Below are 70,977 nucleotides of genomic sequence, written 5' to 3' on the forward strand. Positions count from 1 at the left end.
ACGATAACAGATCAACTGAGCTGTGTGCATAATATTGAGAGAGTGGAAGTCAATCGCGATGTTTATTATCTTTCATCATGTCGTTCCACAACCAAAATTGACTCCAATCATTGAAGTTCAATCATGGAGCATCTTTGTTCAGCGTGCCTTCTTCTTTACTCCAATTAGCCAGACTTAGACCTAACTGCCGGAGACACAACACAACACCTAAAGAGCACACAGGGACCATTTCCTTCTTCCAGACACAAGCTACTTCATCTCTGCACATGGCTGCGAGAACAGAAAAGCACCTAATTCTTCCTCATGCACCATCTGCCTACTTTTTGTTCCTCCCTCTTCCCTGGATCATTGCCGCAATATATACTTTGCCATTCTATCAGTTTACAAGGATGAAAGAATCATTGCAGCTGACTTGCTCATTTTCCAAAGACTACTATGAATTTTTCCAACTTCCTCCATATATTTATAATTGTGGACAGCTGATTCTTTTTATCACCAAATTAAACGGCGAGAGCAAAGGCCCAAGTAGCAAAGGATATAGCCATGTGGAATAAGGTTGCTAATTATTAGTGATTACAGCTTGATGCATGGATGAAAGATATTGGGGTTGTCAAATTTTGATGACTTTGAATTTTCCTTTTTCATTATTTATTGAGAAAATTAATATTTTTAATCTCTAGCACTTTGAAAAAACAGGGCCTCAACAAAGTTTGTTTTCTCTCAAAAAGGGTATCTATATATCCACAAGGAAGCTAAGATAGATGTGAACATGGCTCTGGACTTGATTAAACTTATACGTAGCATGATTGAGCCCTCGAATAAAATGGTCCATGACCAGGAAAGCATTGCTACCTCCAAAATCCAGCATCTACATCAGCCGTTTATTTATCGTCTGCAGCTTCCAACCCAGCGTCCCCACTTGAGTCTTCCATCAGAATCGATTTCCAAAATTTATTTACTAAGGGTCCCACCGAACGCGTTCCCTGTCCGCTGTCCGCATCAAGCACTGTTGTCGTATCTAGCCGAACCGTTCGCTGCTCGACCGGCCTCGTACGAGTTTAATAAGGGAGGAAGGAATGAGAATGACGCCGGCCGACCGGATGATGATTTGGATTATTAATCTTCTTCAAAGGAATTAGTTAATCGCTTGCTTTGATTCACTCTCCTCCCCTTCGCCATGGTGGTGCGCCTCCGTCGCCAAATTCGCACCGAGTTACCTGCCATTTCCGCGTCTTCTTTGCCCAATTGATCTCCTCTCTTCGCCTTCGCAGCTCCGGCGCCTCGCCATGGAGCTGCTCCCGCTGCTTCTGCTAGTCATCCTCGCCGGATCTGGCGACCCTTCGTCGCCGGTCCGTGCGGCGGTGTCCGATCTGGCGGGGGACCGCTCGGCGCTGCTGGACTTCATGGCTCCGCTCCGCCACGAGCCGCGCCTCCAGTGGAGGGCCAACGCGTCGGCCTGCGACTGGGCGGGGGTCACCTGCGACTCCGGCCGCACTGCTGTGCTCGGCCTCCATCTTCCCGGCGTGGGACTCGTGGGCTCCATCGCCGACGGCACTCTCGGCCGTCTCTCCATGCTGCGCGTTCTTTCACTCAGGGCCAACCGGCTCTCGGGTCCCATCCCCGTCGACCTCGCGAGTCTTACCCAGCTCCGTGGCCTTTTCCTCCAAGGGAATATCTTCTCCGGCAGCATCCCGCCGGGCTTGTCCAGGCTGACGCTTCTCTTCCGGCTCGACCTCTCCAGCAACAATCTCACCGGTACGGTCCCGTTCGCAGTCAATAACCTCACCAGGCTCACGGGGCTCTTCCTCGAAAATAACCGCCTCTCTGGCAATCTTCCCAGTATCAGCATCGCCTCCCTCGACAACTTCAATGTCTCTCATAACGAGTTCAATGGCTCCATTCCCCCAAGCCTTCAGCGATTCCCGGCGGCTTCCTTCGAGGGCAATCTGGGCCTCTGTGGCGCCCCTTTGCTCCCGTGCATTCCCTTTTTTCCGTCTCCGGCACCTTCCCCCGATGCCAACGAGGCTCCGACTCAGGGTTCGTCAAAGAGGCTCTCCACGGAAGCCATAGTCGCGATCGTCGTGTCTTCCATTACAGGATTGTTGTTGCTAATGTTGTTGCTGCTCGTTCTCTGCGTCGTTCTCCGGAGACGGAGGAAAAGGGCCGGCCGCACGAAGGAAAAATCAGCGAAGCGGTTAGAATCAGCGACTGTGGCCGCGCCGGCGGGGAGATCTGGCGAGACAGGCATAACCTCGTCATCCAAAGATGAGATGAGCGGCAGCGGCGGTACGCTGGTGGAAGCGGCGGAGCGGAACAAGCTGGTGTTTGTGAGGAGCGGCGCCGGGTACAGCTTCGACCTAGAGGACCTACTGCGGGCGTCCGCAGAGGTGCTCGGAAAGGGAAGCACGGGGACGTCCTACAAGGCGGTGCTGGAGGAGGGCGCCACCGTGGTGGTGAAGCGCCTCAAAGACGTGTCCGCTGCCAAGCCGGAATTCGAGTCGCATTTGCACACCCTCGGCCAGGTGGAGCACCCCAACCTCCTCGCCCCGCGCGCCTACTACTACTCCAAGGACGAGAAGCTCCTCGTCCTCGACTACCTCCCGGCCGGCAGCCTCTCCTCCCTCCTCCACGGTCAGTACACCCACATGCGCCAGCTGTTGGTTTTTTTTTCCCATTACACTTCACTTCCCTCTCAATCATTTTTTCCCTGCCAAATTAGCACAGCCATTATTACGTTCAAAGTTTAGAATCAATTTCCCTTCTGCCTTCCCCTTCCAACTGAATCGACGGTAATAATAAGTAAACGAGGCAGTGAATAATATCGAAGAATAGCAAGTGGTAGTGCCGTAATGAACAACTGCTGTCTGGGCTCGTAGAGACAACTGCGACGAGTCAGCACTCCTCCCTCAATCAAGGTAGTGTTAGGACGAACTGTTGCCCGAGATTCCTCGCTCCTTGTCGGTCCGTGCTTAAACCCCAGTCCGTAAGTTGTCATAAAAGCGAGAGCATTCCATAAAATTAGGTTTTGATTTCCCCTTCAACAGTGCTAATTATGATTTAAAGAAGATTAGCAGTCTAAATCATTGATGGGTCTGTCGGTGTCTGAAAACTGTTCTAGTGCCTGCAAAAAGGGTTTTAAAAAGGGGGGTTTCAACTTTCAAAGTGATGGGATCCAGCTGTTTTGTACTGTTATCAGTAGTTACCTGTCCTTCTTAGCAGACAATTTTCAATAGGCTTTACTGCGGTGGAGAACACTCGCATGTCGAGCAAATGGAAAAGGGATGAAAGTTGTCTCATGAAAAAAAATTCAGAAGCGACAAGATTCATTCTCGTAGCATTTGAACTCTAGATCATGAAATGAATTGAGATAATTATGAACAGGGAATCGTGGAGCGGGTCGGACGCCGCTGAGCTGGGAGAGACGGATTCGGGTGGCGCTGGCCGCCGGCCGCGGCCTCTGCCACCTCCACACCTCGGCTCACCTCGTCCACGGCAACGTCAAAGCCTCTAACGTGCTCCTCCGGGCAGACGACGTCGACTCCGCCGTCCTCTCCGACTTCGCCCTCCACCCGATCTTCAACTCCGGCCCGCGCCACCGGCTGGCCGGCTATCGGGCGCCGGAGGTGCAGGAGACGCGGCGGCACACCTTTAAGTCCGACGTGTACAGCTTCGGCGTGCTCCTTTTGGAGCTCCTGACAGGGAAGGCGCCGAACCAGGCGTCGCTGGGCGAGGAGGGGATCGACCTGCCGCGGTGGGTGCAGTCGGTGGTGAGGGAGGAGTGGACGGCGGAGGTGTTCGACGTGGAGCTCATGCGCTACCCGGACACAGAGGAGGAGATGGTGCAACTCCTCCAAATCGCGATGGCCTGCGTCGCCAGCGTGCCGGATGCGCGGCCAGATTTACCTGAGGCTGTCCGCTTGATCGAGCAGATCGTCAGCCGCACGGAGGGCGAGGAAGGCCTGACGACTTCCCCGGTTGAGGCAGCCAAGGGCGGCGGTGATGCTGGTGGAGGGATTGCGCCACCTGCCGCCGGCGCTACGCTCTGAAATTGTGCAATTTGTGATGAAGAAAGATGCGATTGTTAGATTTCCATTGTTTCATTTTGTCTGCCGCCTTCAACGATTGATCACATCAAAAACATGTTCTTTGTCCTAATCAATGCAATTCCATGGTTTGTGGAAAGGCAATCGTTGTTAATCTAGTAGCAATAAATTTAATTTTTTAATGATTCATATAATCAAATGAATCATCCAGATTAATAAATCTTAAGGAAATAAAAAATGGGTGGTTATAAAGAATATTGTTCAGTCTTTCTTAATTCTTGTTCAATTTCTTACAAAACCACAAGAAAATACTAGATCTCCTGTGATGGGATCCTGTCCCACTTTCGTGTTCCTGTATCTCATTCACTGATCATGTCAGATCTGATGCATGATTTAATATGTCCAATAATAAATAAGATAGGGGGCATAAAAAATATGGAACAGAGGGTCTACTTATATATATAATCAGATCCTCTATTCTTAAAATAGTCTATCTTCATGTTCTATTCATCGCCCCTATCCATCGCTGGTAGCTGGAGGTCATCGTCCCGATCAGCACTATAACCCTGAAAAGGTAAATCCAGGAGGTCATCATTGGCACGATCGTCACTGGAATCCGGCCGAATCTGAGCAGACTTTCCTCGACAGTCAATCTGAGCCCCTATTTAGATCTGGCCGGATTTCGATGCCGATGACAACTCTCCTAAGTTCATTTTCTCTAAGAGTTACAGTATTGGTCAGGACCACAGTCGAAAGCCGCCGACAATGACAATGAATTGAAACGACGAGTAGAATACAGAGATAGGAAAAAACAATGGTAATTTACCAAAAGGCGTAGGTAGAGATCTAAATTTACCAAAAGGCGTACGCTACTTTGGTATTTACCAAAGAACTCACTTTTTAAGTGCATTTCCTATTTTACCCTCCTGATAATTTGACTTTTTCTATCATTTTTTTTCTTCACTATATGTCTCTCTCTTCTCTTTTTTTATCAGCAGAACATATGAATAATATTAGTCAATTTTTTTATAATATTTTAATACATTTGAAGAAGCAAAAATAAACAACGAATAGCATATTTGAACTCCTTGTAATTTCAGAAATCCACTGGAACTAAAATGAATGCAATCGAATCTCTCTAGGTCAAAACCCACTGATGGACCTAGAGAGCTCCGATTGCACCCATTTCAGTTTCTATGGATTTCTAAAATTGCAAGGAGTTCAAATATGATGTCCATTATTTATTTCGACTTCTTATAGATGTTAACATGCAAAATCAAAGAATCGGCAAAAATGCTCACGTTGGGCCTGATATGGTATCATATCAAGCCCAACGTGGGCCTGATATCATTCCATATCAGGTCAAACGTGGGCATGATATCATTCCATATCAGACCTACGTTGGGCCTGATATGAGTCCATATTAGGCCCAACGTGGGATTTTTTTTGTTGATTCTTTGATTTTGCATGTTAACAACTATGAAAATCCGAAATAAATAATGGATACCATATTTGAACTCCTTAAGACATCAGAAATCCATAGAAACTGAAATGGATTCAATCGGAGCTCTCTAGGTCCATCAGTAGGTTTTGGTCAAAACCAACTGATGAACCTAGAGAGCTCTGATTAAACTCATTTCAGTTCCTATCGATTTCTGATGTTGCAAGAAGTTCAAATTTGGTGTCTCTTATTTATTTCAGCTTTTCATATCTGTTAACATGCAAAATCAAAAAATGGACAAAAAACTACACATTGGGCCTGATATGGACTCATATTGGGCCCAACGTGGGCCTGATATGGAATCATATCAGGCCCAATGTGGACCTGATATGATTTCATATCAGGCCCAACTTCCATGTTGCAAAAATCCAATAGTCTTTTCTAATAGTCGTGGTTTATATGTGACCCGTTAATACTCAATGTACCTTTTACAGATTGAGTTTAGAGATTATACATGCTTTGTGTATATGAAAAACAATAAAAAGATTGATTATGAAAAAAGGATGTCATTGTGGTAATATCTCTGACTGTGACAGCTGCAAAACGTATATGATCCGGCGGCAAGAACGGGGGACCCCCTTTCTGGGGAGTCAACGCCACGTGGAGGTCAATGTGCCCGACGTCCGACTGGAGAAGGGGAGACCGGTCGGCCGAACGGGGTCCCAGCTGAACCAAAGACGACCCGACGGAACTAGGGATTCCGACGCTCGGGTTGAACAGAGTCATATGGCCGAGCGGATAGCCCATTCGGCCGAAGGCATAAAGTAGCATACTGCGAACAGTCTCCACAGAGCACATTACCGGGAATCTCCTAAGTGGACCAGTACATATGACCGGCCGGACGTGAGGTGAGTGCCGACCGGCCGGAAGCTCGGCATGGAGTAAGAAGAGAAAAGGACAAGGAACATCTTCTGATAGCGGGCATGCTCTATGACCAGGTCGTACTCCAAACCTTACGACAGAGGGATCTGCTGTCCCATCAGAGACGTGCTCAGACTGTAGCAGTATGGTGTCAGGTAAGCTTGTCTGACAAGCACATACCGAGGTATGGGCTGAGGACACGTATTCACCTCGGTATGTGTGCGTGAGCTCCTTCACCGCTTTATATAAGGAGCCTTATACTTCGCCGGAGGTATGCATTCTACTATATTCATAGTCACTTCTTTGTTGTCCACTTACCTGACTTGAGCGTCGGAGGGTCGTCGCCGGGAACCCCTTCCCCGCCTGACTTCCTTGCAGGTTCGCCGGAGGCCCGTACGTCCAGTCGGGGATCTACGTCAGCAACGTGGAGAGCGCCACGTGTCCAGCGTCCATTGATTCAGCGTTCGAACAGGATCAGTATAGCTAACTTTGGTTATGACTAGATGATTAATTGTTCAGGTGTAATTTAATTATTCGAGATTTTAGCTGTGCTTAATCCAACAAAATAAGAGGATTGTAAATTAGTTTAAATTTGCATGTTAGTCAGATCCTTACATCATTCAAGCAACCGTCTTTCACAAATTTTCAAAGCTCTGCTTTATTTTCCCTCTCTTTTTTTGTTACCAAAATTGAAGGTATTTAGAATGGCCAACAAAGTGCATTTTTAAAGTTTAGGATGTAACCAATTTAGTTAATTGATCCTGTCCGAACCAGGGGTCAACGAACGCTGGGGATGTGGCGCTCCCTGCTGGATCCTCGAGTGCTCCGGCGAACCTGCAACAAAACCGAGCCGGGGGGGTGTCCCGGCGACGGCCCTCCGACGCTCAAGTCAAGCGAGGAATAACAAAGAGGTGGCTTAGAAACAGAAGACTTGTGTACCTCCGGTGAAGAAATGGAGACCTTATATAGACCTCTCGAAGGAGCCTGGGCGCGCCAATCAAAGCAATCACCTGCTTTCGACCATGCCCAGGTATGAGTCTGTCAGAAGGGCATATGGGTCTGTCAGAAGGGCATCCATAAGGCCATACCGCTACTGTATCAACCTCTCCATGATGTGACGGCAAGATCCTTTATCGTGAAATCTTGTGTACGGCATAATCATCAGACTTGCCTTGCTGACATCCCATATCCCGAGCCGAACGAATAGGCCGCTCGGCTAACCTTTGTGTCCTCGCCCTTATCCTGGCCGAACGGACCACGCGCTCGGCCCTTCGGTTCCAGCCGGACAGACACCCGCTCGGCCATCCAATCCTCCCGCCTTGGCGTCGGAAACCCAAGCCTATGGCTGGGTTATCTCTGGCTCCGCTCGGACCTGCTCAACTGCCTGACGCGGCCATTACCCACTTAGTCAGCCCTCCATCCGTCCTCAGGCTGGGACCCTTCAGGAAGTGGGTCCCCCATTCTTACCGCCGGATCATTAATCTTTAACAAGAACTTACTAATTCATTCAGAATGAAACATGTGATTCTTACATAACAATATTTTCCTGTGTGGCAGGAAACATACTAGAAACTGAAATCTACAACAATAAAAAGATTAAATTTTTGCAACATGGAAGTTGGGCCTGATATGGAATCATATCAGGTCAACGTTGGGCCTGATATGATTCCATATCAGGCCCACGTTGGGCCTGTCCCAACGTATAGTTTTTTGTCGATTCTTTGATTTTGCATATTAATAACTATGAAAAGCCAAAATAAATCAGAGACACCAAATTTGAACTCCTTGAAACATCAGAAATCCATAGGAACTGAAATGAGTTCAATCGGAGCTCTCTAGGTCTATCAGTGGGTTTTGGTCAAAACTCATTGATCGACCTAGATAGCTCCGATTGAACTCATTTCAGTTCCTATAGATTTCTGATGTCTCAAGGAGTTCAAATATGGTGTCCATTATTTATTTCAGATTTTCATAGCTGTTAACATGTAAAATCAAAGAATCGGCGAAAAAACCCCAGATTGGGCCTGATATGGACTCATATCAGGCCCAACGTGAGCATTTTTGTCGTTCTTTGATTTTGCATGTTAACATCTATAAGAAGCCGAAATAAATAATGGATACCATATTTGAACTCCTTGAGACATCAGAAATCCATAGAAACTAAAATGAGTGCAATCGAAGCTCTTTAGGTCCATCAATGGGTTTTGACCGAAACTCATTGATCGACCTAGAGATCTCCGATTGCATTCATTTTAGTTCCAGTGGATTTCTGAAATTGCAAGGAGTTCAAATATACTATAAGTTGTTTATTTTTGCTCATTCAAATGTATTAAAATGTTATGAAAAAATTGACTAATGTTATCTGATCCTGTCCGAGCGCTGAATCGACGGACGCTGGGGACGTGGCATGCTCCGATGTCTCCGACTGATGGTGTAGCTCTCCGACGAACCTACAAAGAAGCCGAGCCGGGAGGGGTTTCCCGGCGACGACTGTCCGACGCTCAAGTCAGGCAACGAGAGAAGCAGCGTAATGTGGCTACAGTAAAGAGTTGCGCATACCTTCATCGACGTCTGGGGGTCCTTATATAGGACCCCGGGGAAACGCGGGCACGCTTTCCGATGCGTGCACGCTTCCCCCAAACATACCTTAACAAGCTTGTGTCAAAAAAGTAGCTCTGGCGCCATTCCGTAATCGTCCGAGCATATCCCGGATGTGACGGTGGAAGCTTCCACCGTATGATCCTGTGTACGACTCGGCCGCCAACTCTACTGCTTGTCGGCGTCAGGTGTCTCGAGGATGATGTTATCCCCTGTCTCCTTTGTCCTCTTGCGTTCCCTGTCTGTTCCAGGGCCGAGCAAGTCGGCCGCTCGGCAGGCATATCAATCCTACATCGGTCATATGCTCGGATGAGACTGCTTCTGCCTGTGTTGCCTTGTGCACCGGCCGAACGGACAACCCGCTCGGCCCTTGAAACCTTTTTACCTTGAGCATCAGAAACCCGACCCCTAGTCGGGTTGTCTTTCATTCGGCTCAGGGGGATTCGCCCGGCCGGTCGGCCTGCTTCGCCCGGTCGGTCGGCCTGCTTCGCCCGGTCGACCGGGTCTCAGGGTTGAATCTCTTGACTTTTGACCTCCACGTATCATTGACCTTCTGCCAACGAGGGTCCTCCGCCCTTACCACCGGATCACATGTCTCCCCCTCAAGTCTAGTCGAAGGAGGCGCTAAGTCCGACTGACTGGACCGCCGGTCGGCCTGAGTAATACCACCCTGTCATTCGAGAATATTCCCCCTAACGGCCGCTCGGCCTATTACTGCTACTGGCTTTTCAAACGTGTCGACGGTCAACGCTGACACCCTTCGGATCTCCCCGGAATTCGTGCAAATCCTCTCCATTAAGACCGAGCACGTGCGCTGCGCGCCGTAATGGCGCTCATTAAATGCACCCTGTGGCATGGTGCCACGTGGCGCCTCTGCTGGCATCATCGTATGGGTCGGCGACGTGTACGAGGGGACACCGGCGGTTTGAAATGAACGGCCCGATGGGAGCCTTGGTTCTTGTGACCTGCATCCGACGGTCGGGGCCGCTCGGGCCCGACCTTATAAAGGCTTCACCCTCTTCCTCCGCCACACCCTTGCCTTCGCGTGTCCCGTATCCTCCCTCGATGCTTCGGCGTTCCGGCGACTCCGATTTTCCCTTCTCCGGCAATTCTCCGCCTTCCTCCTTCGATCCTCAACTCCTTTGTAAGGTTCTTTCTCCTTTCTCCCATTCATTCCTGTGTTTTCTTCGCGCTCTCGACCTCGTTTTGTCCTTCGGTTGCTGTTTTGCTCTTTTTTTTTTCACTTGCGCATTTGCTTTCCTTTTCGATTTCTGCCTCCTCCATTGCTCCGGCGATGGCAAGCTCCTCTCAGCCTGCGGACCCGGCTCTCGGCCCATGGTATACCACCATGGAGTCGCGGTTCGATCGGCGCGATGCCGAGAGCCTGTTCAATGCTTTTGATATCCCATCCGACTTTGAGCTAATTTTACCTTCACCTTCCACTCGGCCGCACAGGCCGCCGTGCGACGCCTTTTGTCTTTTTCGCGACCAATTCGTAGCCGGTCTGCGGTTTCCCCTTCACACCTTCATTGTTGAAGTTTGTAACTTTTTTGGCATTCCGCTCACCCAACTGGTTCCCAACACCTTTCGCCTCCTGTGCGGGGTTGTGGTCTTATTTAAGATACACAACATTCCCCTCCGTCCGGAGATCTTCTATTATTTTTATTACCCCAAACAGTCCGAGCCGAGCACTTATCTGTTTCAAGCCCAGCTCGGCTTAGTCTTTTTTGATAAGTTGCCTTCTTCCAACAAACACTGGAAGGAGAATTTTTTTCTACCTTCGTGTTCCCGGGCAGCTCTCCTTCCATACAAAATGGCAGGTCGGACCGCCCATCTCTCCCGAGCTGAAGAAATATAAGACCCGACCGGACTATCTTCAAGCAGCGAATTTGCTAGCCGGTCTGAAGCTCGACATCAACAAGCTCCTACCTGAAAGAGTGATGTACATATTTAGTTTGAGTTCGAGCCGAACCCCCTTCCCGAACAGCTTCGGTAAGAACTTCACTTGTACATTTGCCTTGAGTTCTAACTGATTTCCTTCTCTTTTCTTTGCAGCGAATATCGTAATGGAGTCGGTGCTGTTCGGCATTTTGAAGAAGAAAGCGGTCGCGCTCGAAGCGGCAGCGGCCAAGGAAATGGAGCAATTGGGCATAGCTCCGGTCGACTCTCATGAGGATGAGAGTGAGGCACAGGCAGGCGAGTCGGCCGCTCAGGCTTCGCCTATGGGTGTTGCCGGTGGTGTAACTTCTAACAAAGAACCGGTCGTTCGGGAGGAAAACTCCGATCCGGAGGATGAGCTCCTGCTCAACAGGAAAAGACGGAGAGTCGAGAAGCCCATCCGTTCGGCAACCTTCGCCGTGCAAGCGTCCGAGCGGACGGGCACCGCCTCCCCACGCGGCCAAGCACCATCGGTCGAGGCTCTATCTTCCGACCGGACTCCTTCTCAACTGGAGGCGCCTACGACTCCCATCGAAGCGGTTCCGGTTGCCTCCCTTCCTCCAGCACTACGTCGAGTCCTCCGCTCGGGCATTTTGTCCACCATGTCCAGCTCAGCCTCTGATCCTCTGGCGTCTGCTCAGACGACTCTGGGCCGACACCACACTGTTAGGGCCACTTTGCATCTCCCCACTGAAGCGTTCATGGCCGAGTCCGATCGGCCGACGGCCCCCGAGCATATGATCACTATGAAGGGGCCCCTAGCTGAGATGTGGGCAGACGCTCGGGCCCGTGTGGCCATGATACCGCTCGACAAGCTGGCTGACAGCCACATGCAGCAGTCCACCGAGGTAAGGTTTACTTCTTCTTTATGTAGTTTTCCCGATCGGCCTCTTTAACCTTTTTTATTGTACATCAGCGATGGGTGGAAGAGATTGCTGTCTCCAACCGCTTGGCGATGATGGAGGACGAGCTGAAGAGACTGAAGAGTCAGGGCCACCCGTCATCTTCCCAAGACCCTTCTTATGCCGAACTGAAGAAGGAGCTTGACAAAACCAAGGCTCTATTAGAGGCCGAGAGGAAGAAGACGACCGATCAGGCCTACATGTTGGACCAGCTAGACAAGAAGGTCAAATCCTATGACCGCAAGATTGAGCTGGCCACCACTCGGAAGAACACCGCCATCGTCGATCTAGATAAGAAGAACGTGGAAGCCCGTGCTCTGGAGCAGCGCGTGAATGAGCTAGCCGGGCGGTTAGAAGGCGAGCAGAAAGGCCGCTCGGAGGAGGTTGTTGGTGCAATATCCCTCAGGTCAAGGTTGACCTGGGTAACCAAGCTGAGTCTTGGTTTAGGTTTAGATGTTTGACAATAAGATATTGATTGAAGAAGAGTCAAGTAGGTCAAGGTTGACTGGATACTTGACTGAGAAGTCCTAACTGGGATGTTAGGCAAAATGAAAGTCCTGGTGAGTGAAGCCAGGCAGAAGAAAAGTCCTGGTGAGTGAAGCCAGGCAGAAGGAAGTCCTAGTGAGTGAAGCTAGGCAGATGGAAATCCTGGTGAGTGAAGCCGTGAAGTGAGTGAAGCCGGTGAAAGTCTAGTGAGTGAAGCTGGGTGAAAGCCCTAGTGAGTGAAGCCAAGGAAAATCCAGATGGATTAAGGATGATCGGACATCGGTGCTGGGAAGTCCAAGTAGGTCAAAGGATTGTTGGATACTTGGCATGAAAGAAAAGTCCAAGTAGGTCAAAGGATTGGCCGGATACTTGCAGAGAAAAGTCCAAGTGGGTCAAGGGATTGACCGGACACTTGGTAAGGGAGTCCTAGCGGTCAAGGGAGTGACTAGATGCTAGGCATGACATACCAACAGGTCAAGGTTGACCGAATGTTGGTTAGGGATGTTTGGGACTTGGTTTTGGACAAAACCAAGTCTTTGGATCGATCCGTGGATCGATCCGAGCGTTCCCAGATCACCGAGCCGCTCTGTCAATCAGAAGCTCGGATCGATCCGTGGATCGATCCGGATGTCAATCGATCGGTGGATCGATTGGGGGTTTGCGACAGCCAAGTGCCGGATCGATCCGTGGATCGATCCAGCGCTTATCGCGATAGGCGCTGGATCGATCCGTGGATCGATCAAAGCCTCCCGATCGATTGGGAACATTGAATCGATCGGGATCGTTGCGTCGGGTTTAAAGCCGCAAGCGTGGTCTTGGCATCTCTTTACGAGCTCTTCTCAGATTCATTCAGCTCCTCCACGGCTCTCTACAAGCACGTGATCGCCAATTCTTGAAGGTTCTTGGAGGCTTTCCAAGTCAAGAGGCGGATCTATTGCAAGAGGAAGAAGTTAGGGTTAGGGTTTTACGGCACATCTTGTAAGCTTTTGCTTAACTTGTATTTCCCTTTCTTCTTCTTGTATTGAGAGTGTTGTAGGGCTTCTCCGCCTTTGGTAGTTACCATAAAGGAGTGTTATTCATAGTGGAGGGTGTGTGCGTTGGTGTGGATCCTTGGATTAGTCACCTCTTGTGAGGTGGATACCAAGTAAAATCCTAGTGTTAGCGTGTTTGTGTTTGTTTCTGTATTTTCCGCTGCACATCCAAGAAGAAACAAGCAACGAAGAGCACCGAGCGAACGCGACGAGCTATTCACCCCCCCCCCCCTCTAGCTACTTTTGGTCCTAACAGAGGTGACTAAGCTCAAGGGCGATTTGAAGGATCTGCAGGAAGCTCTTGACGCTTCCCGTGCTGCCTTCAAAGAGTACCAGGACGCGAAGCCGGGCCGCGTCGCCGCCTTGAGGCAAAACTACATCCACTCGGCGGAGTTTGTAGAGAAGGTGTGCGACCGGCTGGTCATCGCCTTCGAGTTGGCCATCACAGCCACGGCAGGGTCAGCTCCCCGAGTCAGTGGTCATCCCTGCGACGGAGCATGCTGCGCTTCTCACTACCATCCCAAAGCATATCTTTGACTTCCTTGAATGATGTATTTTCAGTAATGCTTTCGATCGGCGAGTCTTTAATTTTTAATCTGGTGTCTATAACCTTCAAATGCTTATTTTAAATGAATGCCCACTCTTGTTGCATCAGCCTTTACTTTCGAGTGTTCCTTTTGACTATGCCGACCGGTCGCTAGACATTTTTTCCGCAGAGGTTTTCTTAATTTCGCCGACCGGTTAAACGACCTCCCACTATGCCTGAGACTTCTATGAATTTGTAGCTGGGGTGTTTTTATTTACTGCACCGATCGATTAGACGACCTTCCACTAGGGATTTCTATAAGCTTTTCGCTTAGTGTTTCCCTTTACTGCGCCGATCAGTCAAATGACTCTCCCTTTTTCATATATTCTTTGCTAATGTCTTGCTGAAGTGCTTCGACGCGACGCTGACTCATCTGGGGGGTTTATAGTCGCCAGTCCGACTCTAGGGTTTAACGTCGGATCTCGACGGTCTTCCGACCGGTGGATTTATAGTCGTCGGTTCGACTCTAGGGTTTAACGTCAGAGCTCGACTGTCTTCCGACCGGGGGGTTTATAGTCATCGGTTCGACTCTAGGGTTTAACGTCGGAGCTCGACGGTATTCCGACCAGGGGGTTTACAGTCGCCGGTTCGACTCTAAGATTTAACGTCGGAGCTCGACGGTATTCCGACCGAGGGGTTTACAGTCGCTGGTTCGACTCTAAGATTTAACGTCGCTGCTCGACGGTCTTCAAGCCGGGGGGTTTATAGTCGTCGGTCCGACTCTAGAGTTTAACGTCGCCGCTCGATGGTCTTCAAGCCGGGGGGTTTATAGTCGTCGGTCCGACTCTAGAGATTAACGTCGTCGCTCGATAGTCTTCAAGCCGGGGGGTTTATAGTCGCCGGTCCGACTCTAGAGTTTAACGTCGCCGCTCGACGGTCTTCAAGCCGGGGGGTTTATAGTCGCCGGTCCGACTCTAGAGTTTAACGTCGCCGCTCGACGGTCTTCAAGCCGGGGGGTTTATAGTCGTCGGTCCGACTCTAGAGTTTAACGTCGCTTCAAGCCGGGGGGTTTATAGTCGCCGATCCGACTCTAGAGTTTAACATCACCGCTCGACGGTCTTCAAGCCGGGGGGTTTATAGTCGTCGGTCCGACTCTAGAGTTTAACGTCGCCGCTCGACGGTCTTCAACAATGTGCTTATAGCTCGAATAATATACGCCCGGCCGAACGGCACGGGGTCTTCGCCATCGAGCCTTTGGCTCGGATAATATACGTCCGGCCGAACGACACGGGGTCTTCTCCATCGAGCATTTGGCTCAAATAATATACGCCCGGCCGAACGGCACGGGGTCCTCTCTATCGAGCATTTGGCTCGGATAATATACTCCCGGCCGAACGACACAGGGTCTTTACCATCAGGCATTTGGCTTGGATAATATACTCCCGGTCGAACGACACGTGGTCTTCTCCATCGAGCATTTGGCTCGGATAATATACGTTCGGCCGAACGGCACGGGGTCTTCTTCATCGAGCATTTGGCTCAGATAATATACGTCCGGTCGAACGGCACGGGGTCTTTATCGTGCCTTTATTCAGCTATCCAATGGGTGCACAATGCTCATGCCTTTGCTTTGTTCTTGTAACTTTCATTCCTGCAGCCAAAAGATACATCCGAACAGAATATTCATGAAAATATGTTACATTGGCGCACCTTTCATCCGGCCCGATAGGGCTGGAGGTGGTTTGCGCTCCATGGTCTATCCAGCCGCCGTCCATCCTCATCCTCCAAGTAGTAGGCTCCAGATCGGAGCTTCTCGACGACCTTGAAGGGTCCCGCCCAGGGAGCCTCCAGCTTGTCTACGTCTCTGACCGGCTTCACTTTCTTCCAGACCAAGTCGACCAACTGGAATGCTCGAGGAATCACGCGGCGGTTATAGTTCTGCTTCATTCTTTGCCTGTAGGCCATCAGTCGAACGGACGCATTGGCTCGCTCCTCGTCGATCAAGTCCAATTCTAGCTGCCTCCGCTCGGAATTATCTTCGTCGTAGTTCTTGATCTGGACGGACTCCACGTCGACTTCGACTGGGACGACCGCCTCGCCCCCATACACTAGGTGGAACGGTGTCACTCCCGTTCCCTCCTTAGGGGTCGTGCGGATTGCCCATAAGACTCTTGACAACTCGTCCACCCAGCTTCTTCCCATGTGGTCGAGCCGAGCCTGAAGAATTCGGAGTATCTTCCGGTTGGCTACTTCGGCTTGACCATTGCTTTGGTGATACGCCACAGACTTGAAGTGCTGCTCAATGTCATATCTCTTGCACCATTTCTCGAGCTGATTTCCGACTAACTGTCGCCCGTTGTCCGACACGAGCCGACGCGGAATGCCGAACCGACAGATGATGTTTTGCCAGATGAATTTCTTGACCATGTGCTCGGTTATCTTGGCCAATGGCTCAGCCTCCACGCACTTAGAGAAGTAATCTACTGCCACCAATAGAAACTTCCGTTGTCCGGTCGCCATAGGGAAGGGTCCTACGATGTCCATGCCCCACTGATCGAACAGGCAGGACACTGTGGACGCTTTCATTTTCTCCGTCGGCTTATGCGAGAAATTGTGGTACTTCTGACAGGAAAGACACGTTGCGACGGTCCGAGCGACGTCCTCATTCAGAGTTGGCCAGAAGTATCCATCCAGCAGGATCTTCCTAGCCAAAGATCGGCCACCCATATGACCTCCGCAAGATCCTTGGTGCACTTCCAGGAGAATGTACTCGCCGTCTTCCGAACTGACATACTTCAGCAGAGGTCGGGAGAACGCCTTTTTGTAAAGTTGGTCTCCGATGAGCGTGAACCGGCCAGCTCTCCTCCTCAGTAGATGGGTTTCCTCCCGATCGGGCGGCGTGGCGCCCGAGCGCAGAAACTCCGTGATCGTTGTTCTCCAATCGCTCGGGAATATGAGGTCATCCATCCGGTCCACGTGCGCTACCAAAGATACTTGCTCGATTGGTTGCTGGATGACGACCGACGATATTGAGCTTGCGAGTTTGGCTAACTCATCTGCCGCCTGGTTCTCCGCTCGGGGTATCTTTAGGACAACTACCTCGGTGAAGCCGGTCTTGAGTTTTTCAAAGGCTTCCGCGTATAATCTGAGTCTTGCATTGTTTATCTCAAAAGCGCTCATGAGTTGCTGAGCGGCAAGCTGGGAATCTGAGTGGATCACCACTCGACTGGCTCCAACATGTCGTGCGGCCTGCAATCCGGCTACGAGGGCTTCGTATTCTGCCTCATTATTTGTTGCCCGATAGTCCAGCCGGATGGATAAATGCATCCGCTCTCCCTGAGGCGAAAGTAGCATGATCCCCATTCCGCTTCCGAGCCGAGTGGACGATCCGTCCACATAGATTTTCCATGTAGCTTCGGGCTCGGGCTTTTGTACCTCGGTCACGAAATCTGCCAAGGACTGTGCTTTGATCGCCGAGCGGGGTTGGTATTGGATGTCAAATTCGCTTAGCTCCATCGTCCACTTGATGAGTCGTCCGGATGCTTCAGGGTTCAGGAGTACCCTTGCTAGCGGGTTATTCGTCATCACAATAATGGTGTGCGCTAAAAAGTAAGGGCGCAACCTCCGAGCGGCAAGGACCAAGGCGAAAGCCAACTTCTCGAGACCGGTGTAGCGAGACTCAACATCCTTTAAGATATGGCTTGAAAAGTACATTGGATGTTCCTCGCCGTTCGGCCTTACTAATGCTGAGCCCACAGCATGCTCAGTTGAAGATAAATAAATGCGGAGCAGCTCACCTACGGCTGGTTTCGCCAACACAGGTAAGGAATTCAGATAAGTCTTCAATTCCTCGAATGCCCGATCGCACTCCTCGTCCCATTGAAACTTGGTGGCTTTATGGAGAATCTTGAAAAATGGCAAGCTCCGGTCGGCGGTCTTAGAGATAAACCTTGACAGCGCCGTTATCCGACAGGTGAGACGTTGTACCTCTCAGAGATTTCTGGGAGGCGACATGTCCTGCAATGCCTTTATCTTGATGGGGTTCGCCTCTATGCCCCGCTCGGTCACAATGTAACCCAGGAAGCGCTCGCCTTTTGCTTCGATTAGGCACTTCTGAGGGTTAAGTTTGACGCCATATCTTCTCAATGTTTGGAAGGTCTCCTCCATGTCCGTGTAGAGATCGGCCGCTCGGAAGGACTTAATAAGTATGTCGTCCACGTACACTTCCAAGTTGCGTCCGATCTGCTCTCTGGAGACTTTGTTCATCAGACGCTGGTAGGTGACTCCTACGTTCTTCAGCCCGAACGACATTATATTGTAGCAGTAGGTGCCGTCCGCCGTAACGAAGCTGACCTTCTCCTAGTCCTCTCGGGCGAGCGTCACTTGATGGTAGCCTTGGTATGCATCCAGCATGCATATCAGCTCGCACCCAGCTGTGGAGTCCACCAGTTAATCGATCCGGGGCAGGGGTAGAAGTCCTTCGGGCATGCCTTGTTCAAGTCCCGAAAGTCGATGCAGACCCTCCACTTGTTGTCATGCTTGGAGACCATAACCACATTTGCAAGCCAACTCGGGAATTGTATTTCCCTTATGTGGTCGGCCTCTAGAAGCTTCTCTACCTCTGCCCGAATGATTACATTCTGCTCCGCGCTGAAGTCCCTCTTCCTTTGCTTCACCGGTCGAGCATCCGGCCGGACGTGAAGTTCATGTTGCACTACGCTTGGCGAGACCCCTGGCAGCTCATAGGTCGACCAAGCGAAGACGTCGCAGTTTCGCCGTAGGCATTTGATCAACTTCTCCTTCTGCTTCTCCTCCAGATCGGATGCTATGAAGGTGGTGGCCTCCGGTCGGGAAGAGTCAATCTGCACCTCCTCTTTTTCTTCATAAACCAAAGAAGGTGGTTTCTCGGTTATAGTATTTACCTCGACTCACGGCACTTTCTGAGTGGACTTGGATTCGGCTCGGACCATCTCCACATAGCATCTTCGAGCTGCCAGTTGGTCTCCCTGCACCTCTCCTACTTGATCTTCCACCGGGAACTTGATCTTCTAGCAGAAGGTAGAGACGACCGCCCGAAACTCGTTGAGCGCCGGTTGTCCCAAGATAACGTTGTACACCGAAGGAGCATCAACCACAATGAAGCTTGTGGTCCTCGTCCTTCTGAGCGACTCTTCTCCCAGCGATATAGCCAGCCGGACTTGGCCGACCGGCAAGACTTCGTTTCTCGTGAATCCGTAGAGGGGGGTCGTCATTGGCAGCAGTTCAGCTCGGTCGATTTGCAGTTGGTCGAAGGTCTTCTTGAATATTATGTTGACCGAGCTGCATGTGTCAATGAAAATGCGGTGAATAGTATAATTGGCTATTATCGCTCGAATGATCAGGGCGTCATCGTGAGGGACTTCAACTTCTTCGAGGTCCCTGGGCCCGAAGCTGATCTCGGGTTCCCTTGCCCTTTCCTGGCTACAGCCTACCGCGTGGATCCTCAGCTGTCTTGCGTGTGCCTTTCTGACTCTATTGGAATCTCCGCCGGTCGGGCCTCCGACGATGATGTTGATCTCTCCCCGAGATGCGTTGCCCTTATTTTCCTCCTTCCGAGCGGAAGGTCGAGGTCGTTCGTGTGATGCCCGATTGTGAGCTCCGGGCTACTGACGATGCTGCCGCTCGGGGGATCTTCTATCTATCCTTTGAACGCCGTTGTCGATGTTGCCGATCTGGTGAAGGCGATCGATGGCGGTAACTCCTCGGTGCGGGATGAGCGATGGGGGGGGAGGCTCCGACAATCGCGGGTATTGTGAGTAGCCGACTGATGGAGTGAACAAAACATCGGGGTCCATACCTTCCCCCTAGGCTTGGGCCGATCAACCACAACTTGCTAGACGGCGTGCGACCGAGTGTGCTGATGAGGACGGGTGGCTTCGGCTCGCGGTCCTCTGGGTGGCTGGTGACTGTTGGGCTGCTTCCGCTAGACGGAAGCTGGTTGGTCACTCAGGGCTTCTTTTCTTCTCGCCGCCTGGGCTTCCTCCACATTGATGTATTCGTTGGCAATGTGCAGCATGTGGTCGTAGTCCCGGGGCGGCTTCCGGATGAGCGAGCAGAAGAAGTCACCATCCACGAGCCCTTGCGTGAACGCGTTCATCATTGTTTCTGAGGTGACCGTTGGAATGTCCATGACCACCTAGTTGAAGCGCTGAATGTATGCTCGGAGCGGCTTTCTCACGCCTTGCTTGATGGCAAACAGGTTGACGCTTGTCTTCTGGTGACGCCTGCTGCTTGCAAAATGATGGAGGAACGTCGTTCGGAATTCCTTGAAACTTGTGATGGATCCATCCGGCAGTCTTCGAAACCACCGATGCGCCGATCCCGACAGCGTGGTGAGGAACACCCGGCACTTCACACCATCTGTGTATTGATGCAGAGTGGCAGTGCTGTCGAACTTACCCAGGTGGTCGTCTGGGTCGGTTGTCCCGTTGTACTCCCCGATCACAGGGGACACATAATGCTTTGGCAGCGGATCGCGAAGAATGGTGTCTGAAAACTATCGGTTGATCCGCTCGGGTGTCGCGTCCGTTCGGGGCGCCTTTCCTTTTCTGACATCCCGGACGGGTGCTTCGTCCGATGAAGATCCCTTGTCTTGATTAGCTTGCGCCACCTCCGAGGGCGTCTGGAACAGAGCTCGATGAAAAGGTATCGGGGCGGGCGGCGCCCTCATCTGAGTGCCAGCCGGCCCCTTGTTTTGCCCCCATATTGAGAGCTGCTCCTGCCTGTCTTTGGGTGGCGCTCGACCCCCCGAGGCTGATCTCGCCTGCTGCGCTGCCCGCTCGGTCTGAGCTTTCTGCTGCTGTTCCACGATTTTTGCTGCTCGCACTTGGACGAGTACTTCGAGCTCTTCGGGAGAGAGCGTTACCAGAAGTTGACGTCCAGCTTCTTCCATCTTCTCGACTCGGATTCAGGTGCGTTCCCACAGACGGCGCCAATTTGATCCTGTCCGAGCCCTGAGTTGACGGACGCTGGGGACGTTGCACGCTCCGCTGTCTCCGACTAGTGGTGTAGCTCTCCGTCGAACCTGCAAAGAAGCCGAGCCGGGAGGGGTTTCCCAGCGACGACCCTCCGACGCTCAAGTCAGGCAACGAGAGAGGCAGCGTAATGTGGCTACAGTAAAGAGTTGCGCATACCTTCGTCGACGTCTGAGGCTCCTTATATAGGACCCCAGGGAAACGCGGGCACACTTCCCAATGCGTGCACGCTTCCCCAAACATACCTTAACGAGTCTGTGTCAGAAAAGTACCTTTGGCGCCATTCCGCAATCGTCCGAGCATATCCCAGATGTGACGGTGGAAGCTTCCACCGTATGATCCTGTGTACGACTCGGGCGCCAACTCTGTTGCTTGTCGGCGGCAGGTGTCTCGAGGATGATGTTATCCCCTTTCTCCTTTTTTTCTCTTGCGTTCCCTGTCTGTTCCAGGGCCGAGCGGGTCGGTCGCTCGGTAGGCATATCACTCCTGCATCGGTCATATGCTCGGATGAGACTGCTTCTGCCTGTGTTGCCTTGTGCACCGGCCGAACGGACAACCCGCTCGGCCCATGAAACCTTTTTACCTTGAGCATCGGAAACCCGACCCCTAGTCGAGTTGTCTTTCATTCGGCTCGGGGGGATTCGCCCGGTCGGTCGGCCTGCTTCGCCCGGTCGGCCGGGTCTCAGGGTTGAATCTCTTGACTTTTGACCTCCACGTGCCGTTGACCTTCTGCCAACGAGGGTCCCTCCCCCTTACCACCGGATCATTATCCATATGTTCTGCTGATAAAAAAAAGAGAAGAGAGAGAAATATAGTGAAGAAAAGAAAACGGTAGAAAAAGTCAAATTATCAGGAGGATAAAATAAGAAATGCACTAAAAAAAATGTATTCTTTGATAAATAACGTACATCTTTTGATAAATTTAGATATCTACCTACGCCTTTTGATAAATTATCAAAAAAAAACAAATAAAAATAAGAGAGAGGATCTGAACTCATATATCGGGCTACTGCGGCCCATTATAACGACAAACATTAGAAATCCGACTCTCAGTGTTTTTACCCTTCAAAGCAGCTATATCACGATGCCTTCTGCGATCTCTTCATATTGGGCCGTTTCTTGCTCGCGCAGTTGGCACCTGGCGTACGGAGATGACGAACGGCGAAGGCGGACGGCGATAGCACTCTTCACTCAAGAAGTCGTCTTGATAACAATCCGATAAAAAGAAGCCCTTCTTCTCCATCTTCGTACCCCATTCGTTCTCCGACGACATTTTGAAGCATCGAGAAACCCTAGACTGAGAAGCTGACGACAAAAAATTTCCACCGCTTTTCATACTCCGCACGAGCCGCGCCGAGCCGACCCTTCCCCTCCCTCGCTCTTCTCTCTCGGGTCGGCTGCGTGGCTCCGCCTGCTTCCGCAACGCACCGCACCGTCCCACTCCTAGAGCCAGTGCCGCCGCCGCACGCAGGCATTGTCGTCGCCTTCTGTCCCTCCATCTCCGGCAACCCCCTTCCGCGCCTCTTTCCGGCAGCGACCGAGCAAGAGCCAGTTCGGACCCCTTTTCACAGCAGCGAACCCCTTTAGCAGTTGTGAGAAGCCATTGCTTCTAGCTTCTGTACCTATTCCTGCGTCCAGAACCTTGTTGCAGTCAGCATAAGGTGTACGCCCCATGATCGTTTAGTCTTTCTAACTATTTTTTTTTCCTTCTAATTATGGGTTTATGTTTACTAGATTGAATCTCGGAGCAATGAAGCTGGCCAATTGAGATAGATTCTTACTCCCTTTTTTGGGGCGGGCAATCTCTCTGAGAGTTGCGCATTGTAGTCAATTGGAGTTTTTAACAGTCACTATAGGTCTTTGTGCTCTTATTTTTGGGTCTTATTTTTGGGTCATCGTATGTTGCCCAGGGCATAAGGGGCATGATGGCGCGATATCTTGCTCACCATGCTTATTGCAGCAAGGTTCCAAACTCAGATGGTGGCAACTAATGAGGGTTGTGGTTTGCGCAAGACTTAATCCAGTTCCTTATGGCATGACCTGTTGACATCCATGCGCCACCTGTGCCTACGCTCTAAGGCAGTGTTTTCCACATTAACCCAATCCTTTTCTGCTAAGACTCCCATAGAAATATATATGACGTGAGCAAATCTAAAGTACAATGGTGTTTATGTTATTCATGGCTGTAACCAATTCTCCACGAGGTAAAAGATTATATGACTAGTTAGAAACAAAAATAAATAGGAATGTAGTTCCAATAAAGGGAACCTAGGTGCCATGTTTTTCTCCAATTCTGGTTTTTTTCTCAAGTCTCGAATAAATTCAAGGATATATTTCAAGAAATTGGGAATACAAGCTACGCACCCTTGTTCTGTGTTGATTGGATTGAGTTTGGTGTTTGGATGTGTAGATGAGGTTGATGATACCAAGATGGACAATTTGTTGCAGTGACTATAAGTCAAAATTAGTGATATTGTAGGAATCACATTAGTTGACTATTTCCTTGGAATAAGTGAATGAAACTATGATGGGCATCAGCAGTAATGTTTTGAAGATTTAAAAGATTGAGATGGATTGTTGATTGTACAATTTTATCTAAGATTTGTAGAATTCTAAGATGTTGATTGTGAGTTTTGGTGTGGAGAAGGTGCAAGGGGTAAAGAGATCTTAGAATTTAATAGAAATTGATTTAGTATTATTGGTGTTATATACTGCTTCATAGTGACATTGGAGGAATAAGATCCATTTAATCTTTCCCTAACTAGTTGGGAGAAACATGGATTGTAGAATAGTGTATTTTTCTGATATTCTATTATGATATTTCCATGGTAGTAATTCATCTTTGATAACAATGTTCTGGTTACGGTAATGTTCTATTGCAGTCCTCTTCTCTGCAACAAAGGAACATTGGAGCTGCTTAAATCATCTATTTGTGGTCATCTTTCAATAAACAAGTTCCTAACAATTGAGACGGTAACTATATATTAATTTATTGCCTGATTTCATGCACATTCATTTGTTATATATATATATATTTGTATATTTTAATACCCTGACGGTTTTACTCATTTACTTAGAGAATGGCTGTGTCAACAGCACATTGTTCGCAACATAACACAATTGAATATGAGATGGCTATGGAAATGGAGTCTTAGTGAAGAATTATGAGGCAGGAGTTTGAAAATTTTGCACAAGGTAATCTTAAATTATGCCTAGCAACTGAATTTAGTTTTGTTATTACTAATCGCTGTGGCTGATTAGACTGTCCATTATTTATAGGAACAAGCTGATAAATTGAAGTGAAGACGAGATTCAAAGGCAAATGAAATGGCTATTAAACCTCTGTCTCTTATTGATATTTCCTAGTTTGGGTTTTCTCAGTATCGTGTGCTGTTCAAAAAGTTGAAGGCGTGTTTATTGCTCAGGGCATGGCTGGAGCCTAAGAGCAAGGCACACTCAAATCAAGGAAACGATGCTATGCAGTAGAAAGATGGGAAACAAAAAAGTAAACAAGAGCCCAATAAACTAATTGTCTAATATGAAAGAGTAAGACTCTTATACACACGTCTATGGATGTGAGTGGGATTCAAAAGATTGTTAATGGTGACACTAACACTCGTTATACACACAGTCATTTCGACTTCTTGGTATTGATGTTAACATTTTATATTTTGTTGATGTATCTGCATGTCCTTATCTCTACCTAATGCCAAGTAATTAAACACTCAAACCCACTCGAATCTGTTCCTATTTCTTAGGTCTGACATATTAATTAGATTAGACTTGGACACACCCTACGTCTACACGTATATATATTATGTTCCTGTCGCTATAGTAGTACAGCATCATGCAAGTTCCATCAAACTAGCATAACAAGGACAACCATTGAGATTCAATTAAGTTAACTTGTTAGTAATTAGTGGATTAACTCTTGGCAGATGTAACTCAGATTCTGTGTCTTGCAGAAAGATAATAATAAGGAAAAGAAAGGAGAATAAATTCCACCTCCTTAATAGCTCATCATCGACGCATGCATGCAGAACCATGCATGCACGTTGACTTCAGTCATGCTTTTCCATTGGATATTGTTGTTTTCAGAATGATGCCGTATCTATTTGACTTGGAATTAAGTTGCTATATGATTACAGTATATCTTTGCGTATTCTTCAATACTCTTTTCTTCTTTTTTTTTTTTTTTAATTTTCAAAGTTGAAGGGGAGAAATACTAATATCTTATAACTAATTAAGGAAGTAAAAAAATAACATTTCAAAAAAAAAAAAAAAGCTAAAATATAAAATTCAGAAAAGGTTGCCAAGATATTGACAAACTTTTCCAAGAATTAAATCCTTAGTAGTGCAGGTAAACCCCCTTTCTATCCTCCACCCTAATTGCTCGGACCAATTGGCATGCCTAACCTGATTGAATCGGACCGCTTGAATTGATGCAGTCGACCAAACTGTTTGAACTGCTTATATTGATCACTTATAAGATCTATTAGACCATTTAGTCTGGCAAACCAATTAGGGATGTAAATGAGTTAAGTCATCAAATTTTATGATGTTCAAACTTATTTAATAAGATAATAGAGTTTAAAATGAATTAAATGGTTACTCAAGCTTAATTTGATTTTTTTTATGAGTTTGAGTTGCATGTTTAGATGTTACCAAGCTCTTAAGGTTATTTGATTGTTTGAAATTTTTATACTTTTATAATTAGTTATTGAGTTTGATAATATAATTTCTTTATTCATTTTAAAATATTTATTTATTTATTATGTTGATAAAAGCTTATTGATGAAGCTATTCTCCAATCTTGTTGGTGAACAATCTCTTTTATGAATATCAATGGGCTGAAAACATGTGTTTCAATATATTTATTTTCGTTTAATTGATAACCGTTGTTGAAGCAGAAGAATTCAAGCTAGGAATCATATTTTTGTCCCAATGCAGTGATAGGACTGCTCGATCACGAAAGAATGCATATATCAGTGACGACCTCAAGGCACAATTGTCGGGCACTGCTCCCTCCAATTGATTAAACGCAATCAGTAGGTGACGAGATCATGATATACTTGATAGGAAAAAAAAAACGAAAAGAAAAGAAAAATAGCTAGCAATATGAACGGAATGGAATTGTTTGATGCAGCTGGTTCCAACTCCACTGTCTCACGAGCATCGATTCCAGGCCACTACATCGCCTCATTGGCTGAAAGGCGAGAGAGCTGCACGTACGGTGTGCGCAGAGATTCTCCAATCCGCCGCGGAAAAAAGCTTCCCTCCTTTTTATACTAATTATGGCACGAAAGAACAGCTCCAGAGCACGCACCACTGTGCTCAGATGCCCTTCTTAATCGCTTCGCCTGCATGCCTTCTCCTACCTATAAATAGAGGTCAATCCATCCCATCGTAGTTGCACCACCAGTTACTCATCAACAATTCATCGCCATCAGAAATAATGTATCACGGAAGCAGTTCGTATTCTTCTGGTGAGCTTCTTAATTCTGTTCTATATATACAAGCGTTTCTATGGTTTCTGAACACGATTAAGTTTGGTCACGTACAGGTAGGACTGCGCCGAGGAGACCAGTCGAGTATGGCAGGACCTACGTGGTTAGGCCAAAGGGGAGGCACCAGGCCACCATTGTGTGGCTTCACGGTTTGGGCGACAATGGATTAAGGTCAGACTTAAATCTCTGTCCAAATCTTGTTCTGTTTGCCTCTTGAGAATTCTTAGCTTCCGAGTGTTTCTTTTAATTGATTTCGCTGCTAAGCAACCGATTTAGATGGTTGTCGTTGTTGCAGGGAATATTAGCACTTTTTAACCTCTGTCCGTCTTGTCCATGGAAAATTCCCACACTAGACAAAAGCAAGTGGGGGAAAAAGAACACACAGAGAGAGAGAGAGAGAGAGAGAGAGAGAGAGAGAGAAGCTAATATACCTAAATCTTGTCGTTCCAAATAAACGATTTGTTTGGGGGTTTGCTAGCTTAGTGACGAGCACAAAGAGAAACAGAACATGTTTTTGTCAGTGGACCAGAACAAGCAACTGTTTTTGTTTATTTCATTAGTGAAACCAAAGAGAATAAAGAATAAATTTAGCCATATATATATATAAGCACATTAGATATTCCTTAACATAGTTTATTCTATTAACATTTTTTTTTTCTTGAGCAGTTGGTCCCAGCTTCTGGAGTCCCTTCCTCTGCCAAATGTAAGTGCAGTTGCTAACTTCATCTTCGGCAATTGCATTTAGACATGCCACGAAAGGATTTAACTTTGGAATTGTACTTGTCATGTAGATTAAGTGGATATGTCCAACTGCTCCTACCCGACCTATGGCCATGCTCGGTGGATTTCCCTGCACAGCATGTCTGAATTCTGGTTTATGAAGTAGTTCTGTTGTAGTATGTTATATAGACGTTTTTGGAGGAAATGGTATAGACCATGTTTTCTTTTTTGTGGTTTCTGATAGGGTTTGACGTTGTGGAAATCAAGGAGGATGGCCCTGATGATGTTGATGGACTGGATGCTTCAGCGGCACACATTGCAAATCTACTGTCTTCTGAGCCATCTGACGGTGCTTTATTTGTTTTTTACTCTCTTTTTTTTCGTGTTTTTTTTTAAATTTCTATGATATAAATTTAGCTGAGTATTTGCTTGGATTCATCCAGTGAAACTTGGGATTGGTGGGTTTAGTATGGGCGCTGCTACCGCCTTGCACTCAGCTGCTTGCTTTGCGTATGGCAAGTATGGAAATGGCAGCCCGTACCCCATAAACGTCAGTGTAATTGTCAGTCTCAGTGGCTGGCTTCCATGTTCCAGGTCTGTAAACTCTGTTTTATTCAGAATTGCAACGTCAGGAAAATCATTACGTTTCTGATATATATGAACCCAAAAATTAGGACTCTGAAAACGAAGGTTGAAAGTTCACAAGATGCTGCGAGGAGGGCTGCCTCCATGCCTCTCTTGCTCTGCCATGGGAGAGGTACGGATCATGAGTTAATAAAAGGAGAAGGGGATAAGATTTCCACACACAATTTTGATGAAGCATAATTTCAAATTAGTGTTCGAAATGCAGGGGACGGAGTAGTACCTTACAAGCTTGGGGAAAGGTCGGCAGAGATTCTTAGGATCTCCGGGTTTAGAAATTTCATCTTCAAGACCTTTAATACGTATGCTTTATTATTTCCTTCATTAATATATCTGCAGTTTGAAGAATAAATTAATTGATTATTTAAAAAAAAAACAAAAAACAAACTCACTCTGAGAGGTGGAATTTGTCAGGCTCGAACATTACACAGTACCTGAAGAAATGGATGATGTCTGCAAGTGGCTTACAGCGAGGCTACGGCTTGATGGGCCTCGCACTTAAATAGGAGACATGGATTATAAGCAGACATCTTATTCTATGCAATGAATGGTTTTGTTATATTCTTAGCGAGTCTTGGAGCAGTTGCAGTTGAGTGTGTACAGTGTACCTCTTATCGGTAGATTCTTCTTTTTAATTTTGTTGGTTTGGCAGTGTTTAATGGATACGTGAGTTTGTGTACGTACATCTTTTGTTCACAAGTGAATGGTTCTATTATTTTTCTAAATATTAAGGGTGTGATGACTACCAAATCCCAAACTACATGCAGTTTGTTCTTCCATGCTATTAATATATGTGCCTACAGGTCGATGCAAAATCAGAACTTGTAACTCAGTAAACTAATAATTATTAAAGAACTATTAATTGAGATAAATATTCAAAGTTCTATCAAGAGATTTTCAAATATCCTTTACTATAGGCTAGAATTATGGCACAATGTGTGTTTTGAGATAACAAGAGAAGCAAAAAAAGGAACAAAAACTCGAGCTATATTTATTTAGGCGGAGACAATATTGTCATACATATCATGATAAAATACAACTCAACATATCAATTAAGAAACTATAATTTCATCATCAGCTATCCGGCTTCAACATGAATATTAAATTTGCAAAGTGTGGAAATGATCTGTAAAATCCCAAGCAAATCTTACAGTGATGTTCCGCCTGACATGCAAAATGATTGAGAAAAATCCTGATTCATCTTTTTGAATTGCTTCCAATGTCAGACAACCAAACTGCCAATAGTATCCTCTTTGTTCCTCTTCAACGAGCCAAGAACATACAAACGCAAAATTCGATCTGCTAGCATAAAGAGGATAGGTTGATTGTCAAAGAAAATTTTGTCAAAGCAACAAACTCAACAAGCGTGGCCACAAAGGAAATCCAAGAAAATTCTCTCAAACTTCACCATCTTGTGGTGTCTCAAACAAGTTGTTTGTGTTAATGTAATGGCTTGATGGATTCCCCTGGTTGTCAGATCTCAACAAGAAGTCAGAGATACTCTGGCTGTAGACCACAATAAAGGGTCATAGATTGGACATGTTGGCAGTTGCTCCAGACCATATGTAATCATCAATCAAACGTTGGTGTTGCGTCCATGCAAAGGTGCACCAACTTTCTTTGGTATTCTCCATAGAACTCACTAATTGCTTTGATATCCTCATCTACCAAATTCCTTAGAGGCAATTGAAAACTTTGTTTCTCGTCCACAGTTATCGATGTTTCAACATCAGTTTGACTATTTGGTGATGCTTGTGAATAGATCTCATGGCATGCAAGCAAGAACATTGCAGCTGTATCTGGTTGCCGAGCATCACGTAGAGCTGCAAAGGCCTCCACGAGAGCTCCAGCAGCAACATACAAAATCAGGGCTCTGTTATGGTGTTTAGAAAAATTTATCAACTTGACATATAAGTCAGTAAACTGATCAATATAATACACTCAAGATATTAAATTACCTCCAAATGTTATGTTCACTATGCAAAACATAACCAGCCCATCTTTGCAAGACCCTGACATAGGTAATAGTGGTTAAGTACATGCACAAAAGTAGATCTGCACAACAATAACATTCAAAAGAAAGGCATATTCATGCATTATTCTTGTGATACAAATGAGAATAGATTAATAGGATCTAGATGAAGCCCTCAAAATAATTTGTGAGAAACATTTGTCAGGTGAAGATTAATGAAGGCTTTTGCTTCACACACCTTGAATAGTCAGATCCACGTAGATGAGTTGCGGCTAAAGTAGCAGCATCTGTCCAACATCCAGCATCTTGTAACTGTAGAATTTATAAACAGCATTAGACAAAGGGTTAAAGTCTAATTCTTGTGATGACCAAACACTTTCTTGATAAAAGCTACATATTACCATGTTGTGGCATATATGTCCTGAGCACTTGCTTTAATGCTAAACAATAGAGAATATGACACACCTCTTCTGTGTTATCATCGAGGATATAAAACATTGCAACATAATAGAGCAACTTAGTTCTAAGAGAACTTAACTTCAACTTAATCAAATATGTTTTAGACAAAATTCATTATCTTTGACTATGGCACATATAACTAACGGATGCCCTTGAACCAGTATATTGGCCCACTTTTGTTGAAGTATCAGACTAGCATGCAGAAAGCAAATAAGTAATATTCTTCTACTAATTTCTTATGATGATCAAAACAATTTTAACATTGCAATAGTTAGTTATATGTTGCAAAATCAATAGGAGATCCTGGATTAATGGAATTGCCATTTGTTGTTGTTTGTAGAAGTCATACCATAATTATGGGATTGACCTCTAGCTTAGGGATTCTTTCAATTTCTTATTTTGGAACAATCAGAATGTACTTATCCTTGTATAGTGATAAATGTACATAGTGATTATTCCTATCATCCAATTCTTGGTTCATGCTACCATAGTCAGAAAACAACCTATCCGACATCAACAATAGCAATGGTTTATTCCTCATCTACCTCCATCACAATCACACCATCAACAAGACACCTACATAATACTCCACCTTGCTTATACTTAGATAACCATTCTTTGAGGATCACTCAACGTAGACTGAACAGGAGAAATTTTGAGAATGGTTTCAATCTACTCTTCTGGTAATCAAAGGCAAAGGGAAGCATGAATGGCTATCTCTCTGGGATCTGTCCACTTCTATCGGTTGAAGCAATGGAGTGCCTAACCAGGAAGAAGAGAATTTCATTGTTACGGCGTGGTTGATTAAGTGAATAGAGCCAAAGATGGCCACACCTACCTCTTCTACAAAACTGTGATCCAAGCAATCTTACTCCAGTCTTGAAAATATAGTCAGTGTTTAGATTTGGTCTGTGATCCATAAAATGCAACAAGGTATTCTTAGTGTGACTGAATACTACAATGCACAAATGAAATTGTCCTAGGAGAAGGATCTACTTATGATCCAAAGTGAGTGTCAGGAGCCTTTGACTTCCCTAAAGGACTCAATGCTGATCTCGATGAAGCGTGTGGTTGTTCATTCAAGACCAAGCCATTTCCATCTCTGGGACGTGTTTGCTGAAAGCAGCTATAATGTGGGTGTCAATCACAAATATAACCAAGCTATATTTTCCTTTCTCATATCGCTACACAGCAACCAAACTTGATTAAAGAAATTAATAAAATCGACCGAATTTGCCACAAGTTCATGTACTAACAAGGTATCTATTAAAAACCTATTGTTGAACAGGAGTCCACTTCTAATGTGTCAGCTTATATATATAAAGTAGAAGGGGACAACCTAGGCTATGATTTTCATTATTCACCCAATCTCCTTGCCAAGTATTCATTCAAAAATTCTGTCATTTACTCTGCATAGTGTACCAGTGCAACTCCAATTTAATCGGGCCAATGTTCAGAACTCGACCAAACTGACACTCCAAGGATCAAAACCTTAGTGCTATTCTGATTAAAAGATTAGCAGTGCAATTGAATACAAGTGAAACTAACCTGAGAACATGCTTCTTGATATCTTCCAACAGCACAGAGAAGATGGATTCCTGACAGTGAGTTATCTGTCCTTACCATATTTGCTGCAACAACCTAGAATTGACATTACATAAAAAAGCTTAGGAGTATTCTGAAACCTTCTTGTTTCATAGTTTCATAGGCTAAATTAGATTATAAGATGCTTATCAACCTTTACAGCAAGCTCATGCAAAGACCGTGACACAGCAGAAGACAATGCCACTGCTCGTAAAGCATTTGGATAAAACTGAGATCCCTCTGGTGGTGTCGAGAGTAGCAAAGCTACAGCTGCTTCCAAGTCTCCAACAGAGATAAGTCTGTATAAACAATATATTATATAATTGAGCGAGCAAGCTATAAGAAATAGATAAAATTGCAATTTATATAGTAAGTTTGACACTTTTTTCTTGTAGAAACAATGTTATCCACTGTTTGTGGCCAGTTGCGCATTTAAGTTAAAAGAATTCTACTATATTTTAGAAAATACAAAATCATGTTGTCTGATACAGTGGAGTTATAAAATGACTAGTAATACAATTAGTTAGAAATATTTCTCCATTCTCAACTACTAACAACTACAACCAGCCCTAATTTTTGCACCTGTCTATAGACAAATGTGATATACAATCATTGGGCATGGCCATGTTTTTGAGCTTCAGTCACCTACAATGGTGATGGAAAGGGAGACCCAAACAAAACAAATGCACTGGTTATAGCAGTCTAAGTGTATAATCATTCAGGACAGAACATTTTCAAACTTATATTCATTGCATGCAGTGAACTTTTTGTTAAAGGAGGATTGGCCATTTTGCATGTCCAAACCTACCAACATTCTTAATTAGTTAAAATGAAGCACTATCACTTTGCAAATACATAAGCATGAATTTCCATCACCTCCAGCATCAGGGAAGTAAAACAATTTAAGTTCCAAAACCTTCAACAATACCAACAACCAGAAAGAATGAAAAAATGATGAACCATGTAACACCGAACCTGAGACTGAACTTGAGCCCACCGGCCTGGCCCCATGGAAGAATGAAGTTATTAGAGGAAGAAGAGAAAGGAGAGAGAAGAAACAGAGGAAAAGAAAGAATTCCTCAAGAACAAAATGGCTTACACAAAGGCTACCAGGTGATTCTCAAAATCAAAAAAGGTTTCTCAAATCTAGTTCAATTCAGAAAAGGAACTGGAAATTCTTAATGTTCAATCAATCTATTTCTCATTTCACAACTTAAAAAGAACCTGTTTTGTTGCAATTGCCTCTGATTTCAGAAAACCAGCATTCTCCTTTAAAGCAAATCACTGATGATATAATTTTAGCATAATTTTAACCCCCTGTTTACTCTGAACTATGGAATGGAGAAGGAAAGAAATCCAAAGTGAAAAAAAAAATCCCTAGGGAAAGGAAAGAGAAAAGAAAAAAAAACTTTCCCTAAGAAAACAAAAAGGGCAAAAAAAAAAACAAGGAAGAGAAAGACAAAGGAAGAAGAGAAAAAAAAAATACAACTGCAGTCACACGAGGTGCCGCAGCCGCACGAGTTTGCCTCAGCCGCACGAGTTTGCCTCGCGCAGGGCCGCCGTCTGCAGCTGTGTGAGGCCTGATTACGAGTTGGGAGAAATTCGAATGCTCAATTGGGAGGGAGGAAGACGAGAAAATAATTAAAAAAGATATGTTGATAGATTCATAAATCTGTCTGCCCGTTAGGTAAATGGTAGAAAGGAAAATAATGCATCTTTTTTTACGAAGTAAAAGTTTTCCACCATGGATATTTTTTCATAATTTTTATTTCCGTCCTCCCAAGTAAACAGGTCCTAAGAGACTATCTCTAGTCCATAAAATGATGTTTTAAATTGGTCAGTCTGACACTAAAACAAGGAAATTCAGATTGACCAACTAAAACTCAACTAATAATCTGTCTTCTGTTGTTCACGGCAACAGTCAGGTCCCACCTCAAGAAAGATTTGATGTCATTTCCCAAACCCAAAACCCAAGCACAAAAACACCTTTTGACACTGGCTTAACGTATCACTAAAGGTCCAGCTGAGCTTTTGCATATTCACCAGAATAGCAGTTAACTCATGTAGGAGCGATGACTACTACACATAAGGACACCAAGCATTCACAGACAACAATGTGGAACTAAGCAACAATTCAGAACTTACCTATCTCTCTTGGTTTCTGGCAATGGAACCCATGTGGCTTCCAGAATTCCAGCAATAACAATAATGACCTGGGACCACCTCAAGCAAGACCCAATGCCATATGAAATTACTGTGTCCCTTGAATAATGATATGCTAAATCTTAAAAAACAATCATAGGGGTCAAATCATATGAGGAACGTATTGATCCATTCTACAAGTGTTAAACTTTTGCTTTACTGAAACAAGATTCAGCTTTTAACCATCGACAAGTTGCCTTTGTGTCATAACTTTGACTAGGATATTGTGCAACTTCCGTCATAACTTTGACTGGGATATTGTGCAATTTCCTCTAGGCCATCCACAAAAGCAAGTTAAAATAAGAACTACCAAGTTATCATACATTCACAGGAATCCTGGTGTGCAATTTGATGCACAACCATAGATATGAGAGATACATAATCTACTTACTCATGAACACGCTTTTGAATTGCCTCTTCTCCATCTAGTTTTGCATGCCAAGCAATTTGCTCATTTGCTTTTCCCCACAATTCCTCTTGGCTGAAAGCCATCATATTTAGCTGTCCATACTTCTGCATACACATATATTTGGAAAAGGAACAGAAGATTAAGCATGATATCATAGTATTTTTGCTATTTAAAAAGGTCTAACTGAAACGTCACTAAATGTGCATATATATCTTCACATATCATTCAGTTACAATCTACTGGAACATTAAGTAGCAATAATGGAAATATCTGGACCTAAATAAGAAAGAAAATATGTTCTTCCACAATTAATAAGGTTTACCACTGCTTCTGATGTTATTGAGCCTGCAGACCTTTCACGTGATGCTATCCGATTAAGAAGAGCACTTTCAGCCTCAGAAATTGATGCAGGCTTGGAGCTTTGCTGTGATTTATTTTCAGATCTTTCCAGCAAATGACTGAGGGCATGTGGTAGCTGTAACCAGAACAGCGCTTCCGAAAGTTCACCAAAAATAGCAGCAGCAAAGGCAAACCTTGCTGCAGAACCTTTGTTGACTAATGAAGCATATAACCCAACCCTTTCCTCATCAAGAATGCATCCTAAAAAAAGGGGTATAGAATATTATTTCCAATATCTCTTGTATATCTAAAGAAAATTATCAAGAACAATGATAACTACCCTCTCTTCGATATGGCTCTAGAACCTTAAGAAGTAATTCGGGCACAACGATATCACCCACAGAGGGAAGAGTTGACTCGATCATAAAGCTTCGCAGGTCACTTGGAGATGCTGGGACCAGATCAGGAATCTGATATGGAAGAATACCTGTGGTTGCATTGTTCAAAATGAACCAAGAAGGTTTCACGCCAAGCTGCAAGATTGTCCGTAATGCCTGTAGAGGTGGTGTAAGATGTCATCCTGAATAACTTCGGCACAATGTGCAATTACCTCATCGCAAAAAAGAAGACATGATATGATGATAATGAAGAATCTAGCATCAAAGTGGCCATTCAAGGACAATGGCCCACGCAAAGTGGATAACTGCCCTAGGTTTAATTTCCTGTTTATTTGGTGAGAGATGGGAGTGTAAAGAGACTAGGAAAATTAGGTTCCCTCTTGTCTCTCTTAAGTAAACAGGGCCCAGGTGTTGGTAATCAGGCGCTGCTAAAATAATTAGTCAATTAATCAAATCTTCAAAAGGATTATCATGGATGGTAGCGTCCTTTCAGCATAGGTTATAAAGTAGTATTTTTCTTTGAATTAGCATATGACTTACCAGTGCATGTGCTGTTGGAAATAACATAGGTACGCACAAAGGTACTGGTCGAAATCTCTCATTTAACACTCTGGACTTTGTGATTGAACCAGTCTTTGTGTCACTTCTGAATGCACAAGAATGAGAAAAGCATTTCAATAATTAACTCTGCCAAAAAAGTACAAAAAATAAAACATCGACAAAAACATCCTATGAGTCAGGAGGTTTGAAGTCATGATATCATCATCTCTAATAATTGGGTATATAAAAAAAAATCCAAATTTCACACAGCTAATGAAGGCCTTGTCATGAGACAAAACAACATGACACAAAGGATGATTTGTTTGTTAAAAAAAAAAGTGTGGTTAAAGAGGAACTGCTAAGTCTCAAGTAATTCTGCTCAGTACTGCTGCTCTGCTGTGTGTTTGACAGCACCAATACACAGTAGTACTGCATCTGTAATTGCATGTAATTTGCACATATGTGGTGAAATGATTGGCATTATATGACATCAATGCTACAGACCATGAATGGCCGAATATGCGTCCCCAAGGGGTGTCCAGTTGGCTAGAGGGTGACAGATTTGCTACAATGGGATAGAAATCAATTCCCAACGGGCACATACCCTCGGGAAAAAAATTCCTCTCACCCCTAGCCACTTGCAAGTCGGCTATAAGCTGACCCCGTGATTTACCTCCCTTAACATAACAGGGAGACATGCAGTGAGGGACACTTGGGCTAAGCGTAATCACCTTTTGCTACAATGGAAGGCCTAATATGCGCATTTACAAATTTGTAATTCTCATGAGCCCTCCATTAGACTAACAAGAAGCTGGTTACACTTACGGGTACATTTTGAGCCATTAGAAAACAAAACTACAAAAACTAGTGTAAAAGAGATGAGAATATAAGATAGAGGTAGGGTTAATATGTAAAGCCAATCTAAGAGTAATTAGATGTAGAAAAAAAAGAATGAGAAAATTTATTAAAATAATACAGACATGTTCATACATAGCTTTTATGATTAGACAAATTAAAAGATTAGAGTTGAAATGGAAGTGGTAGGGAGAAACTAAAAACACAATTTACCTTATTCAAAAGAGATCTAAAAATTGGACCATTCTATGACCAGTTTAAAAAAAATAGTCATGTCACACGAGCTGATTCTGACTGGGTCATGTGACTAAACGTGAGCCATTTAATCTATTTAGTTAAACTAGTCATGTGACATGACAAAAATTGTGTAAACCATTTAACTAAAAGAGTCATGGCACACGATATTTTTACAAAAACCTACTTGTTTCACACATCAATCATCTTAAATAAAGGCTTCACTATTATATACTAGTGCAGAATTCTCTAATTTGATCCACAGCTAAATTAGTTATTCATGAAAGGGATGCATGAGAGCTTTCTCAAAATTATTCAGCAAGAAAAGAATGGAATTGAAGTTGCAGAAAGAACCTACATATTAACCTCAATAAGGCGAAGACTACTGTCAGCTCCAGCTATGCATAAAACCAGTGGTTCATTTCTGTCTGTTCGTCTTGTCAGCCAATCAAGCTCCAAAACAAGCGTTCCAGGAGATTGAGGCTGTAAAAGGGCATTGGCCAATGGATCTGACGAGTCCTGTGATTTATAGGATTTAGTATAAAGCATAAACAAGAGCCTGATGCACTGAACAGACAACTATGGAAATGATGGTATTTATTGCACAGTCATATTAAGGTAATATTCTTAAGCATTTCACTATCATCTTCTTGAGATGAATGCCTATCCCTACAATGAGACATTGTTCTCTCTTCAAGATTCTTTTCTTATCTAAAAGAAAATGAAACATGCCCCTTCACTAAGAATTTGATGTTTGTTCAATAGATGTCAACCTTCATGCAGTTGTTTGACGATTGATCTCTGTAGCTGATTTCACATCTTGCCAAATGAAGGACAAGAATGACAATAAATTTTGCAGATTCCATAATGCATTTGCACAAATTTGTTATGAATACAAATTTCATTTCTTCTTTCAATTAGGATGAAATGAGATCTTGTTACTAGGATGAATCTGGAAAAATGCACATTCAAAGACACCGGAGCCAATGCTATCCTATAATGAAAATAGTATTCTAACTTTTATTTCATTGTTATCAAAGATGAAAAGGAACGATATCTGTCCTGCTGATCTCAAATTCCATAATGTACCACTAGAATTGTCCCAGAAATATCAAAATCCCACTCCTAGTACTAAATTGAAGTGCATGCCCAATAGATGTGTTGTCCAGTTAGAACCCACTAAAAATGTTTGTTAAGTCAGCTTGAAGCTATTCATAGTTTATACAAAGAGTCAGCGGATAAAATAGAAAATTGTAGATGGTGTCAAGCTATTCATGCTTCCTTAGCAAATTTCTCTTTGGCCCATGGATTTTTGTATGCATAGCTCAGCATTGTCCACCATGAACATCTTGCTATCTTTCATATAATTACCCTCTTTCCTGGTCTGATCATGAAGCTAATAACAATGGTTTTCAGAAAGTATAAGAATTTAGAGATAATGTGTGAATAAATATACGAGTAAGTAGATGTATTAGTATGTAGACAAAGTGACAGAATAAACAAAGTGAACCAAACTAGTTATTTAAATCCCAATCTAAGGGGATCTGTCTCATTAATGTCAGCCATGGTTTCAACTCTCATGTAGCATCCATACCAGCAAGCTTGGTACTGGTGGTTGCTACACATACATGGGCCTATTTGGCAAGATGGTAGGCACTATAATTATGTCAGGTTGATATTTATAACTTACAACAATAACAACTACACCAAACAAACCTTATCCTACTAAGTGGGGTTGGCTATATGGATCCTTCTACTATTTTATTATTGCTAACCAAATCTTTTTTTTTTGTATGCCTCTTCTTCATTTGATGTGCATATTTATCATAGTTTCACATCACCTGCCTAACTGAAACGTTTATTGGTCTTCTAAGTACATTTCGTACCACGGGTCTCCTAAAACTTTCCCTCAATTGGTGCAACCCCAATGTTCTCTCTAATATTTTGATTTCTTATCTTATCCATCCTTGTATATCTACACATCCATCTTAATATCCTCATCTTTGCAACTCCCATCTTTTGCTCATGTGCCCGAGTCAACTTCATATATCATAGCAGGTCTAATTTTGATATTTACTAACTTAAATGCCTATAAATTTCATAATGGAACAGTGAAACATTTTTTTGCCCAATACAAAAAGGAACAACTTCCCAACTATAGCCTCGATGCTTTACTAATTGGCACTGAAACAATGTTCTTGATGCTCTAGTGCACACCCATCCTGAGGGACTGTCATCTGGTTAGCTGCAAATCCAATCCATTTACTATTTGCAATGAAGTCCTCTAAATAATTACAAATACATGTACCTTAAAGAATTTATTTTATAAATATTTTAAATTGCCAGAATTTATTTTAATTTAAAACAAATTACATAACATTATCTTAAATTACAGCCCATCCTGCCCAGATAACCTAGACAGCTCAATTCGGTTTGTTAGGAAGACTAGCTCAGCAAGGTTTATACATAATTTTCCATATAATTATTTTTAACTTAATATTCAATATTTTATAAATATTTTTATTGTTACTTGCAGATTGAAAATTGAAGTGTTGTCGTTTGAGATGGCAAGTGGCACTAGCAATTTCAGAGCCCTAGTTGCAAAAGGATTTGAACTTCCAAATCAGTTGAAGATGACCGGTAATAAATCAGAGAACGAGTTCGAATTCAATTTTTCAGTTCAATCAATTCAGTCTTGGTTTTTCTAGATTCTACATTTTCTGAACAGCACTACCAAGTATTTGAGGAGTACGATGTTCCCTAACCACAGTACATGTATGTATGTGAGTTCCTCAAGTGGAGGAAGAAGCATATATTGATCAATTTAACAAAGGTAATTTATTATGATGTTATTACAAAAGGTAATCTGCCCTCATATGATTTTACTCAGTCTTGGTCCCATAGCATTAACTTTTACTGAGCAAAAAACTTATAAAAAAAACTGAAAACTCCTTTTTCTTGTAGATAAAGAAGCTAGGCAGGTTATTACTGAGGGGTGAGATCAGTTTTATAATGTTTTACAACTGAGGTCTGATATGAACCAGTAATGGATGAGCTTTGTTCCAATCAATTGAGGGAAAACTTTACAACCCCAGTTTCAATCAACATAAGAAAGCAGAACATAAATGATGAATAAGAATGGCAACTTTATTTTGACTTGGACATCAAATTTGCATATTTGCAATACATGAAGAATACATATCAGCATAAGTCCAGAGATAAGAAATTGTACCCAGGATACAAAATTAAGAGGATTCAAGACAATATATTAGCAAAAAAAAAGAGGAAATAAGATAGATGAATGAGGATGCTACACAATTGTGCGTTTTCAGACTAAATTATTCTTTGCTACAATGAGATTAGTTGCATTAAGTCGTTAGTCAATGAAGTTTAACCTCATTAAATGACTAACATGTCAATCTTTAAAGAAAACAAGATTCACTTTCATACTCACAAGATCAAATATTGAGAATGTATTGTCATAAAAGAGTACAGCAATACGCCCTCTGCTCCGATCTCCAGGAACAACAGGAGAAAACTTAATCCTTCTAATTCCTTCTCTGTGGGTGTTAAATGAAGAAGAAAGACCAGTAGTCACATCCCACCAGCGTATGTTACCTAATCGATCCCCCATAACCTGGAAGAAACAAAAGAAAGTCAAGGGTGCAGTTTATAGGAGTTTTCTGCAAACGAACATACAAAAAGAAGGGAGGGTCAGTATGTAAACAACAGAAATACCACATGCGGGAGACGATATGCCATAGCAGTGATTAGACCATCTGATGAAGCAAATGAGGTTGATGGCCACTTTGGTCTGGGAACATATTTGGCTTAGTATCATTTATATTAACAAACCACAGATATCATAAAACATAGTAAAAGAAGCCAGGTTACAAGCAACCACAAAGAACACAGGCAGTACTAATTACAGGTTGATTGGTAACTTGAGCATACTTTACATCTATCTGCATCACCATGAGATCCAAATGCAAAATCTAAGTTATACCTCCAATTTTTTTTATTTCAAGGCAGTATTTTAATATGCTAACTTTGATGGAGGGGGGAGGGAAAGAGAAGGCATGTGGAAGGAGTACTGTGAGACGAACTCACTCTAGCGCCCAGCAGTGGAGATGAAGCATCAAAGCATCTCATTTTCTCTTCCCTTTCTCTTATCTTATCCTACACCCAAATCCTTTTTTCTTTCCGTCCAAGTACACAGAGCTTAAGGGAAAACAAATTGAGATTGTATTGACATGTTCAAAGGTGACCAATAGATTTTTGCCCATGAAAATATCATATCCTCCTGCATCTTTCCTCAATTCCTATCTTCAAATCCAAATCTCTGTACTTCTGTACTTGTCTCTCTATTCTTTCCCTATTTAACCTACATTGAGCTCAATGATCATGAATATTTCAACATATGATCATAGAATAGATGCTAATTCACAATAGAAACATGCATATATTTCACTTGATTTTACCCTAGTTTAGGCATGAGATGGGAATACTTCAAACATATGCTTTGAAACAGCAAAGTCACACCTAAAATCTCTAATCCTCCGGCCATGGACCTCAAACACACCAAGGGCACCATTCACTAAGGCAAATGCAAAACTCTCTGATGTGTCATCCACAGTAGAGTCTGAGTTTGCCACCTCTGCAAAAAAAATAAATGATCTTCCTTTAGGTGTAATTTCAGTCATAAATACAATACGTTGTCAATCTAGAAAGGTTCAGAAAAACAAAACTTTTTCTTATAAAACATTCCCCTTACTAGATTCAGTAGACGATGTATTTGCACTTGTATTTGGAGTGGATATCTGTTCTTTTGATGCCAAGGACTCCCGAGAAGGGCCACTCTGAATAGGGCGGGGTGCACTTGGTAATGTCCATTCCAACACAGTAAATGGAAGAGCTAATGATCTAAGCTACACAATCAATAAAAAGATAATAGTTCAAATATAAGAATAGCAAGAACATGTTATGATGCTACAAGTGTATACTATTGCCCAAAGTAATGCCACAAGTGACAGTGGTAATAGATTAACATTGTAGTTTTTATGCAACTTGATTAGTAAGCCATTAAACAGAAGACCAATCCATATTAACCTGAAGATGAACTAAAACAGCAACATGCAATACCAGTACATAGAAATTGGGAAGCAAAATTATCCTTATTCTTCCAGAAAAACAGTTTTGTATTATCCCTGTTACAATGACCTCATATTTTATGGAATAGATCACAATGATTGTTATGCCATGATTTTTTAGTTAAGCAAAACTATGTACAAGTCAAATTGGCTGTATTTGGAAAGAAACCTATCTATCTCCTCTATTTGGAAAGAAATGAATCATCCGCCTAGCTAAAAGAAATCAACTATTCTCCCTCATATTTGGAAATCTTAGCTTCCTCAATTTGGAAGGTGACCAGCCTGCTCTTCCTCTCCAAATCTATAAGACAACCAATCTGCTCCACCTCAACTTAGAAGGTAGTTCATTTGGGGAAAGGATAACTGTCATTGACTTGTTTTGGAAAGAGATTTCTGACAAAGAAGGGAAGCGATCCACTTCTCTCCTCCCTGTACTTTCCTTCATATACCTTCCAATCTTCTCTCTATATCTACCTCCCACATTTTTTTGAGCAGCCCCCTTGCTCATGTACGACAATGGCCATCATGGTAGTCCAAGTAGTTGTATGAGATACAAAAAATATATTTTACATATACTAGACGAAGTGTATTTATTCAATCAAAACAAATTTACAATCATATGTAAACAAATGATAACTAATATGTTACATAGGTTAAGGCCAACTCTTAAAGTAGATTTTGCAATTAACTTGATAATTTATTACCAATTAAAAAAGATGCATTGACATATAAAACTTTCTCAACGGTTTCAAACTTATAACAAAAAAGGAACTACCTATAAGCTAGTTGCTAACATGGAAATAATTGCAAGTGCCACAGTGGCCACCATTTCACTACTTTTCAAATGGCTAGATACTTGCACCATGGTTAACACTTGAACCGAATATACTCACCATAATGGGTGTCTTCGTCATAGCCCATACCTCAACTGGAGCATCCCGAAACAAAATGAGAAGATACCTAGAAAAGGTTATACACCAAAAGGTATCATCATTTTTATAGGGGAAAAAATAGATAAAGAACATGCACTCAAGAGAAAACATGGACTCATTGAACATTACAATCCAAGGAAGAATACATCCAATTGCTTTTATGGTAGGTGACAGGAAATATCCAATCCATAGTTCCCCTATAGAAGCAAGTTTCTGCAGTGGTATTCTGTGTGATGTAACCAATCTTATGCCAGCCAGAGAGGACCATGTTAAATTCCTTGTGCTCATTTGCTGGCACTATGCCAACTGGTCATGTCCAATAATGGACTTTAAATAACAGTTAGCAGTCAAGACAAGTATCAAAAGTAAAATCACTTATAGATACTGTGTTCCTTGAAATTTATTATTTCCTAAACGGGCAGGAAAAATATGAAGTATATAGATTTGAATTGGTAATTAATTTATTACTAAAACTAGAAAGTGTCTTGTTTGGTTCTGTTGTCTCTCACACAAGAAAAACTATCAAGAACTGATGCATATTGCGAGCTATAATTGATTACGTGGACCTACTTATGCCAAGAAATCCTGGAAGAGATCTCTGTTGGCATAACAGCTTGCTTATATGTTTGCAATATGAAAGAATTATATAATAGAAGCATATGTGATATGGAACTCATATAAGAAAACAAACTCATAAGATGAAACAAGAGCCTCATCTCCAACATTTGACTTCAGAAACGTAAAGTATAAACATTTAAAGAGTTCATAATCATACATGGCATTGAAGTATTTGCCAAGGAAAATAGTAATAAAACTCATAAAACAACATACAGTAAAGTTGGATAAAGATTAACATAATTCCTTATGCAGGAAGGTACTTTGCCTGAAAAACTTTTTCAACAGAAACTTGGAACCAACAAATGTGAACCTGAGAACAAGATATACAAAAAACAACAGGTTTTCTTGGAATTATGATGCACTTTAACTTTTAGTTGGAAATGTCAGATGGTTTTATTTGTACCATTTAGATACTTAAATAAAGAATAGATATTTGCAAAATGATTATCCATGACAGAAGGAGCAACTGCTGATTGTTTTTGAAGACCAAACCAATGACAGACAAGATAACAAACTTGATAAAGTCAAGATAACAAAAATCTTCCCTATTTTCTGTTGAAAAAATTATATATCTTATGAAAAGTTAAACAAATAAGAACACATACCATAGATATAGATATAAAAGTAATATTATATATAGTCTTTATAGTGCATGAAGAGAAACACTACTAAAGCCCAACCTTCCAGATGAAGAGGCTCTTAATGCTCTTATGGGGGCGCGCTCTGGCTTTTGAAGGAGCCTAAATGGGCGATTAAGCCCACTTCTTAGGCAAGTGACAACAAGTCTATTAGTGAAGCCTCCTCCTTTGTCATTTACCTAAATTCAACAAGAACCAAGGGATTAAATACAACTATTACATGCTCAATATCTACTCCAAATATACAACTACATAAGGTAAATTGTACAAATGAAAGTTTGCCAGTTCGATTACAACTACTAGGATTCCATAAAAATATGCATGTAGACAGCATGCTCTAAAGAAGAAAAAAACTTGATCTTCAAACTTTGATTACATATTAACATAAATAGCTGTTTTCATGGTAAAAAAAAACTTAAACATGCATATTAGTTATCCAAGGCATATAATCAGTTCCAAAATCAGAAAAGATCAGAGAAATATGACAATAGCTTAGGGAGCGTTTGGTTTGCGTTTTCCACACTATTTTCTGTTCTCATTTTCTGAGAAAATGGGAAACGCGTTTGGTTTGCGTTTTCCACGTTCATTTTTAAGAAAATGAGAGAGCGTTTTCTAAGAAAACGAAAAACGCGGAAAACTCATTTTCTAAAAAATGAAAAACGCGCGTTTTTCAGAAAATGAAAATGAAAATGGGGCAAACCAAACGCACCCTTATAGACACTAGGAGTTCCAGAAGATAGCATTTGATCTCTGCCGCATTTAGTGACCTATCTTTCAGAGTCATAGAACCACTGAATGAATACCATGATTTAACTCCAAACATGCCACTTAATAACTTGTCCTTTCTGAAGAAGGCTACAACTGATCTTATTCCAAGCTCGTGATCATTGTCGTTCTATTTATCCTAACTATCTGGAATCAAGCACATGAATCTCATTTCTTCATTGAGTTTTATGTGAGGTTATATCACATCTAATATTGAAATCAATTAAATTATTTTTTATTTCAAATTTTCTAGAATCTCCTTATATCCTTCATATTTTTCACTCTAATAGATTCAACTTGTTAAATTATTGAACCTATTAATTGACTTCTCACACCCTCTCTACCTTTCTCCTCTCTTCTTTCATCCAATGGAACCGTAAGCAATTTCCCCAAGATACAACTAATTTATCCTGGTGACCGGTGGAAAACTTCCGTGGGGTCGGGCCCCCCAGGGCTAGTCAATGAGGCTATCTGGGTTTATTATTTTTTTTTAGTCTTTGTTACATTAACATTTCATAAATTCGGCTATAGCTTTACTTAAAGCTTTTAGTTTCTAAATTTTAAGTTTACTTTATTTACAGTCTCATCAATCAAAATGTTATCATCTGCAGTGCATGTGCATTCCATGTTCTTTCTAACCTATTTCCTATTAGCAACTTCTTTGTGAACATTCGTGTTGTTTCTTGTGTTATTTACAAAGGAGCCTAGGGTAGCTGTTAAGTGCCACAGTATTTTGAGCATTGATAATAAACCAATGATATCTTGGTCAAAATTAATAGTTACCACAGGGTTCGAGTTCATTTACTATTGCAAATACAGAAGATCAATTAAATACTGCACCTTCGGATCTATAACTGCAAATTCTAGTAAGTAAAAGACATCATTACCCCAATAAATGAAAACAATGTTAATTCTTGTTTTTAGGGTGGATTGCAATATTACCGCAAGCACTTTTGTGTCCAACAAGAAGGTGATGTAAAGAGTAGGATTGTATGGTGAATTTTCTCATATACCTGACCATATGAGAAGGAAACAAGCCTTGAATTTCCAAGCCATCGCAGCCCTCTGATAGGATTATTATGGACAGAAAAGCTCACTGCAACTGCACTAGCAGAAATATCAACAACATCAATAGTCCCACCTTGTGTCCCCAAAGCAATGAGTGGAACGGCTGGGGCAGGATTATTTCCTCCACCTTCAATGAAATAAATTTAAAATTAACGTTAAATAAAGTGTCAGATGCATATCATGAACACGTTAATGGATCACAAAGAAATGGCAACTCCAAGATTACGAGCTAAAGTGGCTGTCAATGATGGGGATGGTACAGCTAGAGTGGTCAATGTTGAAGAAAGAAGATGGAGCTGACCCATCAAACTGATCTGCAAAGAAGATAAACCTAGTTATTAACATCGCTAGAAAACCAATAGCACAAAGAAAGCAGCAGCATTCAGTGGACAATTATTCATATTAAGAAAAAGCAGAAGTGACTTTGCAAATTCTCTGGAGCCATAAGTATGTGATGCATATCTAAGTGACAAGACAATAGCAAGTTCCAGACAAGAAATAAATTTTTTATGAATTTATTAAATAGGAGTGGTAATAATAACAGACTAAAAGGACAAGCAGACGACATCAACATGTCTTTATAATTGCTGAATCCATAAAAGCATTCAGTTTTATGGCATTAACTAGATTGATAAATGTCCAAGTATAATGGTTAGAAAGGCACAGAAGTGCAAATTCAGTTAGTTGCAATACCCATATGTTGACCACATTCTCTGTAAATATGAAACAGAAATTTTTTCAAAGAAAATATTTTGTTTTCACCTTTGAAAGAAAGATGGAATGCCTGAAACATTATTTTAGGGGTTAATAGCATTTGGATGGCATTCCAATGTGAAATCCTATTGTTTTAGTTCTTTCTGAAAGTTGTGGCTTATTCTTGAATGGTGCAATGTAGGATTTTTAGTCCTTACACATCAAGACAGGGTATAATAAACCGTGTCCTGTTAAAGATCTAGTATTATGTACCAAGAACCTAAAATATGTGGTGGCATTTTAAGATCTATTTGTAAGGGCAGACAAGAACTAAAATTTAAAATTTATACTTCCCCCAAACCCACTTGCTTAATTTTATAAAGCCTAGCCAGAATGTACCCTCTAAGGTGGGTTCACTTGTACACTAAGTATTAACTGAGGATGGACTAGGGAGATGATGTAATGAAGGATTTTGTCCTTACCAAGATAATAACTTGTGCCATTTTAAAATGTATTATTATTAATCAGTGCCTAAATTTTCACATGTTAAGATCTATTTGTAAATTAGTTTCGGTGAGTCCAAATTAGGAACAACAACAAAAACCCAAAATTACATATTCCCAAAGTAAAAAATACACCTGCTTAACTTTTGGAACCTAGCTAGTTCAGTTCTAGGTATACCACAAATCTATACAAAGCCTAGAGGATGTACTAGAGAGACTACAAAATTGAAAAATTAGTGTAGTAGCCCAGATAGCCTGTTCTTTTTCAATGAACTTTTTAATATATGGCAAAACATCTCTTTAACCACAAAGATTAATTTAGTCAAGGATACACAAATATCAGTGAGGAAAATTTCTATCCACAAAAGAATAATTATCTTTCATCATACTATTTAAAGCCTTTCTGAAATTATAATATTTTAAAATGTAAAACAACATCAAATTGTTCTTGAATAAGAACAAAAAAATTCAACAGAAACCTACTAGCTAAGAAAAGTGTTAAACCTAATAGAGCAAAAGGTAAAACAAAATTGCTATAATCCAAAACAATTTGATATTTATCAACCTTCATAGACACTGGTTCAGTGAGTTTCAGGGTTATAGATGGAGAATTGGTTCCATTGCCAGAAACTTGTTCTTTAGTAGAATCTGATACATCTACATAAATGTTATCGTAGATCGAATTAGTGACTCAACAGCAGATCCAGCAACATTAGAAGTTTCCAAAATAAAGAACATATATTGTGTATTTCTTACCCCTTTCAGAAGTAAGAAGCCAGTTCCAGATTTTCCCATCATCAGAAATCGAGATTAAACATGTCTTCAGAGCAGCATCAATTTCCTTATTTAAAATTTTAGAAAGGGTGTCATCTTCAGCAAGTGAGGCTTGTGAGTTTGATGGATCTTCGACAAGTGAAGTTTGTATGTCTGATGGATTGGTGAAGACACGGCCAATGTTTTGAACTGAAGATTCTGATTGGCGAAGAGTGAGTGCGAGAACGGCTGGAGTTGGGACAGATGTGCCAATGGAGGGCATTAATTCTTCCATTCCACAGAGTATATGCAATTGCTCTCCTCTGCACTCAAAAACTAAAATGAATGTTGATAACTGGAAACAAACTTGAATTTGATGGATATTGGCAGAAAAGATAACTGAGAAGGATGAGAAGGAAAAAATATATATGTTTACTTGCTTCTAGTTGTATGCGTATCAGTCTCCAGATATCCATAACAGAGTCCAGAGTCGTAGCTTCATTGTTCTGAGTATGATTATCCGTAAAAAAAAATGGAAGGGTTGTAAATAGATCTGGTGCAATAGATTTTCGTTTTTTCTTTTCTTATTCATTTCCCCTTTATCCCACCAGCCCCAATTTACAGTAACATACACAGGCAAGGCAGCACAGAGCTTCCTAAACTTAATTGTCTATTGGATCTTTCAGCATGTATTAGGATCAAAAAGAGATTATGAAACGAAAAATAAAAGAAATATAAGGACAGAAGCTAATTAAGATTTAGTTAGCATCAAATACCATAATACTTCGGAAAACAATAATTGGCTACAAGGATTAAAAACTCATGTCGTGCCGAAATTTTGGTTTGAGACCAAAATAGTACAATTTTGGTGGTGTCATGCCAAAATTCGTCATGCTCTCAAGCATGCCAATATGCATTAAAATAACTTTTATCTATAATAATGCTTGTCTATTTAGCTCATTTACTACTAAATATAAGTTATTGCAATTAAAAGATCATTTAAATTAAAATTTCATAGCAATAAATTATAAATATTACAAACATCCCGACTATTGATTACACCTAGCTAACACCAAATTATGGATCTGATGTGAATATTGATTCTTTCAATATATTTTGGTTAACCATTGGGAGTTGGAATAGAAGTTGGACTTAAATTGACACCAATTGAATTGAAACTAGTGAAAATATAGGATATATATACACAGAATCGTGCTTTTTGATATGGTGGGCTACTATATGATGCATCAAAACTATAATAGGAAGGATAAGAGTATGATGTGCCATAATCTGAATCAATCTCCCACGTCATAGGTCGGATGAGGATAAACTTATTCTCTCATTATCTACATTGATTGAGTTGTGCTTGTACCATATGGCACTGCTTGTCATAGGTCAGACAAGTAACTTACCCTCTGTCACTTAGTTTCCTGTTTTAATAAATTACTGAAACAGTAAATTTCAGCCATGTGGTGGCACAGATGGAAATTTCAAACCTTGGTTGGCCACAAAAATCAAGCAGTTATGTACTAGGCAAGTACAAGATTCAAAGAGACATTAGAGAGACTTCAAGCAAATTCTACGATGAAGCAACAGAAACCAGTACATTCTAAGTGCAAGTTCATCCTCAAATGACCAGAAAGTGCAATTAGCCTGATTTATGCAACCAGCTTACTAGAGTTTCTATAAATTTTGCATTCACCATTTCGTTTCATTGGCTACAAAAATCGAACGCTTACCTGTATGAGCCAAAAGAAGACAGTTCATTCTAGGTTCAAGATCATCATTAAAATGCTACAAAGAGTTTCTATAAATTTCTATTCACCTTTAAGTTTGCTCCTCCACATTTTCATCCATAATTACTTATCAGCATTCATAGGAAGGTGTCTATCATACACCAATTCTTCATCATATACTCCCCATATTGCAAAATCGTCAAAGTGTTTTCCTAGTATGGATGAAACTCCAAAACTTAATCATAGAAAAAATCATAAACTTCTCCCATCTGATCAATCCTCCCTTGAGATACCCACTAATAATTCATATCCATTTTTTCATTTTTCAACGACGCTAAATTTCTTTTTTAGTATTTTCTCCTGACACAAACCTAATTTGCAAGGAAAGTTCAGGATGTAATTTCTCTTCGTGAGGTGATCTAGTTGTTCTGTAGACAAGATAATTGCTACTTGAAATCTTGAACGTGTAAGGGAAAATATAGGAAGAAGCTATAAATGAACATGAAAGCAAAGAAAATCAGAGAACACACTCTTTCCTCTTCCAGATACTGAGCTTCCCATCAACATGTGCGCAGTAAAGCAGATCGCGATCTTGATCTGGCACCAAGTCCATAAACTTGCTGAATCCACGAGGCAGTGGAATGGCCGACAGTGTCGTCCCATAATTCAGGTCAAAAACAATAAGCTCCTTGGGGAAGGTCGCAACGAGGATGGACTTCGATACGGGCGAGAAGCAAAGCCTTGCAAAGAAAAGAGGGAAGAGAGCGTGAGCTGGAGACAATGAAGAAGCAGATCCAGAGGAGTCCTTCTCGAGCTTTTGCAGATCGGAGGATGAATCAGAAATCCCAGTGATCCGATGATCTTGCATAGAGACGGAACCACCGTCCCCGCCACTCAAGGCAATGGCCGAGAGAAGGAAGCCCCGGAGGCCAAGGGTGCAGAAGTGCCTTGCGTCAAAGGGATCGCGGCGAATGCAGGAGAAATACTCAGGAGAGGCATCGTACTTCCACAGACAGCGGCCGGTGACGGTGTCCCAAAGGACGAGAAGCGACGGACCATGGATCGCGGCCAGAAGCCAGGAGTCGGAGCGTACCCAGCAAAGATCCTGGATTCCCATCCGGCCGGAGGAAGAGGAAGACGATGCCTCGAGGTCGAGCCAGAGTAGGACCTGGCGGGATCGGAGGTCCCATATGGCGATGCGGCCCTGTCGATCACCAGCGGCTAGGCGGAGGTGGGAGGTGAAAGGGTCTTCGTGAGAGGACAGGTCGCGGAGGAGAGGCTGGGGGGTCCATCGAACGGAGGTGACGAATGGGGCGAGGGAGGCGTGGGCGGAGGCGGAGGCGGCGGGAGAGGGAGGCATAGGCAGAATGCAGACGAGCTGCATGGATCGAGGGTCTGCGACGACGACGCAGCTTCCGGCACCGTAGGCGAGGAGGCCGAAATTGCTGCAGTCGGCGGCGCCGCCGTTGCTGCGGCTGGGCGGGCCTGGTAGTAAGCAATCCCAGGCGTCGTGTGATCGCGCTCCCCTCGGCGACCTGGACGCCATCTTCGTCACCCTTTTCCGACCGCTGACGGCTCTTCCTCTCTCTATCTCTCTCTCTCCCTCTTTTTAATAATCACACCAGGAAGCTCCCACGGGCGGGATCAGCCGGTTATGACATGGATTCTTGCAACATAGGTCGAGAGGTCGAGGGTCTGCAGCAGCAAATGCGATAACATCAATATCTGTCCGTGCTAAACACCTGAGACCACCATGTCATAGCCGGGCCCGTATTCACCGTGATTTACTCCCTCTCATACTTGTGGGGCCGGGGTGAGGGGGCCGCTGGGTTGGCGGTTCCAACCTTTACAACATAATAATCACACCAGGAAGAGGCCCCCACGGGCGGGATCAGCCGGTTATGACATGGATTCTTGCAACATGGGTCGAGAGGTCGAGGGTCTGCGGCAGCAAATGCGAATAGCCGGGCCCGTATTCACCGTGATTTACTCCCTCTCATACTTGTGGGGCCGGGGTGAGGGGGCCGCTGGGTTGGCGGTTCCAACCTTTGCAACACCAGGAAGAGAACGTGGTAATACTAATGAACGACTCGATGCTCAACTTGCAACGCTATTTCGCCTCAAGGGAAACTTGTAAAACTAAACGGTATAAAGTCAATCAAATAAACACGAGTTCAGGTGCCTAATCCCTAATTCATTTTATATTCCGTATTAACTCGTCATTTCATATTTGCTTGGACAGAAATAAATAAAATAATTAATTTCACTCATTTATTTTAAAAGATACAATAAATTTTATAAAAAATGATGAAATATTTAAATTTTGAATATAGATTAAAAAAATATAATTCGGGGATATAAGTATTTCTATAATATTTTAGTTTAAGCTTTAAATTAATTGATTTAACTTGATTATTAGACATATTAGTTATTTTTAAATCTAGTCGCATTGGTCTTTAATGGCAACTGTGAGCTGAGTTCAAGGCAAATAAAGACACAATCACTCGCATTGTGCCATATTGTCATGCAAACAAATGCAGTGTAAGTTTGGCGAGTGATGTGCTTTTGACCTGATATTGTAATTCGTAAAGATATCTAAGGCCTCTCATCAATACATCTGGTATTATAGGAGCTCTCACAAGATCTCGATATATCTTCCCTAGTATTCCATGAGTCAAAGCAGTCCATTGAGCAGTTGAATACCTACAAGTTAGAATGAAAGTAAGTCAGAGTCTCTGAGCGATAAGATGGATATGAGTTGAATTGAATATCCGATCGAAGAGCTGAGGAAAGCACATGCCAAGAGGTGATGGTAATAACTCGAAGGCTGAAACATAAAAGCAGCTCGAATTAAAGTTGTAACATAGTAGTAACTCGAAGGTTGGAACACAGCAACTAGGGCTCCATGAACTGGATTGACCACGGAGGCGGAGTACAATAGAAGTGCACAACAATGAGGTCTCGAAGGCTCGATCGATGATGGAGGCTAGGACATTGGATTAGCGATGGAGGCGCACGACAATGAGGGATGTGTGCCGCATCAATGTCGGAAGCATACAGCAATGGTGACCCGGAGGTCGACTCGGCGTGGAGCACCACAAGGGGCGTATGACAATGTCAGACACAAAGGGCTAGATTGATGGTTGTAGCAGAGCCAGAGGGCATGGGCCTCGATCGGTGATGACGGCTTGAGAAGGGACAATAGTAGGCAGGAAGCGGCTTGCTAGCATCTGCTCGCAAGAGGGAGACACAACCAGCGACAAATGTTAGCTCGCAAGAGGGAGACACAACCGGCGACGATTTGTCGTTGTCACTGGTGCCAATGTAGTGGCATCATCCTAGAAAAAAATAGAGAGAGGCATGGGCAGCAGCTACCCATGGAGGAAGTGGCATGCTTGCCGATGAGAGGCAATGGAGGTTGGCAACGGCGGCTCTCGCGGCATGAGAAAGGGAAAAGGAGTCCCCTATGACGGCATGAGAAGAGAGGGAGAGAAAAAGAAGGCCCTTGGAGGAGGTTATGGCATGCATTCAACAAAAGGAGGTGACGGTTAGTGAGCGGTGTGAGCAGAAGGGGTGTGCCTTCTCCAACGGCGCATGAGGAAGGAAAGGAGAAGAAGAAGAAAAGGTGGGGGCCTCCCTTGTTCGTCAAAGTCAAGCCCTAAAAATGGAGAGAGAGGGCAAAAATATCACCATCCACGTGGCTAAAATCTCACCCTCCACTTGGCTACATCTTCACCCCATATCACATGTTTCTCCTTCAAGTCTAGTCGAAAGAGGCGTGAGCCCGACTCACTAGACCATGCTATTGTGGCGGGATGGGTGAAAGAATCATCGAGTTTGTCGTAAGGCTAATTGTCATCTAACTAAGGAGTCAGAGGGAGCGAAGCCCGTAGTGATGCTGAGTGAGCAACTATGTCGATGCCAAGTGAATAGCTGCAATGATACCGAGTGAGCAGCTATAGTGATGCCACGCAATCTACGGTAGCAATGTCGAGTAGATGACTATGTCAATGCCGAGCGGGTGGGCAAAAGGATGTCGAACAGGAGGCAGAACGAATGTCGAATGGGTGGCTATTATGGTCGTGCTAAGCGGGCAACGCAGTGGCCATGCTAAACGAGCAGCTACGGTGGTTATGTCGAGTGGGATGTTGTGATGGTCGTGTCGAGCGGGTGGTTATGGTGGTTGTGTTAAGCGAGTGATTGTAGTGGTCACTATGCCAATTGACTAAGAATCTGACTCAATCCCTCAACTCTCAATCATCCACGGAGTCAGCGAGAGAATATAATAGAAAAATCAATCTGTCGAACGACTGAGGATCTGACTAGATCCTTCAACTCTCGAATACCAGTGAAGTCGAGGAGAGAATTTAATAGAAAACTAATCTGCTGATCGGTTAAAAATCTGACTCAATCCCTCGACTCCCTAATACTCGTGGAATCGTGAAAAGACTAATAGAAAACCAATCTGTCGATTGACTAAGAATATGATTCAATCCCTCAACTTCCGAATTCCCACAGAGTCAAGAAGAGAATATAACATAATAAGAATCTAGTGTTTGTGTCGCATGAGGATCTGGAGAATAAGGATCTTGCTAGGACTAAGATCCATGAGCTTCTAGTGCAACGGTCGAACGAGAACGATGCCTAAGAAACTCTGATTTCTTGCTCTTACACTGTAGCAGTGTTTTGTTTATCGAAATCCACTAGGGTCATGGTGATAGCAGTTAATTTTTCGATGTCATCCATCTTCACGTTTTTGATCAGGTGTAAAAGTTTCCACAGACAGTATAATTTGATCTCATCTGGAAGCGACAAAAGATGGACTACCGGTGAGATGACTTGGAAGTTGTCTAAAAGAAAACTTCAAACTATGAATGCCTGTGAACACAAGTAGAAAGAAAAAGGGGAAAAAGGTCGTCAGTAAGCAGGCTAGGGGAGTCTTGCATGGCTATTCCAATGATCAATTCAATATCCGGGGAGGAAGAAGAACAATAGAAGGAGAAGTAAATTCATAGACTCGTATACTTGTTGTTAGTACCTCAAGATAGTTTTGATGTGATCAACCAAATTAAGTTAGGTCATATTGATTTTTAACCCCTGTGTCTAAGTGTGCAGGAACTTAGGAGCACAGAAGTCGAGCGAAAGACGCAGCTAGCGAGAAGGACGGCATGAGAGAGAGCCGACGGGTTTGGTGCGTCTGCGGAGAGTCGACGGGCTTGGTGAGTCTGCGGGACGAGATGCTGCGGAAGAGTACGCGGGCGGACGAGAATGAGGCGCGCGACATTTCCGAGGAATGAGAAGCCGGAGCAGAATATTGCTCGAAGGCCGAAAAATGAGTTTAGGTGAGGCCTATTTCGGATGACCAAAATTACCCAAGCAAGCAGAGCCGAAACTAGAGTGGAAGACCTAGACCCAAGCGAACGGAACTGGAGCAAGAACCCGGACTAAACAGTTAACATGATGTTAACTTAAGTTCAAGCGCCTGGACTGAGTCCAGGCCCTCGGACTAAGTTCAAGCCCCCGGACCAAGAATTTTATCCGGATCATGTCAAACGTGATCCGTTGCAAAGGGGATAAAGTTTTATCCCCTTGGAGGCACCTGCAACCCTTCCAGATGTAACCATTATCCAAATGATTTAGAACAACACTCATAAACACTTCTAGTGTATTCTAATGCTTGTTTGTGAGACATCAACGCTGCAAGAGGTTTCTCCTCCTGAAGGGGACTTTGATAGTGAGCTTCAACTTCCTTGGATTAACAACCTCCTCGGTTGTAACCAAGTAAATCTTATTGTGCCTCTTCTTTCTAGTTTCTTATTTATTTTATGCAAGTGTTAGTTTAATTAAGTTGTAATGTTCGAGGAAAGTTCGTGTTATTTTGCCAAGGTTATTCACCCCCCCCCTCTAGCCAGCCGCCAAGGGTCTACACTTGCACTAGCAGAGAGGGACCCCTTTTATAATACCTTTGTGATCTTCACATTTAATGAGGCATTACATCACTGCTAGATGGCCTGTATAATCGTCATGCTTACACTGTATCTAGCAATCCAATCGTAGGTATGGGAGGAGTATTCTGTATCTATGCAAAGATATAATCTCTCTAATTCTCATACAAATCCATGTGTCGTATTAATGGTGAAATGAGTTAAAGCGCCAGAAAGCCTATTGGGTCACTAGTCATTTGACTTATCGATAAGAAGATGAGCCAAGGACAGGGAGTCCAATCTCTCATGAGGAGTGATTGGGTCATGAGAGAATCTCAATGGAAAACTGAGCCCCTAGGAAATCTGGTTAGAGATATCTGATCGGCAGGTGATGGGGAGCAGAGTCTCATAAATGGCTGAGCAGGGAGCTAGGCTTCAATAGTATTCGAGTAGGGAGTTGGGCCCCTGGAAAGTCCAATCAAAGATATTTGATCGACATGGGATGGGAAGTAGGGGTGTAAATAAACCAAGTAGCTCGTGAGCTATTTGAACCTCGATTAAATAAAAACTCGTTTAAGCTCGTTTAATGAGGCTCGTTAAGATAAATAAACCAAGATCAAACTTCACAATACTCAGCTCGCTAGCTCGTGAATCAACTTTTAAATCAAAAAACAATAGTTTTGATATTGAATTTATAGATTTTACACATTACTTATGAAAAATATAGACATATATATTAAATTTATTTATTAGAATAAAATTATAAATTTTAATAAGAATATTATAATTTTTTCTAAATATATAATTTAGTTTTTAATGAATATTTAAATTTATAATTTATATTTATTAAGCTCGTTTAGGCTCTATAAAAGCTCGTGAGTCATGAATATATTCGTTAAATAAAGCTCGAGCTCGGCTCAATTATAAACGAGTCAAACTCAAACATTCAAGAGTTCAGCTCGGCTCGGCTCGATTACACCCCTAATGGGAAGTAGAGCTCCGTTAGTATCTGACTGAGAAGCTAGGCCCTTGAGACGCCCGATCAGAGGTATATGATCGGCATGGGATGGGGATCAGAACCCCATAACCTTGAGAAGTCTAATTAGAACTATTCGATGGCATGGGATGGGGAGCAGAACCCCGATAGTATCTGAATGGGGAATTGGCCCTGAGACGTTTGATCGAAGGTATCTGATCTGTTGTTTGAACTACAGCAGTAACTCAGTAATATAATTGCATCAAAACAGTAGCAAGCATGCAATAATCAGATAAATGAAAGAGTAAGGTTGAGAAATTGGTATCTCCGGTTGAAGCGCCAGCGTGCCGACTGTCTTTAGAGAATTTATTGCCGCCCACAGTGCATAGGCTCTCCGGCAAACTTCTCCCAAGATTCGACAACCACTCGCGTCATTCGTAGGTGTACTCCAAGACGAACGGCACACTCGAACTCAACCTCAGATCGCGCAGAACCAAGCCTCAGAACAAAGGGAGAGAGGGAAGAAGAGAGCAGAATGCTTTGGGTGTATTGAACAAGGAATAGAGGAAGTGTATTTATACACTTGAAGCAGTGCAAGAAGCAAAGCGTGCGTCGCTTCTGCTTTCTCATGCGTGGGTGCGCTGCTTCGCTTCCTCATGCGGGGTGCGCTGCTTCGCTTCCTCATGCGGACAGAATCGAACAGGTGCCGTCGCGCTGCTTCGATTCCTCACGCGAACAGAACCGAACCACCAGGTGCGAGGGACAGAACCAAACCGGACCAACAAAAATAAACCAGGTCGCCAAACCAGGCCGCCCACAAACGCGAGGCCCACGAGCTGGGGATTTACACCCCCCCCTGCACGCGATGATCGCGTATGTCGCACCCGGTTTATGGATTTCCGGCTTGAACCCCCCAAACCACCTGATTTGGGCTTGGCCCGCGCATGTGTGTAGGTCCCCTTAACTTTGCTAAGCTGGCATGGAAGGGTTCCATATATAAGGACTTCCAAGTTTCTTAGCTTAGCAATGTGGGACTAAACAAAAGGAATTGAATTAAAACTCAACAATCCCCCACTAATTCAAATTATTTTGGTCGAAAACAAAGATATGTTCTGAGGCTTGGTTGCAATGAGCTTTTAGTGAAAATACCTTTCGGTTTAAATTTTCACCTAAGTACACCAATCTTATTTACATAGGTTTGAAGAGAACTCAGTCTTGATCTTCAACCTTTTATATGTGAAAATCAATTGGTAACAACTCATCACGGGCGACGATTGAATCCTTCTGGGTTGGTGCATTACGGTCATGCCACCGAATCTTGTTTCATAAGTGCTAAGGAGAGTTGTCTAGACCCCCCACACTGCGGCCCCACAATTACACTTACATAGGTGAGTTCTCCAAGGATGTACTGTGATCATCCTGTCATTAAGACCTTGAACTCATTAAGAACTTCTAAGCTCATCCTTACTAACAGTCAAGCATCTATCCAGGGAAGAGACTATGAGATTACATCTCAATCAATTTGATGCTTACGATTCACCCTTATAGCTTGTTTATACCACATTGAACCTACTTCTTGGGATCTTCAATCAGATAGGTTGGATTGCCGCTATAAATGAAACCAGGATAGGCCTCAGTCTCATTCCCTTACTGGATCTCTTGATTTTCTCAGAATCAAGTCCTTTAGTGAGTGGATCAGCAATATTGCCCTTTAAACTTACAAAATCCAATGACACCACTCCAAGAGACACTAACTCATGAATAGACTTTAATCTTATTCGTACATGTCTCTTTTGTTTCTGGTTATACTTGGAGCTTCTAATCTGAGCTATTGTTGTTTGATTATCATAGTGTACTGAAATAGAAGGTATTGACTTTATCATCAAGGGAATTCCAGAAAGAAGACCCTTAAGCCAATCAGCTTCAGTTATTGTGGTATCCAAAGCACACAATTCTGCCTCAGATGTAGAACGGGTTATAATCGTCTGTTTAACAGACCTCCAAGTAACTGCACCGCCTCCAAGTGTAAAGACATAACCAGTAACGCCTTTACACTCAGCAGTGTCAGCTATCCAACTAGCATCACTATATCCCTCCAGGACTGCAGAGAATCTCCCATACCACAAGCCCAAAGATATAGTACCTTTTAGGTATCTGAGTACTCTGTCTAATGCATCCCAATATGTTCTGTCCTGACAGCTGGTAAACCTGCTTAATTTCGATATAGCAAAAGAAATATCAGGTATAGAACAATTTGCTAAATACATTAGACTACCTATTATTTGTGAGTATCTAATTAATTGAGACACTGTCACACCACTCTTATTCTTATGGAGAGTTTTTGAAGGATCATAAGATGTGACGACAGATTTAACTTGACTGTAACCATATTTCTCTAATACTCTCTCAACATAGAGTGACTGAGAAATTGCTATTCTATCAGTTGATCGAGTCAACTTCAATCCTAAAATCATATCAGCACAACCATATCTTTCATATCAAACTTACCACTTAAGAGAGTCTTAGTCTCATTAATAATAGAAAGGTTAGAACAAAAAAGTAGAATATCATCTACATATAAACATAAGATAATACAATTATCACCTTTCATTTTAGCATACACACATTTATCAGAGTCATTCATTTCAAAGTCAAACGATAGCATAGCTCTATCAATTTTTTCGTGCCACTGCTTTGGGGCTTGCTTCAAACCATAAAGGAATTTGACTAACCTACAGACTTTATTCTCATTTCCAGAAACTACATGTCCCTCAGGCTAGTCCATATATATCTCTTTTTCAAGATCTCCATTAAGGAATGTCGTTTTGACATCCATTTGATGGACCTCAAGATGATATATGGATGTCAATGCTATTAATACTCGGATTGTAGTAATTCTGGTAACAGGAGAATAAGTGTCAAAATAGTCAATCCCTTCTTTCTGTTTGAATCCCTTAGCAACTAGGCGAGCTTTGAATTTATCTACTGACCCATCAGGTTTTAGTTTTCTCTTAAACACCCATTTACATCCTATAGTGTTACACCCAGGAGGTAAATCTACCAACTCCCAAGTGGCATTAGAGATAATAGAGTTCATTTCACTTTTAATGGCCTCTTTCCAGTGTTTAGCTTCAGGAGAAGCCATAGCATCTCTATATGTCACAGGGTCACCTTCTATATTATAGGTGATAAAATCCTAGCCTAAATCCATAGACATACGTTGCCTCTTGCTCCTTCTCAGTTCTGTATGCTCACTAGATTCATCTAGTCTAGAGTGACTTGAGAAAGATGTACCTTTTACGGATAATGGGGCCTCTACGGAAGCAGACATATCTCTAGTAGGAATACTAGATATAGACTGAGGTGTTCTCGTCTTCATAGAAAATATGTCCTCAAAAAATGTAGCATCACGAAGTTCTACAATAGTATTTGCATCTATTCCATATATTTCAGATTTAATAATCAGAAACCTATATGCAATACTATTTTGAGCATAACCCAAGAAGATACCATCTATGGTCTTTGGACCAAGTTTTTTTCTTCTGTGTTCAGGTACTAGTATATTTGCAAGGCACCCCCACACTTTAAGGTATTTCAAACTTGTCCTCCGGCTTTTCCAAAGCTCATATGAGATTTTATCCCTAGACCTCATGGGGACTCTATTTAACACATGACATGCAGTGTATAGAGCTTCCCCACATGAAGTTAGGTAACCAAACCGCCTAACATGGAATTAATCATATCTTCAAGGGTTCGATTTTCCGCTCACATACCGCTGGATTGAGGACTATATGGAGGCCACTTTGTGAATTATACCGAATCTTGACAAAATTGAAACAGGTTCGAGGTAAACTCTACCCTAATGACCTTAACCTCTTAACAGATTTATTTGTTTGATTCTCCAGATTTAAAAATCATAAATTTATCTAAAGCTTCATCCTTGGTTTTCAGAAATAAACATAACAATAACGAGAATAATAATCAATGAAGGTGATGAAATACCTTTTATGATCTCTCGTTATTACAATTAAACTCACAACATCAGTATGGATCAATTCTAAAATATCATAATTTCTCTCAACTGATTTGAAGGGTTTTCGAGTTTGTTTATATTTTGTTTGTTTTTCACTTTTTTTTTATATCATCTATAACATTTCATTCTTTAACATGTCTGAATCTTGGGGATCTTTTCATATTAAAATAATAGGAATGCACACATTCATTATATACTTCTCTACAATCCTCCGTCAAGTGAGCTAGTGATTGATGGCGAGGTGGTGGTGCATCTTTCTGATGGCAGTAGTTCTTGCTTTTGTTTATGGCGCTGAATCTAGGAGGGTTCCTGAGAAAACAAGCATCGACGCGAGCGAGAACCCGACTACCGATCCAATGCCCGGCATTAGAGACAGGAAGAACTTAGTTGCCTTTGGGGAGTCAGTGGTTGGGCTGGCATTGGCAGCGTCGCGGGAGTCATGTCGTTCTACAAAGGAATTGTCACTACAAGAGAATTGGGATTCTACAACACTTAAAGACAAAGCTCTTTTTAAAAAGCGTTGTCTTTTTTTACAATGCTTTTAGTGAAAAACATTATCTATCTCTTTATTTTATTACTACTAGGCAACGTTTTTTTAAAAGTTATTGTCTATGACAATGTTTTTTGAAAAGCGTTGTCTATTAGTATTTTTTTTTAATGTATACGATAATGATTTTTAAAAAGTATTATCTGTTATCAAGTTCTCATCTAATTTGAGATGAATGAACCGTTAGATCAAGTCAACTAAAGAGTAGAAAAATCCTAGTTTCACTCGGCACCCAACTATCTCCCTAATACCTCTCGATCGAATCCCTCTCATGCATCTTCGATCTCCTCCCGAATCCCTCTCACACGTCTTCGATCGCCTCCCGAATCCCTCTCACGTGAACCTCTTCTCACGCCCTCTCCATCCAACTCCTCATCTCACGCCCAACCACATGCCAAAGACATGCTCTTCGATTCCGCGCTTGCAGGGTCGGAGAGTGAAGGGTTTAAGCAAGACATGCGGGATTTGACGGAGTTGCAATCGAAGCTGAACCATATGGCGGAGGAATTCGTACCTCCGTCCCTTAATGGGATGGCAAGCGGGTCCGTTGCTACTGGGGGAGTGTTTGTTGGGAATCGGTTTGTGGTGAGTGATGGGATGGCCAATGGCGTCTGTGTTGGGAATAGTGGGAAATGGGTAAGGGTTTCTTCTTTTGTTTGGATTCCTTTCTTTGATTACCTTTTGCGTTTGGGTGGTTCATGCCAAGAAGAAGAATGGATGTGACCAAGAGAAACATCGAATGAATAGCCGGACGAGTTTGACGCTGTGAGAGGAAATGATTAGGAGGACTGTGTATGTATCCAAAATTGATCATCAGGAATTAGAGATTTGCCATAACCTGAAAATAATTTGTTTGTGTTTGTGTTTTTTACTTGCTCAGAAACGTTTCTACTATCTGAGTATGTTATTAGATTTTAATTCCACTGAGTTGTAACTGTCATTGTAAATTATTGCATTGTCTTTTTATGTTTCCACTGTCCTTATAATGGATGTTGAAACTATGACTTTTTTTTTTATTGTGTGATAATAGCATGTTGAAACTATATCTAAGAAATTCTAAGAATGCTAAAATCTGGAAGTGTGTGTGCATATATGTTATCTATAACCATACTTTTTGATTGAGAGCTGAGAATGTTGTTACATTGTTTGAGTAGTATACTTTAGGCAATCATTAAAATTTATTAATCTTTTAGGAAAGCAAGATAAACTTGAACTATGTTTAACATCTAAATTCAGCAATTCTTGAGCACTGGTCTAGAATCTTTCCTAACTTCAAAGAGAGAAGGGGTTTTCTAGGTAGTTTTGCCTTTTTACGGTAGTGATGAATTTTGAGATGCTAAATGATATAATATTATTTTTTGTTGGAGATTTATTTAATTAAAAATGCTTTTTTCATCAAACTTTTATTTTTTCCTCATGGATTATATATGCAGTTGCCTGATCTATCTAATTATTTTTCGACATGAAATAAGTGATATTTAAGTCTTTTCAAGTTAAACAATTTGCTGTTAATTGTGGGAATTTACAAAGAACTATCTCATGTGTCTTCATGAGCACTTGAATACCAATTTTTAATAGTAAAAAATGTGATATTTTTCTTCTTTTCTCTTGTAATTATGTTGTTTCAATTACTCAAGTAAGTTAGTTGTTCATACTATGTTATGATTTGGGAGTTGGATCAGAGGAAGTGTAATGATTGGTGCTAGCTGACAAACATAAGTGGCAGAGGCAACTGTAGGTAATGGAGTATGATTGTGCACAGTAATTACATGGAAATGATATAGGAGTATGAAAATTTAAGTACTATTGGCAACCTCTCTTCCACCTACAAGGGTCTTGTAAAGAAGTCTCCTGCTGTATTGGTGAATGATATGGGAAGAACGCAATGTACCAGTTAGTGTTATTTTTTTACTTGGGTTTTGTTGAGTTCAAACAATTGAACATGTAGAGAGTCGTATGGTACCATTTACTATTTTATTGGAAGTTACTTTGGTATCTGATTTGGACGACATCCTACCTCATTGGAAATTGTTGGCCCTTGGTTGTCATGTTAAAGGAGTGCATTTTCAAGAAAATAAAAAAATGGATAACATCATCTTTTGCTGTTTTTTTACTTCACTGTGTATTTCACTGAAATACATATCACATTTCAAAATTTAAATAACCTTACATGTCTTTAACTCATGTATGCCATAATTCATTTCATACCTCAGTTTAAGATGTATCGAGAAGAGTATAGTAACTAATAGTGAGCTAAATATTAATGATTCTCCAAGTATTCATGTACCTTTGTCAATTATTATATTTTTATAAACTCCAGCAAATGCCTATGATGAAGTCCATGAATTTTATCATACAAAACTTCGTGTATCAGATACATCTAGTATTATTGCATGCTTAAACCTGGTTAATGGGTAGTTAGGTACTAGAAAAATCTTGACCTTTTCTCTCCCACAAAATAATCCTGATATTGTATCACTTGTATGATCACTCTTTGTAAATAGTAATTGTCTTTTGGTAGTAATGAAATTATCTACGGAAATTCCATGAGGATTTACATGAAATTGCCAGTAGTTATGTTCTAAGCCTTATCTGAAGTATACTTTGCTTGTTTATTTACATTATAGCTTATGATATTCTTTTATTGGCAGGGAAATAAAATTTAGTTGACAAAGTCTATTTTTAAAACATGAAGGTGCAATGTTAAAATAATTAGAAAGCAAGTATTATCTTGTAGTCTAGTAGTGACAACTATTTTGAGTTTGATGCACAAAAGAGAATAATTGATGTATTGCAAGGCGAGAGTCTAGTCTTTCTCAAATCTCATAATCTAGCTGCATTAACTTTTTCCTATTTTTTAGGTCACAGAAGAATAGCTTGCAATACTTTTTATCCATTGTGGGTAGGTGCATTGCCTTTGTTTCTTGTCTCTCAGTGCTTATTGCTTTTTGATTAGTAATCCATGAGCTGCTGCAGGTTCTTGACTGTCGCATGTGTGGTATACAAAATCATATTTATGAGTAGGTGCATTCAAGTTTATATAAGTTCATTATCTTATTTTAGCTAAAGTGAATAAGATTTCTTAAATGATTTTTTAATGAACTGTTTATTGTCATTGAATGTTGTGTTTTGTTTTTAGTTTTATTTTCTTCTAATGTCAATATTCTTAAAAGTGAACAAAATTTCTAATGAACTGTTTATTTTCTTCAGTACTTACTATTTTTTTTTCAACTTTTTGTATTTCTAGGTTCTAGCAATGATTTCTTAATTCCCCTTTCAAATAACAACTTCTTACTTCTTTGGAATCCATTTTCAGCTATGTTTGTCTTTCCCTTCCAATGCATAGTACATCTTATGAGATGCAATCTACCCTTAGTTTTTTCCTGCACTTCATAGTTTTAATGGATTTTGCATGGACATTGTAACTATATTTCGCTTGCATCTGAGGGCTGCTAATTGCTACCTAGTTTGTTGTTGATCCTTATGATACTGTGCAATTTGAGAGAAACAAGTAGCTTTGATATGATTAGGAAATGAGATGAACAAATAGATCATGCTAGTTAATGTTGATTTAGTCATCTACAGGCAGTATTAGTTTTGTTAACTGAACCTCAAACATGCATATAATTAGAGAGCTTTAGTCGTCTCTACCCACAAATTCATTTTTCATGTAGTGAGTTGTGACTTTTGTCATTGTCGTATTCTTATAGCTAGTTTGAGATGATAGTTATTGTCATAATTTTTAAGTTGTCTTCTTTTAAACGGTACATTTAGAATCTATTGGGCCACCAAAAAACTGCCAATAAATTTCATTAAAATGAGTTTTACCTGCTCTTGGAACATAGCCAGTGTTTGTAAGTTTGAGAAAGGGATGCATGCTGTCCTTATCATCACATTTATATCTTCATCCTCTCAATTGTACATGCAAACTCATCTACAGATAGCAGCACATACAACTCATATTTGGGGATTTTATGTATCAAATTCTAATGATAAATTTAAAAGTCTTATACACTGTCATCTTTATAGTTAATGATGAGGTTATTGTATGTTTGACATTTAGTTAATGATGATTTGTTAGATATGATTCTACAGGGTTATTGTAATCATGATCATGTTCCAATAACTCAAGCTTCATTGTTGGTTTCAACTATTAAGTAGTTTTGTACTATTTTATAGTTTTGTACAATGTGTTACCTGAAATCTAGATTTATCTCGTCTGTACCTCAATCAAGATTTTCTAATTGTTGTATGATGTGAACTATAACCCTTGTTTTCATTTTTAAAAGTAAAAATTCTTTTTGCATATTATTGATGTATTATTTTTTTGTGGCACATACACAGTGGGTGTTTTGTCTCAGTCTCGAACTGTCAATCCTTTTTGAGTGTGGTTAGTAGAAATAAGTAGATCGTTGGCTTTTATGCCGACTAGCTATTTTGTGTTCTTTTATTGTAAATTTGAATGTCAATATTTACTTTAAAACATAACTATTTAGTTTTTTTTATATTTGATTTGTTTTCTCCTGTAAATATTAATATCTACTTTGTATTTGAATTATATTATTTTGGTATGAATTTAAAATCATTAGCCGCCGAGCAGATTAACTATTATTATATGTTAAATTTGAATCTGGACATAGTAAAAGAAAAATAATAGTTTAGTAAATAAAAAAATAATAATTTTGTAAATAGAAATTTTTTATTTTAAAAACACAACGCTTTTAAAATGTTGTAAAAATGTTGTCTTTGTAAAAAATAACAACACTTTTAAAGAGTTACAATAATATTATTTTTGTAAAAAAACGACAACGCTTTTAAATGGTAGTAAAAACATTGTCGTTTGTAGCAAACGATAATGTTTTTAAAGTATTGTCGTTGAACAAACTTTTAACAACAGTGCTTTTAACAATGTTTTTTCAAGTACGTAGACATCATTTTAAAAATGTTGTCTATCAATTTTTTTCTTGTAGTGGGTCGGTGGCATTGGTGGCGTCGATGGCGGGGCTGGGCTCGACGGTTTAGGCAGGATTGGAGGAGTGGGTGCCTTTTGAGGGAGAGGGTTTGGTGACGCTGCTGGTGGTGGACTCAGTGGCGTCGAAGGTGGCGCAGGTGGGCTAGGAGGGGGTGGTGCTGGTGGACTTGGCGGTGCAGGCCGAGGTGTTGGTGCTGATGCTGATGCTGATGCTGGTGCTGGTGCTGGCATGGACTTGGCGGTGTCAGAGGTGGGACAGGTGAATATGGAAAGGGTGGCGACGGCATGGGCGGCTGTGCTCTTACTTGAACGGATTAGCAAACGATGCAATGGTAGCTTAGTTTAATTAGTTTTTTGAACGATAGTTATGGAAAAGCAGTGTACAAATACTGGAGCTGTTATGTTTCAAAGCGAATAATATTTGCTTTTGTTTTTGTTTTTTTTAATCCGAATATTCGACGCTTTTAACCTACTATCTTTAAAGTGATCAATTGTGTCACAAATTTTTTTCATTCATTATCTATGTAAATAAAAAAAATGATAAAAACTTATTCATATACTCAGTATTGTTAGAGTTGTTATCTAATTAGAGAAAAATTTAACCCTTAAATATCTGATTAACTATTTAAAAACTTAATCGTTATCTTAATCCCGAGGACTATCTTTTTTATTAACGGAAACAAAAGGTAATATCATTTACTCGAAGCAATCTAATATCATCGACCCTATCATAAAACACTGACAGATAAATTAAAAAAATATTTTATCATAGCACAATAATTTACATTAGAAAAATCAAACATCCCAGAAATATTTATAAATTGACTCTAATACTTATTAAAAATCAGCTGTATCAATCTAGGAGGTACCATTTCTATTTAGATTGTGGCAACCTTTCCTATTTAGATGAACCACTTTAAAGTGTCATGAATTCTCCTCATTAAGTGGTATCCAAAATAGAAAGGAATCACACATAATTTCCCATTGAACTCATGGAACTACCAAGTATCTAATTCCAAGACCAATGTTTTAAAAAATACCTAAAATTCTCTATTTATTTGGAGAAAGTAAGAAAATGGAGGTGTAATCGAATCGAACCGAACTGAATTCTTAAATATTTAAGTTTGGTTTATTTATAATCGAGTCGAGCTCGAATTTTATTTAACGAATATATTCATGGCTCACGAGCTTATTCGAATTTTTATCGAGTTTAAATGAGTTTAATAAACATAAATTATAAATTTAAATATTTATTAAAAACTAAATTATATATTTAGAAAAATTATAATATTCTTATTAAAATTTATAATTTTATTCTAATAAATAAATTTAATATATTTATCTATATGCTTCATAAGTATAGTATAAAATTTATAAATTCAATATTAAATTATTATTTTTTATTTAAAAATTGATTTATGAATTTAACAAATATGTTCACGAGCTAACAAGTCAATATTATAAAACTTGAGTTTGATTTATTATCCTAATAAATTTTATTAAATGAGTTTAAATAAATTTTTATCAAATCAAACTACAAATAATTCATGACGAATTTAATTCATTTAGGCTCCTACGCTAGAAACCTTTCATTTTTCTCCAAATAAATTAACACTTAAAATTTATATACCGCAGATGTGAAAAGTGAAAACATCTCCAAAAAGCAAACCTTATCTAAAGTTGCTTTAACAGTAAACTTATAGATTCCCCCTTTCTAGAGTTTTTGACTTCACACGAACCCATAAATTATGCGGATTGGGTTACACTTATAAATTTCACATCTTTCAAGGACTTATATTTTAGGAATTATAAATTATGGGGATATTGTGTTAATTTATAGGTACTCGTCAGTCGAACGAGAGTAGTCTCCGCCGCTCTCTCGGTATGATTATTCATCCCTTCTTCGCCGCTCGTTCTGCGATCGATGGCTCTGCAAACTCTAAACCCGCCATTGCGTTGGAGGCCAGAACCCTCGTTCCCGATCAATGACCGGACGATCGTTGACCTTATTCCGAGAAGATGGGCCCTCCCTCAAACAACCATCTCCGTAGGCGCTTGCGCCTCCTGTCAGATCGCCACAGGAAATGATGGGTTTTGGGATCCGCTTGTAGGTAGTGAGACAGCTTTGAGGAAGGTGGTGCCGAAGAGAGTCGATCTCGCGACGTTGGGCAACCTTTGCGTGGACATCGTGCTCGGTGTCCCGAGCTTGCCGCTTGCCCCTAAGAACGAGCGGCGGGCATACATGGAACGGCTCGCGGCTTCACCTCCTGATAAGGTTGGTAGGAATTGGCTGCACTATTTTCTTTTGTAATTGTTTCCTTTCCATTTGCTACTTTTTGCTAATGTTTCTTCTTTTTTTTTCATGATTTATTTATTTATTTATTTTCAAATAACAAAAAACAGCCCTTGTTCTGACATTAAATTTTAAGAGATTGCTTTTTTATGATATAGATGAAGAATCTAAATTGACTGATACTGTTATTAGATTATGGTACTAAGGGGTTTTTGTAAAGTTTTTATTATTACATAATTGTTCGTGTTTTTCAAAACTTTTGTCAAATACAGAATTTTAATTTGATGATATAAACTTCACTGTGATTTTAAACTGCCGTGATGCTTTCTTATTAAACAAGTTCAAGGTTGGACACTTGTAATCATTCTCATTTTGCTCAATCTCCCAGTGCTAAATAATATTAAACAACTCAATAGTCTTCTAAATAAAAAAAAATCCTTGTTTTCTATTTCCGGAGGATTGTTCTCTAGAGGTAGAGAAGAAAGTTATCAATCTGTGTAAAAATAGTAGTGATATACACACGACTAGAAGAAATTGGGCTGCATTATTTTTCAGTGTCACCCTTTGTTAGCCGCACTTTGTAATGTGTGATAGAAATACTGGAGAAACGAACTTAATCTGAAGGCTTGGCTTATATATTGGAATCAGAATTCTTGTGTATTTGTTTTTTTTTTAAGACAGAATTTACCTTCAATGAATGAGTAGCACTACGTTGAACTTGATTTGCAACGTGGCTCTCATTTTTCCTGCTTCTGTCCAGAAATTTTGGGAAGCTGGAGGTAACTGCAACTTAGCCATTGCTGCATCAAGGCTAGGACTATCATGTTTTACCGTTGGTCATGTGGGTGATGAGATTTATGGGAATTTTCTTCTTGAGGTGCTTGAAGATGAGAACATTAATTTTCTAGGAATGAGTAAAAATGCTGATCAGACTGCTAATGTTGCAGACTACCAAACCCTTTTGTGCTGGGTCCTGGTTGATCCATTTCAAAAGCATGGTTTCTGCAGGTAGACTTTTGCATCATTTAAATATTCTATTTTTTTTTTATTGTTTATCTATTATTGTAGAAAATTTGGTACTTGTACTTGAAAGTGTTAACATTAGTGGCTTCATAAAAAATATTTTAGCATAATTCCTAGCTGAATGCTTAATTCTTTCAATTACAGCCGTGCTGATTTCAGTGAGGAGCCTGCTTTTATTTGGATGACTGAGCTGACAGACGAAATTAAGATGGCTATTCAGCAATCTAAGATATTATTCTGCAATGGTTATGCATTTGATGAATTCTTCCCTGATTTACTCATCTCTGCACTTGATTGTGCAATTAGTGGTGGAACATCAGTATTTTTTGACCCTGGCCCACGTGTTAAAACTTTATCAAATGGAACCCCTCAAGAACAAATGGCACTTCAGCAATTTCTGAGGCAAAGTGATGTTCTTCTTTTTACTTCGGACGAGGTCCACTCTTCAACCATTTTATTAGTATTCTTATCTGTCTATGTTATCAAACTTGCATTATCTTAAAAAAAAAATGCACGGACATTCAACAAAAAAATCAGCAGATGCCATTTCATGCATTGCTTGAGTTTTTATATATTTTTTTAAAAAATCTGGTTTATGATAATTATATTTAGTGCCCTTTACAAAAGGTTCTAACTACTGTGTGTTTTATTTACACTTAGTTACAACACTCAGTTTTCACAATGGAAGTTATAAAAGATGTATAGTAAGGACCAGACAATAAGAGTTTGTTTGTTAATAAATCTCTAATGGGTACTTGCAGATCCTCTTCTTAGTTTATTCCTATGTCTTCTCTGAGATTTCTGAGTTTCTTGGAGACTTTGCAGGATTGGTTGAATTGGTTCATAATCTTGCCTCCCTTATTCTGTTCAATGTTTCTAAATTTGTTCAGCTATGTTGTTTTTTTTTTTCAATTTAAGTAATTAGTTCATATTATTTTCCATTATAGGTGGTTGCTCAAAACAAAAATTTCAATTGTTAGTGTAGATCATCAATGAATGCAACCCTATATATCTTGATTATAACACCTTAGGCAAGAAAAAAAAGAGTAGCTCTTGATTAAAACATTTGTCCATTCTTATTGATATTTAAATTTGGGTAAGTATTTTAACAAAATAAAAGTAATTGCTGTTTCATCTGAGGTCCCCTTCTTTTCTTCAATTAGTCTCATGCTCTTCTCTCTCCCTTCATACTGATTATAATATTGGCTGAAGTGTAAAATATTTCACATTTTAGTTACATGTTCAGTTCACTTGATGGGAATATTAAAAGGATTACTTTTATGCATTCAAGTAAATGTCTAAACCATCCAACTTTTGAGTGAATATTTCATGTCCTATAAGTTAGGATCGGAGTAGCAATCCAACTTATACTGATTATAATTTTTCAGGTTGAGACATTGACGGGGATCCACAACCCAATTGAGGCAGGAAAGGCATTGATCAGAGAAGGTGTGCGAACAAAATGGGTCATTATTAAGATGGGTGCCAAAGGATCCATTTTGATCGACCACTCCTCTGTATCATGTGCACCCTCATTCAAGGTATAGTCTGCTAGCTGTATCTTCCCTCTACCATCCGTGTTTGGTTCACTCT

The 70,977-nt window shown here is 41.5% G+C and overlaps 4 protein-coding genes and 1 long non-coding RNA gene across 10 annotated transcripts in view; 4 read left to right on the forward strand and 1 right to left on the reverse strand.

The window, feature by feature from the left end:
- The first annotated feature begins 1,093 nt into the window (after positions 1 to 1,093).
- LOC122012015 (probable inactive receptor kinase At2g26730) lies at positions 1,094 to 4,182 on the forward strand. Its single transcript, XM_042568463.1, has 2 exons — positions 1,094 to 2,631; positions 3,382 to 4,182. The coding sequence occupies exons 1-2, from the start codon at positions 1,287 to 1,289 to the stop codon at positions 4,044 to 4,046; spliced, it is 2,010 nt and encodes a 669-aa protein (XP_042424397.1). The 5' UTR covers positions 1,094 to 1,286; the 3' UTR covers positions 4,047 to 4,182.
- A 17,766-nt stretch (positions 4,183 to 21,948) lies between these two features.
- LOC122012019 lies at positions 21,949 to 24,542 on the forward strand. Of its 3 annotated transcripts, none has more exons than XR_006120087.1 (4): positions 21,949 to 22,712; positions 22,810 to 23,872; positions 23,977 to 24,094; positions 24,179 to 24,542. It is a non-coding gene; the product is annotated as an uncharacterized LOC122012019 (long non-coding RNA). The 3 variants fall into 3 exon arrangements; XR_006120086.1 differs by having other exon boundaries at positions 21,949 to 22,560; positions 22,634 to 23,872; XR_006120085.1 differs by having other exon boundaries at positions 21,969 to 23,872.
- Positions 24,543 to 26,071: 1,529 nt separating this feature from the next.
- LOC122012018 (acyl-protein thioesterase 2-like) lies at positions 26,072 to 28,451 on the forward strand. 2 transcript variants are annotated; one of them, XM_042568467.1, is made up of 9 exons: positions 26,072 to 26,385; positions 26,463 to 26,577; positions 27,073 to 27,109; positions 27,198 to 27,279; positions 27,371 to 27,475; positions 27,570 to 27,720; positions 27,801 to 27,883; positions 27,977 to 28,070; positions 28,183 to 28,451. In XM_042568467.1, exons 1-9 carry the CDS (start codon positions 26,355 to 26,357, stop codon positions 28,268 to 28,270), a joined length of 786 nt encoding a protein of 261 aa, XP_042424401.1. In that variant the 5' UTR covers positions 26,072 to 26,354; the 3' UTR covers positions 28,271 to 28,451. The 2 variants fall into 2 exon arrangements, with proteins under 2 accessions (XP_042424401.1, XP_042424402.1); XM_042568468.1 differs by having other exon boundaries at positions 26,078 to 26,385; positions 27,198 to 27,267.
- A 286-nt stretch (positions 28,452 to 28,737) lies between these two features.
- On the reverse strand, positions 28,738 to 51,224 carry LOC122012017 (WD repeat-containing protein 11-like). Of its 3 annotated transcripts, none has more exons than XM_042568465.1 (21): positions 50,153 to 51,224; positions 47,884 to 48,203; positions 47,693 to 47,784; positions 46,158 to 46,245; positions 45,877 to 46,058; positions 44,141 to 44,277; positions 42,804 to 42,870; positions 41,535 to 41,688; positions 41,303 to 41,417; positions 40,499 to 40,574; positions 40,215 to 40,397; positions 37,119 to 37,279; positions 35,672 to 35,777; positions 35,074 to 35,287; positions 34,717 to 34,994; positions 34,377 to 34,498; positions 31,938 to 32,082; positions 31,748 to 31,840; positions 29,979 to 30,052; positions 29,727 to 29,780; positions 28,738 to 29,641 (listed from the first exon to the last, which is right to left on the reverse strand). In XM_042568465.1, exons 1-21 carry the CDS (start codon positions 51,160 to 51,162, stop codon positions 29,341 to 29,343), a joined length of 3,972 nt encoding a protein of 1,323 aa, XP_042424399.1. In that variant the 5' UTR covers positions 51,163 to 51,224; the 3' UTR covers positions 28,738 to 29,340. The 3 variants fall into 3 exon arrangements, with proteins under 3 accessions (XP_042424399.1, XP_042424398.1, XP_042424400.1); XM_042568464.1 differs by having other exon boundaries at positions 50,147 to 51,224; XM_042568466.1 differs by lacking the exon at positions 50,153 to 51,224 and adding an exon at positions 48,317 to 48,984 and having other exon boundaries at positions 47,884 to 48,216.
- A 16,689-nt stretch (positions 51,225 to 67,913) lies between these two features.
- LOC122012149 (5-dehydro-2-deoxygluconokinase 2-like) overlaps positions 67,914 to 70,977 on the forward strand; it is a 3,676-nt gene continuing 612 nt past the window's right edge. The window contains exons 1-4 of the mRNA XM_042568598.1: positions 67,914 to 68,343; positions 69,122 to 69,369; positions 69,529 to 69,820; positions 70,773 to 70,925. Of these exons, the coding sequence (XP_042424532.1) occupies positions 67,993 to 68,343; positions 69,122 to 69,369; positions 69,529 to 69,820; positions 70,773 to 70,925 (1,044 nt within the window). The 5' untranslated portion in view covers positions 67,914 to 67,992. The remainder of the gene's footprint in view (positions 68,344 to 69,121; positions 69,370 to 69,528; positions 69,821 to 70,772; positions 70,926 to 70,977) is intronic.

Source organism: Zingiber officinale, chromosome 8A (assembly GCF_018446385.1).
Source record: "Zingiber officinale cultivar Zhangliang chromosome 8A, Zo_v1.1, whole genome shotgun sequence".
In the NCBI taxonomy this organism is placed as follows: Eukaryota; Viridiplantae; Streptophyta; class Magnoliopsida; order Zingiberales; family Zingiberaceae; genus Zingiber; species Zingiber officinale.

What these genes read in the sequence shown, in the direction of transcription:
- LOC122012015 (XM_042568463.1), top strand. Translation starts at nt 1,287, where the DNA reads ATGGAGCTGCTCCCGCTGCTTCTGCTAGTCATCCTCGCCGGATCTGGC. An exon ending in CCTCTCCTCCCTCCTCCACG is followed by an intron (nt 2,632 to 3,381) that starts GTCAGTACACCC and finishes AATTATGAACAG; the next exon opens with GGAATCGTGGAGCGGGTCGG.
- LOC122012018 (XM_042568467.1), top strand. Translation starts at nt 26,355, where the DNA reads ATGTATCACGGAAGCAGTTCGTATTCTTCTG. An exon ending in GGCTGGCTTCCATGTTCCAG is followed by an intron (nt 27,721 to 27,800) that starts GTCTGTAAACTC and finishes CCCAAAAATTAG; the next exon opens with GACTCTGAAAACGAAGGTTG. An exon ending in ATCTTCAAGACCTTTAATAC is followed by an intron (nt 28,071 to 28,182) that starts GTATGCTTTATT and finishes GGAATTTGTCAG; the next exon opens with GCTCGAACATTACACAGTAC.
- LOC122012017 (XM_042568464.1), bottom strand. Translation starts at nt 51,162, where the DNA reads ATGGCGTCCAGGTCGCCGAGGGGAGCGCGATCACACGACGCCTGGGAT. An exon ending in TTTCCTTCTCATATGGTCAG is followed by an intron (nt 44,278 to 45,876) that starts GTATATGAGAAA and finishes TGTTGAATTTAG; the next exon opens with GTAAATGACAAAGGAGGAGG. An exon ending in CATATCGTCTCCCGCATGTG is followed by an intron (nt 40,398 to 40,498) that starts GTATTTCTGTTG and finishes TGTTTCTTCCAG; the next exon opens with GTTATGGGGGATCGATTAGG.